At 39.4% G+C, this 72,089-nt stretch overlaps 1 protein-coding gene across 1 annotated transcript; it reads right to left on the bottom strand.

Moving 5' to 3' along the window:
* Positions 1-22,457: 22,457 nt before the first annotated feature.
* tfb2m (transcription factor B2, mitochondrial) lies at positions 22,458-63,720 on the bottom strand. The gene is made up of 9 exons (XM_069930862.1): positions 63,332-63,720; positions 56,005-56,419; positions 55,822-55,913; positions 55,074-55,227; positions 37,122-37,270; positions 36,942-37,031; positions 36,399-36,461; positions 28,130-28,278; positions 22,458-24,761 (listed from the first exon to the last, which is right to left on the bottom strand). Exons 2-9 carry the CDS (start codon positions 56,405-56,407, stop codon positions 24,587-24,589), a joined length of 1,275 nt encoding a protein of 424 aa, XP_069786963.1. The 5' UTR covers positions 56,408-56,419; positions 63,332-63,720; the 3' UTR covers positions 22,458-24,586.
* Between the last annotated feature and the right edge of the window lie 8,369 nt (positions 63,721-72,089).

The following is a 72,089-nucleotide window of genomic DNA, read 5'->3' as shown; positions in this document are numbered from 1 at the left end:
TCACATACAAATGTCACATATGCAGGACAAGTATTCATATATCAGAATGTATTGTCATGAACATGTCACAAAATTCATTGTCTTGCAGCGCCATCACAGTGCAAACAGTGATATAAATTACCTTAGAAAATAAATAAAAAAGTGCAGGACAAAGAAAAAAACAAGTTAGGCTGTGTCTGGTTCATTGTTCATTCAGGAATCTGATGGCAGTGGGGAAGAAGCTGTCCTTGTGCTACTAAATGTTCGTCTTCAGGCTCCTGTACTTTTCTCCTCCAATGGTAGCAGAGAGAAAAGGCCTGGCCTGGGTGGTAGGGGTCCTTGAGGATAGATGCTGCTTGTAGATGTCTTCAAGGGAGTGAAGACTGGTACCCGTGATGTCGCAGGGTGAGGTCACAATCCTCTGGAGTTTTTCTTGTCCTGAGTGTTGGCATCAATGCACCAGACAGTGATGCAACCTGAACAGAATGCTCTCCACAGTACAGTTGTAGAAGTTTCTGAGAGTCTTCAATGACATACTGGATCTCCTCAAACTCCTTACCAAGTATAGCCGTTGTTATTTATTTATATACAAATAAACATATAAATATTGTTTCATGAATATGAGAGACTCAGATGGTTAGTATGAGCAGTTCATTTGGTCGTTCAGCATTCTCACTGCCCGTGGGAAGAAGTTGTTCCTCAGCCTGGTGGTGCTGGCTCTGATCCTCCTGCATCTCTTCCCTGATAGGAGTAGATGAAAAATGCTGTGTGCGGGGTGAGAGGGGTCCTCATTGATATTGTGCGCCCTCTTCAGACAATGATCCCGGTAAATCACATCAATTGGGGGGCGGTGCAGAAAGAGAGGGAGACTCTCCACTGCTCTTATGGTCCCCACTTGCTTCACACCAGTATTGAAGTAAAGCACAATTACAGGCCAAAAGGTCTACCGACCAAAGGCTTTGACAATCACCATCACTTTCAGAGGCTTGTCACGGCTCACATACTGTCCAATCTCCCAGCCAGCCTTGACAAACTTCAATTTGCCTACTGGCTAGACAGGTCCTCAGCAGATGCCATCTCCCTAGCTTCCCATTTAGCCCAAGTACATCTGGATGTCAAGCACTTCTATGTTAATCTACTGTTTATTGCTTCTTCAATAGGATAGTCCATCAAAAAATACATTCATGAACTTCAGGATAAAGACCTCTGTGTCCCCTTTCTTTTCACCACCCCATCCAACAACTTTATCCTTCATTTCCAGTCTAACAGACCACAATCAAAACATCTCCCCACAAGCACACTCACTACCAGTGCTTCTCAAGGATGTATACTCAGTCTCCTACTATACTTCCTCTACACCGATGACTCTACAGCTAAATACCATTCTAATAAAATCTTCAAATTTGCCAATGACACCACAGTAATGGAGTGGGCATCAAATAACAAGAGATGGAATACAGGAAGGAAATTGAAAGTCTAGGAGGGGCATGATGCCAAAAATAACGACTGCTTAATGTCAATAAGACAAAGGAGATGATCATTGAATTCAGGAGAGGGGGACAGAGCCAACATCCCTGCCCACATTAATGGTGCTGAAGTCAAAAGAGTAGATACTTCAAATTCTTGGGAATCAACATCTCCAATGACCTGCCTGAGACAAGCATGCTGACATGCCAGTAAAAAGAAAGTGCACCAACACCTCTACTTTTAATTTTAAGAAGACCAAGGAAATCTGGCATGTCCACTCCTGCCCTTCAACAGCCTCTACAGGCACACCATCAAAAGCATCCTTGCTAGAAACACCACAGCAATGATGCTCTGTTCAAGATTGGAAGTAGTTACAGAAGGTGGTGAAAGCAGTTCAGAACACAAAATCTTCCTCCCCCCCCACTATGGACTCCATCTACACCTCCCACATCCTAGGAAAGGAAGCCAACATACTGAAAAGACCCATCATACTATGGAAACACTCTCCCCCTTCCCTCCTCCCATTGGGGAGAAGGCTAAAAGTTTGAAAGCATGTACCAACAGATTTAAAGACAGTTTTTTTCCCTGCAGCCATCAGGCTCCTGAATGAACCCCATAACAATGCTCTTGTGCTGCCCTTATTTGGTGCCCTTTCTTTTCATTAATCTTATACTCTGTAAGTTCTTCACATGGCTGAATGAATGTAAGAGATAACCTGTGATAATCCTGAACTCTGTAAATTGAGCTCTTTATAAAGCTGTATAAATGGTAGAGATAACCTGTTTGCAGAAGAGCCCACATCCATGTTCGAAGTATTTTGTGATAAATAAACTTAAACCAGTATCAAAGCAAGGAGCTGATGAATGGAATAATCTTCTGGAGGAAATAGTTGAGGCAGAGTTAATTCTTTCATTTAAGAGGAGGCTGGATATAGACATGGATAAGAGGGGGTTAGAGGGTTATGGGCGGATGTAGAGCACGTCGAAAGAACCAAAGACTTGTTGATCCAGACCAAGGGTTTTATTAACTAAAAGACTGGAGCATATCACATGTAGGTCGACCAGTCCAGAATGACCTGGTCTGGCTAGGAGCAATCCTTTAAGACCTGCCAGTAGGCATGGCTACGGTCTCAGCCAATTACAGTCATACTACACTACAATCTGTACATCTACACATTGGTGATAGAATCTGTACTATCACAGCGGAGAATAGGCAGGGGGTGGGGGGGGGAGCTAGCGGAGTTGTTTGAGTAAACTGCCGTGGACTTGTAGGGCCGAGATGGCCTGTTTCCATGCCATAAACTGTTATATGTTATATGGTAATGTTGTTGAAAAATGAGATGCTATTGTAAGCTGAACCTGAGCCTTGTTATAAGTGCAGGAGGCCACAGAAAAGCGAGAATGGGTGTAAGATGGACAATTAAAGTGGAAGGCAACAAGAATCTTACAGATAGTCCTGTGGATTGAGCAAATGCACTCCTATAAACAGCCATCCAAATGTTTTCACAGTAGAACACAAAATACAGATTGAAAAAAGTGCAAGTAAATCACTGCTTTGCCTGAGAGAACTGTTTGTGTCTCTAAATGGGGAGAAGAGGTAAAAGGAGTGGGATCACATTTTCTGCAATGGTTATGGTGTCATGAGAAGGGATGCACTTGGTGCAGTGGAAGGAACAGTCAAAGAAGCCATGAAGTGACTGGTTCCTGAGAAATGTTGAAAGGGGAGAGAGGAAGAGGTGTCTGGTATTATTTTGGTAAGAGAAATCCAAATTGTACATAGTTTGCAGATGAGAAAAGGACAGAGGGCTCTAAGTGCTCTAAGTGTTCTTCCAAGTGGAAGAAAAAGATAGAAGGCAAGTGGACTGCAGTTAGGAAGGCAAATAGCATATTTCCCTTATTGGAAGATGAGTGAGGTGTAGAAATGGAGAATATTGTGACAATTGGGCAGGTTTTGAAGGGCCCACACCTGGAATACCGTGCAGAGGTTTGGTCCCTTTTATCACTAGCTTGGAGACAGTTCAAAAGTGATTCATTAAGCCAATTCCAAGGATGCGAGGGTTGTCCTATCACAACCAGCGAAATAAATCAGATCTCCATTCTTCGCAGTTCAGAAGGAGAGGTAATCTCAATGGAATATACAGGTTCCCGAAGAGGACATGATATGGGAGGCGGTGAGATGTTTCTACCACCGGGAAAAACTCAAAGATGGGGACGTATAAGGAAAGGTGACAGTCATTTGATACTGCGGTGAACGAGAACTTCTCACAGAGTGGAATGAATATCTGGAACACTCTACCTTGTTGGGACATGCAGATTGGATTGTTGGGGATTTTTTTTGAACAGTTGGGGAATTGTGGATCTGTGGAGAACCGGCTCAGAAAGGGAGATGCATCCTGGGGCAGCTAAGCCATTGAAGGGCAGGTGGACTCAAGGTGCTGAGTGAACAACATGCTATATACAAGAGACAGCAAAGCTTCACTTCCAGATGAACACAATGCCTTCTACACCAGTTTGACCACCAGAACAAGGAAGAACCACTGCACAACATAGGTCCCCTGATGATAATCTACTGTCTGTATCTGAGGATTATGTGCAGGCTGCCTTCAGGACAGTGAATCAGAGAAAAGCATCTGATCCAGATGAAGTACCCAATCGAGTAAGTATTAAAAACCTATGTGACCAACTTGTCAATGTATTCATGCATATCTTCAACATCTCACTCTGGCAGAGTGTGGTACCCAACAGTTTCAAACAGGCCTCAAAGTACTGGTGCCCAAGAAGTGTATGGGAGCCTGTCTAATTGTCTATTGGCCAGTGGTACTTACATCCACAGCGATAAAGTATTTTTAGAGGCATATCAGTTCCTGTCTAAGTGGCTACAATTAAAAAAATATGGAAAAGGCAGAAGACAGAATGGAGAGAATGGAGCTGGCCATAGCAGAGATAGGAAAAAGAGTAGATGAAGTGGAAGAAAGATGGGCAGCTGTGGAAATGGAGATGAATAAACTAAGGGAAAAGCTGAAAGATAGAGACAAGGAAATTAAGGAGACACAAGATTTGTTAACTCAAAAAATTGATGTGTTGGAGAATTATATCAGACACAACAATATAAAAAGTAGTGGGCGTGCAAGAAGGCAAAGAAGGGACAGACATAAAGGGATTTATAAAAAGATGGATCCCACAAGTCTTGGGAGTGGAAGAACTACAAGAGAAAGTAGAAATCGAAAGAGCCTACAAACCATTGGCACCAAAGCCGCAACCAAACCAAAAATTGCGCTCCATATTAATAAAGTTACTAAGATACACAACAAGAGAGAAAATATTTGAGTGGGCAAAGAATAAAGTGAAGGAAAATAAACAACCATTGGAATACAAGGACCCTTACTTTCCACATTATTTATTTTCCGTATTGCACCATTTGCTTGCTCTTCCTTGTTTACATTTCTCTCTTTTGTATTTGTATCTTTTCTTGAATACAGTTCTTTTCTTTGCACTATGGATAAGTAGAAATTCTGCCCATCCTTCAGGAAAAAGAAGCTCAGGGTTGTATGTGATGTCATGTTTGCACTCTCCGACAACAAATTGGAACTTTGATGTTCTACAGCGGTGGAAATTGAAAAGAATTCAGATTTCAGATTTGCAGCATCAGTAGTTTTTTTTTAATTTTCCTGCTCATGTCGAGAGTTTGGCTGAAATGTAACTGCACTTGGCAGGAAATTTACTATAAAAAAGGAAAACATGAGAACAGACATTTGCTGGATAGTATTCCAGGTCAATGACTCATTTGAACCTGGCAAAGTGAGGAAAGATTTTAAACTGCAAAGAGCAGAGTGGCATCAAAGGGAATTTTTCTGATAGGGTGGAGCTACTGTTCACTGATAACGCAGCACTCTCCTCCCACACAGAAGGGCAGCTACAGAGGTTAATCGGCAACTTCACCAAGGCCTGCCAGAAGTTCGGGCTGGCGATCAAAAAGACCAATGTGATGGGGCAGGATGTCGTGACCCCACCAACAATCCACATTGGAGATGAAGAACTTTGCATCACTGACAGCTTCACACACCTGACCTCCACCATCACCAGGAACCTCTCACTTCATGCTGAAATCAACAAGCACATTTGCTAAGGCTGCCACTGTAATGTCCAAACTAAGTAAAAGAGGGTGGAGCAACACCTCACAGTGAACACTAAGCTCAAGGTGCATCAGGCAGGTGTCCTCAGCACCCTGCTTTATGGCAGTGAATCATGGACAACGTATGCCAGGCAGGAGAACTGGTTTGTGAGCTTCCATCACCAATGCCTTTGATGCATCCTGGACATATTCTGGCAGAACAGACTCACCAACGCCGAGGTTCTGGATAAAGACGGTTCTCTCAGCATGCACATCCTGCTGTGTCAGAGACAACTTTGACAGCTTGGTCATGTACACCATGTGGAGGATGGTCGCATCCCAAAAGACTTGCTGTATGGTTGTCTGGCTGAAGGATCTCAACCCAATGGCCGGCCACAGCTGCGGTTCAAACCTGTCTGCAAGCATGATCTGAAACCCGTTCACGTCGATGTGCTCAACTGAGAGCCACTTGCTGGCGACCATGGCCACTGGAGAAGCACTATCAGAAAGGGCGTGAAGAGCGGTGTGGAAAAGCAGACACACCAGCTGGAGGACAAGTGGAAGCAGAGACAACAGAGCCAGTCGACCACAACCCATCGTTCCGACTTTATCTGCAGCAAGAGTGGGCTTATGAGCCATTCCAGATGCTGCTCTAAAACCAAATGACTATCCATGGCGCTACCATTGTCTTCCAAGACAGAAGGATGCCTAAGATTCTAGGTTAATGACTCATTTCAACCTGGCAAATTGAACATTTTAAACTGCAGGGAGCAGGGTGGGAATTTCTCTGATTGGGTGGAGACCAAACAAATCCCTGATATAGATGGTTTTGGTGCTGTGTAAAGAAAATGATGAAGGCTTGTTAATCAGAGTTGATCTTTCCGATGTGCAGCAGAATGTAGGAAAACTGAAATAAGACATAGGAAAACATGTATTTTAATTACATGAGGTGAATGAGAGCACCTTTTAACCTGTACTTGTACAGCATTTTAAAGCAACACTGTGTGTCAGTGGGGGAGGGGGTTAGTTGGATTATTGAATGGCAACTCGCAGTAGAGTTGATGAGCTGGTTTAGTTTTGATCATTGGACTAATCAGCTATCAGTTTTCAAAACAGGTTTTCCAGCAACAAGGTCTCCGTCCGGTCTGTCTCATCTCTGTATTTTGTCTGTCTCATCTCTGTATTTTGCAGAGGAATTTTGTTAGTTTCTTGAATTCTTCTCAAGTTTCAAACATTCCATCATGATTGGCCAAAGCCTTTTGCCTCAAGGTTCATAGAGATCGACATTTTCCTGGGACAATAGCAAATACCGGAGGATATTTGTTTAAGCGAGCGGTGGAAAGCTTAGGAGAGATGTCAGAAGTAACTTTTTTGAGTGGTGGGTGCCGGGAATGCATTTCAGGAGGTGATGCTGGAGGCTGCTCAAATGGGGACATTCAGAACACTCCTTGATGTACATGGACAAAAGAAAAGCAGAGGGTTATGGGTACAAAGTCGGGAAAAATTAGACTCTCACGGAGCAAGTTTACATTGGTCAGCACAACATGGTGGGCTGAATGGCCTGTGCTGTAATATTCTATGGGAGCCTGGATGGAACAAAAGGGGGCAGCAGTTTGCCAATCCAGATCGAGGTACCAACCCAGGACAAGCCAGGTTACAGAAAAACACACATGCTGGGATCTGAAGTGTGACAGATTATGTTATAATTTATATTGTATATAGTTATGTTTTAAAGGAGATAAATTGTGGTAGGTTTTTTTTTAGTGTAGGTCACATGCAAACACTTCCAAACACATCTCATTTAAGATGCCAGTGCTCTGCTCAAGCCAGACAGTCCAGGCTCCGGGTGCCTTTGCAAAAACTTTGAAGAATGCCTATAGAGACTTAACTTAATTGGACATGCTGTGGAGTAATGGATTATTGTTTTGGAAAGCAACAGATGAATGGACCTGAAGATTAGGTCCAGAGCCGCAGTCTGAGTGCAGTTTGCTGTTCTAAGAGAGAGAGAGAGAGAGAGAATTCAGTTTGACAGTTCAGCAGCAGCAGCGGGGACTGGAACAGGACAAGCTGGCAAACTTGTGGAAAAAAAAAACCCATTTTGAAGATGGGTTGTGAGTTCTTATTTCAGCCTGTTCAAAGCCTTTGTGGTCCATAGAAGAGGAGATGGTTGGTTGTATAATGTTTCACCTGAGTTAGGGAAACAGAAAGGAATTCTGTGATGACCTGAAAGAAAGAGGTTATCATCTGGAAAACCCATGATGGGGTAAGTTTCTTCAGCAAGACACTGAAGTGGCTGATCAGAAGGAATCAGTTTGTGTCCAAAAAGCAACAAATCTCTCTCTGAAAACCGACAAGAACCTTCCTGAGTGGTAACCATTTACCTTTCAAGCACCAAAGCATGGTGAACTTTATAGATGTTAAATTCAGCACACAGTATAAGAATTGCCTGCAACCAGTGAACTTGGAGGAGTGAGAAGTGAAATTGGACTGTGAATCTAAGAACTTTTCTGAATGTACACACACATTACGTACACATGCACTTAGAATTAGAAGGGGGTTAAATAAGGTTAGTTAAGTCAATAGTGATAAGTTAAAGTGTGATTCTGTTTTCGTGTTTAAAGATAATTAAAAGCTACTTTTGTTTTAGGTACCATTTGTCTTGGTTAATTTCTATTGCTGCTGGGTTTTGGGCTCCTCTGGGCTCACATTTGTATTGCTTTTATAACACATAAAATTTAGAATGACCAAAAATGCCTCTGAAGACATCTAGAATGTTTTCTAAAGGTACTATATAACATACCAGAAGTTGACAAATGTACATCAGGCAGGCACTGACAAGGCAGAATTCATCAGGTGAGGGTTGCACAATCTGGAAGGATTATCAGGTACAAAGTGATTGATGAGACCACCAGGACTCACTGCCATGGCTCCATGAGTGAGGTGTTTGAGTGCTGTGGATTGGAGGCAGAAAAGAATATTTCACCTAATTTTTAAAAAATTATACAGAAAGAAAACCACAAAATGGCAAAAAATAATTCAATTGCTTCATTAAGTCTGAAACTGGCACTTAGTATAGAACATTACAGCACGCATAACATTGTAAAGCTCCTCCACAACAATCTAATCCTTTCAGAGACCTTTCAGCAGATCTAATTTTCTGATTTAAATTAAAATTTGGTTATTCAGCACGAACCTGTGCCTCCCAATTGCACCACAACTCCTGGTATGTTTTGAATAGTGGGAGGAAACTGCAGTACCCAGAGAAAACCCATGCAGACACAGTGAGAATATACAAATTTCTTACAAACAGCACAGGTTTCGAACTCCAGCCCACATCCAGTGTTTTACAAGGTACAAGATGGACTCTAGACAGGAAAGGATTCAAAACAAAAGCAATGTCCAAAATTTTGTTCGATTTTGATTGCAGGAAGGAGACAAATTTGTAAAACAAGACTCAACTCTACTTCATAGAAAGAAGTTTCTAAGGGAAACTTTGTTTAGAATTGGGTCTCATCTCTTCATTAAGTCACCTTACTTATTGATTCTCTAATGTATTAACTTTTTTTAAACCACATACATTTGACATCTTTAAATTTAGCATTCATTAACCTTGCATACACCTTGCGCTAATTCAATCCTTCATTTTACTTTTCCCTTGAAATGTAATCTATCAATGTTTTGCTGGACCCCTATTAGCTTCACAAATTAACTTTCTCAAGGCTGAATTGCAGGTTAGTTCTATTACCTCTTCCAATTCAACAGCAGTGTTTGACTGGTCAGGATGGACATGAGGCTTTGAAAATTTGTTTGGGACAATTATTCCTACAAAAAACAATGGGAAGTTGGATGGCCTCAGTGGGTCAGGCAGTGTCCAGGAAGAGAAATAGACTATCAAGTTATCATCAGGACCCTTTATTGACTCAAGGCGGGAGGAGGGAATAGCAGGCATAAATAGGTGTGAGAGGCTGAGGATACTTGATAGATGAAGAGGGCTGTTACCTCTTGGTCACTCCTCCTCTTTCATTCACTATCTCCCCTTCCCACGGTCTCCGTAAAGGGTCCTAACCTGATATGTTCACTGTTTCTCTCCATGAATGGTGCCTGACCCACTGAGCCCCTCCAGCCTCTTCGTGTTTGCTCTGGATTAAAGCACCTGTACAGCGTCTCTCTCGTTTACTACACTTAGATCTTGTGTGCGCTAAAGTTGATTTGATCTCAGGGGTTGATACATTAACTTGGCTGATAGTTGGATTACTCAAAATGTAATTTAACACTATCCAATTTGCAGGTAAACAGAATGCAATAAAATTTTGAAATACATTGGACACCATTCATTTTGGCCTGGTTTCTAATTTAATGCAAGTCCCAACACCAACAACTTTAGTGTTAAAAGATTATCAAGAGAATAATGCCATCCGTGAAAGATTATAATTGAATAAACCAGGAAAATTTACGTTAATACTAGATCATTCAAAAAGCATAATCTTTGATTATTTGCCTCTACTAAAATTAGCTTTTTTTTTAAAAAAAATGCCCACCCCTCAGTCTCAAGTAGAACTTTGATTGGTTTTAGAGCCACATTTTTTCTTACCAACCAAGACAGCAGCAATGCACATTTTTCCCCAATATGTTTTGCTAAAGGTTCCCACAGTCTAGAACTTTTCGAATAAAAGAAATTTTAGGTCAACATTTCATAACTAGTCTAATAATCCAGCACCCCTTTGATGGTGCCAAATGAGCAGATTCTCTCGACTATCTGACGTTTTTCCTATTATTGAGTGTCGTCATGACTGGATAGCTAAGTTTGATTCCAATGCAATCCAGTTATTTGCTGATGGCACCACCATTGTTGGCTGAATAATGGGAAATAATGAGTCCAAATACGTAATGGAGATTGAGAATCTGCCTCTCAATGTCACCAAGACTGAGAATAAGAGAGGGTGCAGAGGTTAGGAGTACAATTCAGAGATGAGGTTAACATACAAGGAGTGTTTGATAGCTCTAGTCCTGTACTTGCTGGAGCTCAGATTGATGACGGGATCTCATGGAAATGCAAATATTGAAGATAACAGATAGGAGTGGATATGGAGAAGACGTTTCCAGTATTGGGAGAGTTTCAGACCAAGCTCAGAATACAAGGACATTCCTTTAGAACAGAAAGTAGAAATTTCTTCCAGCAGAGGGTGGTGAATCTGTGGAATTTGTTGCCACAGATGGTTGCGCTGATCAAGTCATTGAGTATATTTAAAGCAAAGGATAATAAGTTCTTGATCAGGAAGAGCGTCTCAGACTATGGGAAGAAGGCAGAAAAATGGGATTGAAAGGAAAAAAATGCATCAGCCAGGATTCTCCCTTTAACTTTCTTACACAAGATTACTTTTGCCATTCTCCAAATCATCCAGTACTGCTCCTGTGTCCAGAGAGGTGCAAAGATCATTGCCGATGCCCCAGCAATCTCTTCCCTTGCTTCCTGTGGTAACTAGGGTATAGTGTATCTGGCCACAAGAACTTGTCTATCCCAATGTTTTTAAAATGATCCAGCATTTGTCTTTTCTGAACTTAACATTCTCCAGCGCACGAGCCTGTTCTGCACTGGTCTCGCATTCACTGGTGAGCACTGAAGCAAATTATTCATTTAGGACCTCCCTTACCTCCAGGTGCATTCCCCTTTATCCACAAGAGGCCCTGCCCTCACTTACGTCACCCTTGAGTTCTTAATTATGTGTAGAATGCCTTAGGGTTTTTCCTTTATCCTATTTGACAAGGTCTTTTCATGCCCACTTTAGTTCTCCCAAGCAGTGGTGTAGCTGAGCAAAGTTTTCAAAAGTGGCATCTTCCCCAACACACTGGTCTACTGACGTCAAAAAGAAATCAGCGCGGTGGCTTTCAACGTGATGGAGTAGTGGACGGACGGTGAACTCCAGCCCTCTCCAGAAAAGTCGGGAAAAACAAGGGAAAACACAAAGGCACAGAAATAAAAGTTAAAGAAAAGTGAGTATAAAGGTGGAAAGAAGATGGCGACAAAAAAAGAAAAATCAAAATCAACGGTAAGAAGAGAGGAAGAGAGGACAACGGAGGAAGAAGGAGAAGGCCTTACCTGTCCGAAGAGGCCTGCTGTGGAGAGAGAAGCCCGCTTCCTCAGGTCGGTAGAAATAGGACTACAAAAATGGCTCGCTGAGCCGAGTAAAAATGCGCAACCGCGCATGCGCGAGGAGTCGCACATGCGCGATGCGCATGAAAAAAAACACACCGACGGGAGGGGGGACCAGCTGGGGAGTCGATCTCCACAGCCGGCAACGACAGCTGCAGAACACCTGCAGCAAGAAGAGAACACAGAAGACAATGGAAACAAGAAAGAAGAGAAGAAAAGGGCAACAAAGAAACAACAGATGGCCAACCCAGAGGAAGAAGAAGAGGAAGAGTACAGTGAAATAGAAGAAGAAGGGAAAGGCAAGATAAAGGATATACTTTCTCTTGTTAGAGGATACATGGAGTCATTTAAAGAATGGCAGACACAGGAATTTAATGATTTAAGAAGAAGAATAAACTACACAGAAGAGAAAATGAACAAAATAGATATGACCTTAACAGAAATGGGAAAGAAAATGGACAAGATGGAAGAGCGGGCAGTAGCAGCAGAAATGGAGGTAGAAGACTTAAAAAAGAAATTGGAGGAATCTAATAAAAAAGCTATAGAGACACAAGAACTGTTAGCTCAAAAAATAGATATAATGGAAAATTATAACAGAAGAAATAACATAAAGATAGTGGGCCTTAAGGAAGATGAAGAAGGCAAGAATATGAGGGAGTTTATAAAAGATTGGATCCCTAAGACCCTAGGATGTCCAGAACTACAGCAAGAAATGGAAATAGAAAGGGCACATAAAGCATTGGCCTCTAAACCACAACCACAACAAAAACCAAGATCTATTTTAGTAAAATTCCTAAGATATACTACAAGAGAAAAGGTACTGGAGAAGACAATGGAAAAAGTAAGAGAGGGCAACAAACCACTGGAGTATAAAGGGCAAAAAATCTTCATTTATCCAGATATAAGTTTTGAACTCCTAAAGAAGAGAAAAGAGTTCAATACAGCAAAGGCGATTTTATGGAAGAAAGGGTATAAATTTATACTAAAGCATCCAGCGGTATTGAAAATATTTATTCCAGGACAACAAAACAGACTATTCTCGGATCCAGAAGAAGCACGAAAATTTGCAGAACAATTACAAAAATAGACTGAGGGATGAAGACGGGTAATGAGAGTAAAAATGATCACGATTGATATGTATGTGGGTAAAGAGGTATAAGAGTGAATAGATACAATGTGCATACGTGAATGTATCTGTACTTAGAGGAAAATATAGATAGTATAGACAAGAATTAATAAGGGAAGGTAATGGAATAGAGAGAATAAGGAGGGAATTAAAAGAGTGACCTTTGTTACATATGAAAAGCGAAATCTTTTCTGGGGGGGCTGGGTGGGGGGAAATAGCGGTCACTGCAAAATCAGTTGACGCTTGCGAGTGAATTCGCAAACCCAAATGGAGAGGGGAGATGTGGTTGTCCGACAAGGGATAAAGGACAACTCAGGAGGGGAAGGGGAGATTGGGGATAAAGAAGATATAAATAGGAGAATAAGGAAAATGCTTGATGTTGTAGGATTGTTGTCTTATAAAGAGTTTAAAATAAGAAAACAGAAATGGAAAAGGAGGAAAGGTAATGATGGAAAAACGGAAAGAGAAGATAAACAAAGTATAAAATGGCTACACTAAACTATATGACTTTAAATATTAATGGAATACATAACCAAATTAAAAGGAAGAAACTACTAAATTTACTGAAAAAGGAAAAAATTGATATAGCATTTATCCAAGAAACACACTTAACTGAATTGGAGCACAAGAAATTAAAGAGAGATTGGGTAGGACATGTAACAGCAGCATCGTATAATTCAAAAGCAAGAGGAGTGGCTATATTAATTAGTAAAAATGTGCCATTTAAAATAGAAGAGGAAATATTAGATCCAGCAGGGAGATATGTTATGATAAAATGTCAGATATATTTGGAGTTTTGGAATATACTTAATGTATATTCACCCAACGAAGAAGATCAAAAGTTTATGCAAGATATCTTTTTGAAGGTAGCTAATACGCAAAGGAACATACTAATAGGAGGGGATTTCAACCTGAATTTGGATTCAAATATGGATAAAACGGGGAAAAAAATTAACAGAAAGAACAAAGTAACCAAATTTATAATTAAATCAATGCAAGAAATGAAACTTTTGGATATATGGAGGAAACAAAACCCAAAAGAAAAGGAATACTCATACTACTCGGCTAGACATAAAACATACTCAAGAATAGACCTATTTTTGTTATCAGCTAGTATGCAGGATAGAGTAAGAAAAACAGAATATAAAGCTAGAATACTATCGGACCATTCACCCTTAATATTGACAGTAAAGCTAGAGGACATCCCTCCAAGAATGTATAGATGGAGATTAAACCCAATGCTACTTAAAAGACAGGATTTTAGAGAATTTATTGAAAACCAATTAAAAATGTATTTTGAAGTAAATACGGAATCAGTGGAAGATAAGTTTATACTATGGGACGCAATGAAAGCATTCATTAGAGGGCAAAAAATAAGTTATGTAACCAAGATGAAGAAGGACTATAATCAGGAAAAAGAGCAGTTGGAAAGGGAAATAGTAAATATAGAAAAAAAATTAGCAATGAAGGAAGATACAACCAAAAGAAGAGAATTGGCGGATAAAAAAATAAAATATGAAACATTACAAACATATAAGGTAGAGAAGAATATAATGAAAACAAAACAGAAATATTATGAACTAGGTGAAAAAATGCACAAAATCCTAGCATGGCAGCTTAAGACAGAACAAGCTAAGAAAATGGTATTGGCATCAAGGAAAAAAGACAAACAAATTACATATAATCCAAAAGAAATTAAGGAAAACTTTAGAGAATTCTATGAACAATTCTACCGAACTGAAAACGAAGGGAAAGAAGGGAAAATAGATGAATTTTTGACTAAAATTGAACTACCAAAACTACAAATAGAGGAACAAAATAAATTAACAGAATCATTTGGAACAGTGGAAATACAAGAGATAATAAAAAAATTACCAAATAATAAGACACCAGGGGAGGATGGATTTCCAATAGAATTCTACAAAACATTTAAAGACTTATTAATTCTGCCCCTCCTGGATGTAATCAACCAGATTGATGAAACACAAAGCTTACCAGATTCATGTAAAACAGCAATAATTACAGTAATACTAAAACAAGGGAAAGATCCACTCTCACCAGCGTCATATAGACCAATATCTTTGCTAAACACAGATTATAAGATAATAGCTAAACTATTAGCAAACAGATTAGCAGAACAGGTACCGAAAATGGTAAATTTAGACCAACCTGGATTTATCAAAAAAAGACGCACAACAGACAATATTTGTAAATTTATTAACTTAATTCATGCAGTACAAGGAAATAAAGCACCTGCAGTAGCAGTTGCTTTAGACGCAGAGAAGGCCTTCGACAGAGTAGAATGGAATTATTTGTTCAAAGTATTGCAAAAATTCAGTTTACCAGAGAAGTATATTAATTGGATTAAAGCATTATATAAGGGACCGTTAGCGTAAGTGACAGTAAATGGACATGTATCAAAGCAATTTAACTTAAGCAGGTCAATGCGGCAGGGATGCCCACTATCACCTTTATTGTTTGCGCTAGCTATAGAACCACTAGCAGAATTGATAAGAATAGATAATAATATAAAAGGAATAAAAATAAAAGACAAGGAATATAAAATCAGTCTATTTGCGGATGATGTTATAGTGTACTTAACAGAACCAGAACTATCAATAAAAGAATTATATAAGAAATTGAAGGAATATGGAGAAGTGTCGGGTTACAAGATAAACGTAAATAAAAGTGAAGCAATGCCTATGAATAATGCGGATTTCTCAAAATTTAAGAAGGAATCTCCATTCAGATGGCAAATGCAGGCAATAAGATACCTAGGTGTACAAATAAAGAAAAATCTAGGCCAATTACATAAACTCAATTATAATCCACTAATGAAAAAATTACAGGACGATTTAGAGCATTGGAATGATCTACCACTAACACTAATAGGAAGGATAAACTGTATTAAAATGAACATTTTTCCAAGGATATTGTACTTATTTCAGGCACTGCCAATACAACTGACAGAAAAATTCTTCAAAGAGTTAAAGAAAATAATAAGGAAATTTTTATGGAGAGGGGGGAAACCGAGGATAGCACTAGATAAATTAACAGAATGGTATAAACAAGGAGGCTTACAATTGCCAAACTTTAAAAATTATTATAGAGCCGCACAATTAAGATACCTATCAGATTTTTATCAAACAAGGGATAAACCAGACTGGACGAGATTAGAATTAGATAAAATAGGGGAAAAGATACCTGAACACATATATAAATGGGATGAAAAATTGGTACAACATAGAACTTCTCCAGTATTACATCATCTCCTCAATATTTGGAAGAAGATTCATGTAGAAAGAAATAAAACAAATTACCAATTACCAAAACTAATATTGACGCAAAATAAGCTACTCCCTTTTACAATAGATAACCTTTCCTTTAGAGAATGGGAAAAAAAGGGATTAAAAGAATAGAAAATTGTTTTTCAGGAAGTAGATTCTTATCCTTTGAACAAATGAGAGATAAGTACAATATAACTGGAGATACAGCGCTGGCATATTACCAACTGAGATCCTACTTGAAGGATAAATTAGGAAGCAATTTGAGTTTGCCAGAGGGAAGTAACCTTGAATATGTGATTACAGATACAATGTTAATCAAAAGATTTATAACAAATATGTATATTAAACTGCAAGGAAAGGAGAATGAGGAAACAAATGGTAAAACTAAACAAAAATGGGAACAAGATTTAAATATAAAGATAAAAAAGGAAACATGGGAGAAATTATGTTCTGGAACGATGAGAAATACAATAAATACGAGACTACGTATGATACAATATAATTGGTTACACAGACTATACATTACACCGCAAAAGTTAAATAAATGGGACCCAACAGTATCTGATAGATGTTTTCGATGTAAAAAAGAAATGGGAACAACAATATTCATGCAATCTGGACATGTGAGAGAGTAGAAAAATTTTGGGAAGATCTCAATCAGATATTAAATAAAATAACAGAAAACAATATACCAAAGAATCCAGAGATCTTTCTCCTAAGTAACAAAAAAAAACAAAGAATTTGGAATTGATTTGGAGGATGCACAAAAAAGATTTGTTAAGATAGCCCTAGCCGTAGCAAAAAAATGTATTATGTCAACCTGGAAATTGGAAGATAATTTGAAAATACAACAATGGTATATAGAAATGAATAAATGCATTCCATTAGAAAAAATAACATATAGTTTAAGAAATAATATTGAAATATTCAAACAAATATGGGAGCCTTACATTAAATACAATAGCGAAAACCTACCGGGGACAAACATTACCTAAGTTGATGGAAGGAGAAGGAAAGAAAAGAATGGACAGTAGAATTTCTGGTGTATTTTTGTTGAATGACAACATTGTCTGACGGGTTTAATGCAACCTAGATTATATACCTAAAATGGATGAGAGGGGGGGGTGGGGGGGTGGCTTGGGAGGAGGGAGGGGGGGGGAGAAAAAGTCACTGTATATGTGTGAAAAAGAAAAAGTGTATATCATGGCTAATGTGATTTATGGTGTGAAAAATAAAAAATTTAAAAAAAAAAGAAATCAGCGCGGCCCACCATTCAGCCCGACTGACTGGTATTTGTCGTGGTGCCTTTTTTATGTGCTCGCACCTCTAACTTTAGAATCTGGAGACTCTGCTCCCAAGTCCTTCCTGACTAGCACATAATTCCATGAACTCTTCTCAACTTTTGTTTCCTGAAACTTATGCACGCTTCCTTTTTCCTCTTAGCCAGTTTTCCCTGTCTCAGTGGGACAGACCCATCCAGAATCCCACACAAATGGTCCCAACACATCTTCCACATTTCTACTGTGCATGTCCCCCGGTGAACAACTGTTCCCAATTTACATTTCCAAGTTCCTGCCTGATCCCATCATAATTAGCCCTATCCCAATTAAACACTTATTTTTTTCTACACCTATTCTTGTCACAGCTACGCTGAAGGTCAGGAATTGTGGTCATTCTCTCCGAAATGCTACCCCACAGAGAATTCTGTCACCTGACCAGTTTCATGACCCAATTTTTTTAGGAATATTTTATTTTTCATTTTCCATTATGTTACCCAACAGTAACAGCTCTGGGTCCTGTGGAAATTCCTTACCTATGAATTTTCCCAGGATTTGACCTAGGTCCACCCAGAAGGGCCTCACCTTGGTACATGTCCAGGTCATGTGCACAAATGTTCCTGTCTCAATGCTGCATCTAAAACATTGATCTGATAGTTCTGGCTTAGATCTATTAATCTTTTGTGGCGTCAGGTACTGGTGGTGCAAAAAATTGTTTTGCGTCAGCCTGTAGTTTGCATTGCTGACTGCAGTCATGCTGGTCCGATATAAGTCGGACCAGCACTGTCCATCAATCGTTATTTCTAAGTCTGACTCCCACCTCTGTCTTGACTTATGGAGACCTCGCTTGGGTCCTTCTGCTTCGAGCAGAAAATACATTTCTGAAATAAATTTCCATGTGACCCCCCTTCAAATCATGGTCTCTGTCACTGCACTTTGGTAGGACCACGGTTGGACCTTATTTGTCCTATAGAAAAGATCTTATCTGAAGGTAGCAGTGGAACATCTTATTTGATAAATCATATTTCTGCCTTAAGTTGTTCAAATGACATTAATTGCCCCTGCTTGTAACAGCCCTCTAAGTACTTGACGCCACTTCGACGCCAGGTGTCCAGGATCTTGTTACCTATTGTCAAAGGTATTAGTCAATTTGGAGTCAGGGGAATTTTTGGGGAAAGCCCCAGTTTTATTCCTAAATATTGATAAATGTTCCAAATGCAAATAATTTGCTTTAATATGGGGCTGTCTGTTTTTCCAGATAACAATTTGACATACCATTGATAAATAAAATCCTCTGCCACCCTCTCACCCACCAAGTGCAGACCAATTTGTGCCCAGGATGGTACCGCTCTCCCTCCCCCCCAAAGAGTGAGGAGATACATCTTGATTGGGCTGCCCAATAATATTTTTTGAAGTCTGGCATTTGCAATCTGCTCAGACTGTAATCCCAGGTCAATTTCTCCATAGAGACCCTGGCTACCTTCCCATTCCATAGTTCTTAGTCATGAGAGCTGGGTTTTGGAAAATCCACGGGCAATGTCAGAAAGAGATATTGAAGTCTTGGCAACACATTCATTTTCACACAGCTGACCCTGCCCATCATTGTTATGGACAGGGACATCCATCTGTTTAGATCCTTCTTGATTTTTCCCTACAAGGGGGTATAATTTAATTTGTACAAATTGCTAAATTATCTATTTTGACTCCGAGGTACTTAATCCCATTTTGTGACCACTTTAGATAACAATTCTTTTGACATTGGCTATAATTCCCTCCCCCCACCATAAGTGGCTTAATTTCACTCTTGTCCTAATTGATCTTGTACCTGGAGACCTCCCCATAGTCTTCCAAATTAGAGCACAGTTTGGACCAGTTTACTGGGTCTGTCAAATATATCAGCACATCGTCAGCAAATAAGCTGATCTTGTTTTCTTTCTGGCCTACTTGGCGAATGGCCTCAGCCAATGGTTGTATAGCCAGTACAAACAGCTGGAGATAGCAGGCATCCCTGTCTACTTGATCTTGTTAGTGGGAAGGCTGAAGAAATTTGCCCATTAATCACAACTTTTGCCTTGGGCACATGATAATAGCACCCTTATCCAATTAATAAAAGTTGGCCATTACCCTATTTTTTTCCATCACTTTGAATAGAAAGTCCTACTCTATCAAATGCCTTTACTGCATCAAGAGCCACGGCAAGACCCCTCTTGTTTCTGGTTTGCACCAAATGTAAACCTTAGTAGTCTGCTCACATTGCCCACCGCCTGTCTTTTTTGTAAAAAGCCCACTTGATCTTTATTAATTAGTTCTGACAAATGTTTCATCAATCTGTTTGCCAGGACTCATAGTCTGTATTTAATAGTGAAATTGGTCTATAAGATGACGGCTTTAATGGGTACTTAACTTTTTCAAGATTGTCGTAATGATGGCTGTCGAAAAAGATTTCGGGAGTGTATGAGTCTCCATTTCCTGATCTATCACCTCCATATAGAGGTAGCAACAGTTCCAAGTAGAACTCAGGTAGAAGTCCATCCTCCCCTGGAGACTTGTTAGTTTGCATCAAATTCAATCAGCTCACTATTTCTTCTTCCATGAAGGGACAGTCTAAACCTTCCTTCCCTCCTGCATCTAAATTTGGCATCTCATTGTTAGACAGGAACTCGCCAATTTTATCCAACCTTCTTACCAATTCTGATTTATATAAACTTTTGTAGAATTTCTGGAAGGTGTCATTAATTTCTTTTGGTTTGTAAGAGTTCCTGCCATCCCCAGTTTGTATCGCATTGATCATTCTTGAGGCCTGCTCTGTTTTCAGCTGCCATGCAAGGACCTTGTGGGCTCTTTCCCCCAATTTGTAGTATTTTTGCATGGTGTATGATTGAAGTGTATATTTCAGCTTCTTGTTAAAACCCTATATTGATCTTCTGAGCCTGATTTTTGGAAGTCCTTTTCTAAACAAGCAATCTCTTGTTCTAATTTGCCCACCTCACTTTCGTATTTTTTAAATTGTTTTAGCATATCCGATTACCTGACTCCTTAAATATGATTTGAGGGTGTCCCATAAAAGGAATTTTTCTGAAGAGGCACAGTTGGCCTTACAAAACATTTCTATCTTTGTTCTTATGAAACTACAAAACTCCAGCTTCTTTAACAGCAATACATTAAGATGACATCTGTATGCCATCTCCTGCTTATCCGGCACCTCAACCTTACCCACCAGGGGCAAATGATCTGAAAGAAGTCTCCTTATGTATTCATCCTCCATGATCCTCCCCTCTATATGGGCTGAAGCCAAGAAAAAAAATCTATTCTGGAGCAAAAGTCACGCTGCCTTGAGTAGAAGGAATAGTCCCTCTCCCTCGGATGCTTCTGCCTCCATATGTCTATCAAATTCAGCACTTTCACACCCCAATTAGAATATTCTCTTTTCCTTCCGCCAATCTCAGGAAAATGTCCTGAATAAATTTTTCATCATTTATATTAGGAGCGTATAAATTCATTAAGGTCCAGGATTTCAAGTATATTTGACAGTGCAACATTATAAATCTAACTGCTTTGTCTGTAGTCACATCCTGCACTCTCACTGGAACACTTTTCCTGATCAGAATTGCCACCCCCCCCCCCCCCCCACCTTGTATTCGAACCAAACAAGGAGGCTAATACCTGGCCCACCCATCCTCTTTTTTAAAACTTTTGGTGCTCTTGCTCTGATAAATGGGTTTCTTGGAGGAAGGCCAGGTACACTCCCATTTTCTTAATTTGTGCCAAGACTCTTTCTTTTGATCATTCCATTCAGGCCATTGATATTGAAACTTGCAAAATTTATGCTTTTAGCCACTGGCCCAAGAATTATTTTTTTTGTACCACTAGCACCCAGTAATTCTTTTCATCGGGGTGTGGCGACAAATGTATGGCTGCCATATTTTAACAAAGATGCTGTGTTGGTTTCTAAGTTTATACACAATTTTTTTTTCTTGCGAATAGTTATGCACTTCAGTAATCCACTTACTGATAAGAAGAGGAGAGTCAGACTTCCAAGTCATCGCTATGCATTTTTTTTGTTGCTATGAACAAAGAAATAAGTATGAATTGAATTTGGTTAATTTGTAGCTTATGTCCATAAGGTTCCCCAGCAGATACCACGTTGGATCCAGTGGGAAGGTTACCTTCGTTATTCTGATTAGTATATAGGCCAAATCCTGCAAAATGTGGCTACCTTTGCACAGGACCAGGTTGCATTGAAGAATGCTCCCTGCTGCATCCCACACCTTAAGCATGTCTCCAGCACCTCTGGTTTTTTCTTTGTTAATCTTTTGTGATGTGAGGTAGAGCTGGTGCAGAAATTGGTATTGAACCAGTCTGTATCTAGAATTAATAACTGTGGTCTTACTGTCTCTACACCAATCCGACCAGCATCTCGTTAATTGTGATGCCCAGGTCTGACTCCAATCTCTCTCTTGATCTGTGTGGCCCCTTTTTGGGGCTTTCACCTTGGAGTACTGAGTACATTCTGGATATAAATTTGCATGCGTCAAAGCAACCCTTCAAAGTCACTAGGTGTAGGTGGAGTCATTGTAGGGCCCCTCCTATCCCTTAGAAATGATGTTAATTGGAGGAAACAGTGCAAGGTCACCCTTTAACTGCTCAAAGGACATAAGCTGTCTCCCCTCACATCCTTCCTGTAATGAGACCAAAACTGAACACAATATTCCTAGGGTCATCTTTCCAGAGTTCTAGAGCTGCAACATTTCAAAAGCAATGCACAAACTGTCATGGAAAATCCAAATAGAAATCTATTAATACATTCATCAGTCGTGTTTACAGCATTAAGAGTTCACCAAAATGTACTACAAGAATCGTGTGCTTTTTTTTGTTAAGATAAAATGAAGAACTTGTTTCTATAAGAGGACTTGGAAATCCCTGTTTATTTGCTCCCCAGGCAATCCAGTATTAAATTAAATAATCTCTTGTAATATTTTTAACAATTGCAGGAAAGGGACCTCAGCTACACATCACTGGATAATGAGATGTGGAAGCACATCAACTACTACAAACACACGTTTTTAAAAAAAATTACTGATTTATTCATGTTGCTCAAAGCATGCAATAATTCTCATAACACTCCCGAGTTTTTTTAAAAAGTGGCAATGGACTAGAACTAAACTGTCATTGTTATATGCTAAACAAGGTGATGAGAAAAAACACTGATGTTTAACAGAAGCAGTGTTTATCAATAACCATGAACCCATCACATTAACCTCAGTCAAAATTTGAAAACTTCACCTTTAGCCCAAGATTTCAGCAGAAAATTATGGGCATCCACTATTAAAAAAACGAACCACAGTTCATACATGTTTAAGAGCATCTGTGTTTTTGTGGACATGCACTGTTCACTCAAGATATTAAAAAACACCGAACACTTGGAGGATCTCAGCAGGTGGAGAAAGCAATTGGTGATATTTCAAGTCGAGGTCCCCCAGTTCTGTTGCAGGGTCTCTATCTGATATCTTGACAATTCCTTTCCCTCCACATGACCGGATCCACTGAGATGCTCTATTTATTTTGCTCCAGTTTCTAGCATTTGCAGTCTTGTGTCTCCATGTACTCTCTCTTGTTTTGCTCATTCTTATATCAATTGAAGCACACATATGAAATTACTCCTTTAAAAAAAAACAAATTTTAAGGTTGACAGTCTCATTCCAATACAAAGAGCCACATTGATTACCCTGGCTCACAACATCAGATGTTCAAAGGGACTTGGGTGCCCTTGAACATGTCACTGAAAACTAGTTAGACATTTAGGAAGGCTGATGTATGCTTGATCTTTATTGCAAGAGGAGACAGGTATAATTTATACAGTACCTTGAGTGAGACACCACCCAATAATGCAGTTCTGGTCTCCACATATAAAACTGTACAAGGAGTCCAATTCATCAGACTGGTTCCTGGGGTGACAGGAATACATTGAAAGATCAAGTAGGCTTGATTCTTTTCAGTGGAGAATGAGGGATGTCTTCATTGAAACTTCAAATTCTGAGGAGGCTCAATCAACAGTCAATTCAGGGACAATCTTCTCTCAGCTGAGGAGTCAAGAACTAACTGTCACAGTCTCAAGCAGTAAGCCACTTGGGACTGAAATGAGGAGAAATTTCTTTACTCAAGAGCAGGGTGAATCACCAGCATCTCTACCTTGAACGTCTGTGGAAACTCAGCCCTTGATTACATTTGAAACTGATGGATTAATTCCTGGATACTTAAAGAATTGAGGGATGCAGGGAAAGGGCATGGACAATTTGACATGGGTCAGCCATGATCAGGTTGAATGGCAGAGTCGACTCAAGAGATAGTATGACCTGCTCCTATTTCCCATGTTCTTGTGTTATAACCAACATTTGACAAAAATCAAACGTTCTGGAAGAACAAAAGCCAAAATGAGAATGAAAACCATAACTTAAACAGAGACAACTTGAAATTTTCACATTTTTTAAACTCGGTATTACACCAACTAGTTGTTGCCATTACAGAAAACTATCTAGAAATGAAATGGTACTTGCAAACCAACTCTTTCAGTAACCAATGTGACACCACCTAATTGATGGTTCTTGTGCCTTTTGAAGATCATTCCTAATGCCTAAATAATCTAGAAACTGTTAAGTTTTTTTTGCTCCTGAGACATTTGACCTTTCAGCTCATCAACAACATGCCGCACAGACCAAATTTTTGTTTTTATCAGATATAATTTAAATTCAGTGGTGATCCTAATAATTCAGATAAAAGTTATATTAAGCATGATAAACATTATAGCAATTAAAAAAATAATTTGAATAAAATAATTTTTGCACATTTGAACATATCACTGAAATTTTACTTCTTGTACCCAAATTCTGCTGTAAGGTTCAACTGCATCTCAACCAAATTCTCACCATAAATCTTCCTGAGGTGAACAGTTTACTTCCAACACAAATTTGGAAACATTGATTAATATGGTTTACCAGCTTTTGACATGGAGTGAAACCATCACAAAGATTTCACTAACAGGTACAATGAAGTAGAGTTACACTGTACTTTCACCAATACGTAAAAGCTCTTGAAGATGTCCAGTGTCTTGGATGTGATTACCAATGAGCAGTTGCATGAGGCAGGGCATTTTTCTCTCCTTGAAATTGTACATTCAGACATGTCACATTGTTCAATTCAGGTTCTCCAAGACCTCTTCAAATAACCAACTTTGTCTGAAATCCTGAGACCGCTCCATTGCTTCAAAAAGTTTTTTATATTCCTCTGGAAATACATGTCCTGTCAATATATTCTCTGGTAAATCTAATTGCATCATTAATTTCCCTCCAGATCCAGGGCACCAAGACCTGTCAACGATTAAAAAAAATATTCAAGGAAGCTGACAAAGGACAATTAACACATTAAATAAATTGAATAAATGTCATTATATTGTCTACGATGAGACAATGGTAGAAAAGTGGCAACATCCTTTCTGACCTTGCACAAGATGCACCCAACTTGGTCATGTTCTGCATTAAGAATATATAGGGACAGTTTTTTTTCTGTTATTAGAGGACTAAATAGACACAAGATTATTATATTAATTTTTTTTGCTTCCATGTTTGTTTCCATTTTATGGATAAGTTTATGTTTTGTTTGGTTATGACATCACTTTCACACTGATTTAAGGAAACTTTTTAAAGAACTCATTATTTTATTATGTTGGGACAAGTAAAGACATGCATTTTAATTGTAGGAAGAAAGGGTTGATAGTCACACTGGGTAAAAAGGCTCAGAATTCAATTAAATGAAATGCCTACACAAGGACACCTGAAATTAAATGAAACACCTACACAACAAGGATGCCTGCAATGAGAGTGAAGGCAATCTGAGAAATCATGGCAACCTGCACACTGGAAAGTTTCATAAATAGAATGTTAATGGCAGTATTGAAGCAAATGAACTTGAGAATGATCAGGATCACCCAAGCAGAAGATTCATATTTTTCACATTCGATTTTTCTTCTTGGTATTTGAAATCTAAGATGACATTTCAAGAGAGATCAATTAGGATGGGGGTTTGAATCCTTTTTAGTCTGATGTAAAATGGGGAAGTGAGACCTAGTCATGCTCCATGTACAAACCCTAATACACATTGCTTACTCTTTCCATCAGTTGCTTTGGTGGTATGTCCCAGATCTACTGTGTGGATAACTGGTTCTTTATCAACTTTGTGGTAGAAGTAAAATTTATAACTCAATCAAATCAGTGTCAGGTTGAATTACTGACCCCATTTTTCACCTCCACCAGTTAACCTATCTTTTACAAAAGATAAATTTCAAATAGAATTAAACAGGAAAGTTTGCAGAGGCATGAATTGTATGCAATATGTAAAACTGTTGGAGAAACTCAGCCGGTGTGCAGCATCTATAGAAAGTAAATGGTGACCAAAGTTTCAGGCCCAAGCCCTTCATCAAGGTATGAGCAGAAAGCTGACAGGCTTCTGATTAACACATCTACCCTGGTCCCCTCCACCCTGTGATGCAACAAGGACAGGATTCCCCTTGTTCTCACCGACAACCCCACCAGCCTCTGCAATTTCTGCACCTATGCGATTCCCACCACCAGACATAACTTCCCCTCTCCTTCCCTGCCTTCCCCACTCCCTCTGGTGGTCCCTCTTACACTCATCCCTTTGCATTAATCACCCCCCTCGGTACCAACCGTTGTGTCTGCAAGAAATCTTACACTTGCCCCAACACTCCTCCCTCACCACCATTCAGAAACAGTCTATCCAGGTAAAGCAATACTTCTGGAGGAGTCATCCACTGCATCTGCTGCTCCCATTGTGGGCCCCTCTACATAAGAGATCGGATGCAGACAAGAATGTCACTTTGTTGAGCACTTTCGCTCTGTCCGCTGCAATGACAGGGACCCTACCTGTGGCCAACCATTTTAATCCCACACACCATTCCCACGCCAACTTGTCTGTCCGTTGCCTCATACCCTGCCAAATTGAGGTTACCACCAAATTGGAGGAACGCCTAATATTCTGTCTGGGCAATGTCCACCAGATTGCATTAACACCGACTTCTCCAGTTTCTTTTAAACTCTTCCCCAAAGTTTCTCTCTTTCCCTATCCCTCATTCTCTTTTCCTCCAGCTTCCCACCCTTTTCCCTTCCCTCTCCATTCAGAGAGATACCCCTCCCCAATCATTTCTCAGCTTTAAAAAAAAATCTTCTATCCTCTCACAATATCTATCTACAATTTTACCCATTTGCTTGTGGTTCTCCCCACTTCCTCCCTCCTGCCCTCATCCTGCCTGCTTTTTGTTCATACCTGGAAGGGCCCAGGCCTGAAATGCTGGTTATCTTTCACTTCCTTTTGATGTTGTGTAACCTGCTGAATTCCTCACCAGATATAGGAGCAGAAGTAGGCCCATGGGCCAATAGAGTCTGCCTGTCATTCTAATCATGACCAGATCCATCCACCCACTCAGCCCCACTCCCCAGTTTTCTCCCCATAACTTTTGATGCCCTGACTAATCAAACACCTGTCCATCACTGCCTTAAATACACCCATCAATTGCACTTTCGCAGCTGCTTGTGGCAACAAGTTCCACACAGACTCACAACCAAATATACAGCATCCACTGCATTTCACCACTAATCTGCCTCCCCCCACCCCCCAATCCCGTCTATTCTACTTGTGATCTCTTTAAAAAAAATTTGCAAGTGCAATAGGTTTCTCAGGCATGATTTTCCTTGGGCTATCTTTCCACGTATTCCGTAACCTCATTCTTGACAATATACTCTGACAGCTTCCCAACCACCAACGTCAGGCTCTATAATTTCATTTCTGCTCCCACCCTACTTCCTGAAGAGCGGACCGACATTTACAATCCTCCTGTGCACCAGAACCATGTCAGACTCCGTTGATTCCTGGAAGATCATTACCAATGCCTCCACAATATTTACAGCTACGTCCTCCAGAAAGCTTCATCCAGTCTGGCAGTCAAAGTTACCCTGAGACCATTTAGCTTCCCAAGTACCCTCTCTCGTGATCTTGAATGCACTCACTTCTCTAACGAGAGAGCCATGAGAGTCCAGTGTGCGACTTGTGTCTTCCACAGTGAAGACTGATCCAAAATAATCATCGTGTTCTCCTGGTCTCCCATTAATTATATAAGCATTGTTTGTTTTTCAGTCCTACGTCTACTTTGGTCACTCTTTTACTCTTTAGATATTTAAAAACGTTTTCAAGCATCCTCTTTGATATTACTTGCTCGCCTCCTTTCATAATTCCTTTTTCTTCTTAATCACCTTCTTAGTTGTCTTCTCTAAGTTTTAAAGGTTTCCCAGTCCTCGATCTTCCCACTCATTTTTGATTCCTTGTCTGCCTTCTCTTTTGCCTTTACTTTGGTTTTAACTTCCCTTGTCAGCCACGATCATCTCATTTTTTTCCCCCCTTTCACAACTTTCTTTCTTTCTGGTATGTACCTCTCCTGCACTTTCCTCATTTCCTGCAGAAACTCCAGCCATTTCTGATCTGCTGTCTTCCTCATTAGTGTACTTTTCAATGGACTTTGGCCAGCTCCTCTCTCATGTGACTGTAATTTTCCTTACTCCACTGAAATAGCGACACATCGGACTGGAGCCTCCTTTTTAAAATTTCAGAGTGAACTCAATCTAGCACTTTTTGTGCATAGCATATCAAATTCAAATTATATGCTTACTCCAGTTTGTCAACCAGCTTTGCTCTTCTTTTTGCAAGGCACTGCTTCAACATCAATACCAGTGTAGCTGAATTGGCAGGTGTGAAAGTCTGATTGAACAAATCTCTGCGTGGTGTCAATCGCACGAGACACAAATGGTCATTTGTCATCTGCAAAGAGATATAGGTAATTTTGCAAGCATTTTTATATATAAAATTTGAATTATAAAATGAGAAAGAATTGCAATCTGCTCAACGTCCCATTTTTAATGTACAAATACAAAGATAAAGTCATATAAAATTAAAATAAAATAACAGAGGTACTGCATAATCCTTTGAACAGTCAGCTGAGGATTTAATCTGAAACGAGGTAAATCGAGACATACAAATGTAAATGAAAACGGTGGTACAGTGATGCAGCAATTAGTGCTGTTGCATCACTCCAGGGACCAAGGTGTGATCCAGATTTTAGCAATGACTGTGGAACCCTCACATTCTTCCAATGATCACATGGACTTCTCTAGGTGCTACGAAATTGGCCACTGTAGATTAGACGACGGTAAGAGAATCAGTAAGTAACAAAGGAGAACTGCCTACATGGATGGATTTAAAAAAAAAAATACAGCACGGCAACAGGCCCAACCAGCCCGTGATGTCCAAATATCCCCATGTGACCAATCTACCTAGCAACCTTGTACATCTTTGGACCACGTGAGGAACTCAGAACACCCAGAGGAAACCAATACTGTCATGCCAGAGAATGTACAAACCCTGACAGAAAGCACTGAATTCGAACCTGGGTCACTGCAGCTGTAAAAACGTTGGCTAATTGCTACAATAACCATTCTGCCCTCCAAAAGATGGCTAAGTCCCATTATGGCCTCCTTTTTCATAAGGAAAGGGAAGTGACATAAATAGTTGGGGGGGGGGGGAATTCTAAATCCTAAATATTTTTAACCACTCTGCTACCATTGAGAAACAAGTACAAGCCTGAAGACGAGCACTCAGTGGCACAAGGACAACTTCTTTCCCTCTGCCATCAGATTCCTGAATGATCAATGAACACTGCCTTACTTTGACCTTGTACTATTATCAGTTTATTTTTGTAAGGTAGTTCGTATAAATGTTTGCACTGTGTGACACTGCTGTTAAACAATGAATTTCATGACATGTTCATGACAATAAATTCTGATTCTCTAAGTAATTTTCTTCCCTGAGCACACAATCAAAAGTCAGTATATGGGATATGGGAAGGGGATGCAATACAGGTGCCTAATCTTTTATCCCGGATTCTGAACACCGGCAACCTCCAAACTGGCACTATTTTCAGTAATGAAAATGCCCGACTGTCTCATTCCTAGCCCCCATCTTCCGTCCCCCGCCTTTCAGTTGGTTGCCTCCCCGGCCATCCGTCACCTCCCCCCCCCCCAATCTAACTCCTGACATAGCAGCAAGGGTGCAGTGCTGCCGCGCCCTGGGTTCACTCGTGGCGGTGGCTCAATGTGGGAGCAATTGCTGTTTTCCTTACCCATAATCCCCCATGCAGCTAGAACTGCTACGGTGCCAGCTGCCAGCCACCATACCGCCGCGAGTGAACTCTGGGCTCGAGGCAGAGAGTCACTTTCCACCAAAGATGAGAGAGAGCGCCCATGGGTGTGGGATCAGGGGTCTGAGCCAATTTTATTTTGAAGTTTTGCTTCAAAAAAAAAAAACACATGCTTGTGATATTATGGTCTTTTATGGCCTTAATTTATCTAAATTCATTTAATACCTTGCACTCCCATTTTGTGCGATTATGAAACATTGTATTTGCTAAATGGGACAGCATTTAGAAATTATTCTGAAATCTGGAAGATCTGAACAATGGCAGGGGTCTGGTCCCGACAATCCTGGATAAAAGGATTAGGCACCTGGACCACACAACAGGGTGAGAAATGGCAATTAAAACACTGTTGGCCATTTATTTTTATATATATATATAAAATGAAAAAATATGCAGGGCCATTTCTTCTAACTGATTTTAAAAATGATAAGAGTTAACAAGTTAAGAAATAGAAATAAACAACAAGGTTTCTTCCTGCCTGTTCTTCCAAGGCTGAACTAACTCCATACCAACAGCTCTTTAGAATCCAAAAACCTTCCATATAATCAATGGGTGCCAGTCTCTGAGAAGAGTAGATTATGATCAGGCTCTGTTTCGGTTGACATACACTTTTGACCCTTCCAACACTTTTGAGCAATGAAAATATAGAAGCAATTCAAATAATTCACATCATAACAAGATACTGGAGGAGTCACGTGATGGAGTAGTGGCTGGACGGTGAACTCCAGCCCTCTCCAGAAAAGTCGGGAAAAACAAGAGAAAATACAAAGGCACAGAAATAAAAGTTAAAGAAAAGTGAGTATAAAGGTGGAAAGAAGATGGCGACAAAAAAAGAAAAATCAAAATCAACGGTAAGAAGAGAGGAAGAGAAGACAACGGAGGAAGAAAGAGAAGGCCTTACCTGTCCGAAGAGGCCCGATGTGGAGAGAGAAGCCCGCTTCCTCAGGTCGGTAGAAATAGGACTACAAAAATGGCTCGCAGAGCCGAGTAAAAGTGCGCAACCGCGCATGAAAAAAAACACACCGACGGGAGGGGGGACCAGCTGGGGAGTCGATCTCCACAGCCGGCAACGACAGCTGCAGAACACCTGCAGCAAGAAGAGACCACAGAAGACAATGGAAACAAGAAAGAAGAGAAGAAAAGGGCAACAAAGAAACAACAGATGGCCAACCCAGAGGAAGAAGAAGAGGAAGAGTACAGTGAATTAGAAGAAGAAGGGAAAGGCATGGTAAAGGATATACTTTCTCTTGTTTGAGGATACATGGAGTCATTTAAAGAATGGCAAACACAGGAATTTAATGATTTAAGAAGAAGAATAAACAACACAGAAGAGAAAGTGAATAAAATAGATATGACCTTAACAGAAATGGGAAAGAAAATGGACAAGATGGAAGAGCGGGCAGTAGCAGCAGAAATGGAGGTAGAAGACTTAAAAAAGAAATTGGAGGAATCTAATAAAAAAACTAAAGAGACACAAGAACTACTAGCTCAAAAAATAGATATAATGGAAAATTATAACAGAAGAAATAACATAAAGATAGTGGGCCTTAAGGAAGATGAAGAAGGCAAGAATATGAGGGAGTTTATAAAAGAGTGGATCCCTAAGACCCTAGGATGTCCAGAACTACAGCAAGAAATGGAAATAGAAAGGGCACATAGAGCATTGGCCTCTAAACCACAACCACAACAAAAACCAAGATCTATTGTAGTAAAATTCCTAAGATATACTACAAGAGAAAAGGTACTGGAGAAGACAATGGAAAAAGTAAGAGAGGGCAACAAACCACTGGAGTATAAAGGGCAAAAAATCTTCATTTATCCAGATATAAGTTTTGAACTCCTAAAGAAGAGAAAAGAGTTCAATACAGCAAAGGCGATTTTATGGAAGAAAGGGTATAAATTTATACTAAAGCATCCAGCGGTATTGAAAATATTTATTCCAGGACAACAAAACAGACTATTCTCGGATCCAGGAGAAGCACGAAAATTTGCAGAACAATTACAAAAATAGACTGAGGGATGAAGACGGGTAATGAGAGTAAAAATGATCACGATTGATATGTATGTGGGTAAAGACAAAAATAGACTGAGGGATGAAGACGGGTAATGAGAGTAAAAATGATCACGATTGATATGTATGCGGGTAAAGAGGTATAAGAGTGAATAGAGACAATGTGCATACGTGAATGTATCTGTACTTAGAGGAAAATATAGATAGTATAGACAAGAATTAATAAGGGAAGGTAATGGAATAGAGAGAATAAGGAGGGAATTAAAAGAGTGACCTTTGTGACATATGAAAAGTGAAATCTTTTCTGGGGGGGGGCTGGGTGGGGGGAAATAGCGGTCACTGCAAAATCAGTTGACGCTTGCGAGTGGATTCGCAAATCCAAATGGAGAGGGGAGATGTGGTTGTCCGACAAGGGATAAAGGACAACTTAGGAGGGGAAGGGGAGATTGGGGATAAAGAAGATAGAAATAGGAGAATAAGGAAAATGTTGGATGTTGTAGGAATGTTGTCTTATAAAGAGTTGAAAATAAGAAAACAGAAATTGATAAGGAGGAAAGGTAATGATGGAAAAACGGAAGGAGAAGATAAACAAAGTATAAAATGGCTACGCTGAACTATATGACTTTAAATATTAATGGAATACATAACCAAATTAAAAGGAAGAAACTACTAAATTACTGAAAAAGGAAAAAATTGATATAGCATTTGTCCAAGAAACACACTTAACTAAATTGGAGCACAAGAAATTAAAGAGAGATTGGGTAGGACATGTAACAGCAGCATCGTATAATTCAAAAGCAAGAGGAGTGGCTATATTAATTAGTAAAAAGGTGCCATTTAAAATAGAAGAGGAAATAATAGATCCAGCAGGGAGATATGTTATGATAAAATGTCAGATATATTCGGAGTTTTGGAATCTACTTAATATATATTCACCTAACGAAGAAGATCAAAAGATTATGCAAGATATCTTTTTGAAGTTAGCTAATACGCAAGGGAACATACTAATAGGAGGGGATTTCAACCTGAATTTGGATCCAAATATGGATAAAACGGGGAAAAAAATTAACAGGAAGAACAAAGTAACCAAATTTATAATTAAATCAATGCAAGAAATGAAACTTTTGGATATAAGGAGGAAACAAAAACCAAAAGAAAAGGAATACTCATACTACTCGGCTAGACATAAAACATACTCAAGAATAGACCTATTTTTGTTATCAGCTAGTATGCAGAATAGAGTAAGAAAAACAGAATATAAAGCGAGAATGCTATCGGACCATTCACCCTTAATATTGACAGTAATGCTAGAGGACATCCCTCCAAGAATGTATAGATGGAGATTAAACTCCATGCTACTTAAAAGACAGGATTTTAGAGAATTTATTGAAAAACAATTAAAAATGTATTTTGAAGTAAATACGGAATCAGTGGAAGATAAGTTTATACTATGGGGTGCAATGAAAGCATTCATTAGAGGGCAAATAATAAGTTATGTAACCAAGATGAAGAAGGACTATAATCAGGAAACAGAGCAGTTGGAAAGGGAAATAGTAAACATAGAAAAAAAATTAGCAATGAAGGAAGATACAACTAAAAGAGAATTGGCGGATAAAAAAATAAAATATGAAACATTACAAACATATAAGGTAGAGAAGAATATAATGAAGACAAAACAGAAATATTATGAACTAGGTGAAAAAACGCACAAAATCCTAGCATGGCAGCTTAAGACAGAGCAAGCTAAGAAAATGGTATTGGCATCAAGGAAAAAAGACAAACAAATTACATATAATCCAAAAGAAATTAAGGAAAACTTTAGAGAATTCTATGAACAATTCTACCGAACTGAAAATGAAGGGAAAGAAGGGAAAATAGATGAATTTTTGACTAAAATTGAACTACCAAAACTAGAAATAGAGGAACAAAATAAATTAACAGAACCATTTGGAACAGTAGAAATACAAGAGATAATAAAAAAATTACCAAATAATAAGACACCAGGAGAGGATGGATTTCCAATAGAATTCTACAAAACATTTAAAGACTTATTAATACCGCCCCTCCTGGATGTAATCAACCAGATTGATGAGACACAAAACTTAACAGATTCATGTAAAACAGCAATAATTACAGTAATACTAAAACAAGGGAAAGATCCACTCTCACCAGCGTCATATAGACCAATATCTTTGCTAAACACAGATTATAAGATAATAGCTAAACTATTAGCAAACAGATTAGCAGAACAGGTACCGAAAATGGTAAATTTAGACCAAACTGGATTTATCAAAAAAAGATGCACAACAGACAATATTTGTAAATTTATTAACTTAATTCATGCAGTAGAAGGGAATAAAGCACCTACAGTAGCAGTTGCTTTAGACGCAGAGAAGGCCTTCGACAGAGTAGAATGGAATTATTTGTTCAAAGTATTGCAAAAATTCAGTTTACCGGAGAAGTATATTAATTGGATTAAAGCATTATATAAGGGACCGTTAGCGAAAGTGACAGTAAATGGACATGTATCAAAGCAATTTAACTTAAGCAGGTCAACGCGGCAGGGATGCCCACTATCACCTTTATTGTTTGCGCTAGCTAGAGAACCACTAGCAGAATTGATAAGAATAGATAATAATATAAAAGGAATAAAAATAAAAGACAGGGAATATAAAATCAGTCTATTTGCGGATGATGTTATAGTGTACTTAACAGAACCAGAACTATCAATAAAAGAATTATATAAGAAATTGAAGGAATATGGAGAAGTGGCGGGTTACAAGATAAACGTAAATAAAAGTGAAGCAATGCCGATGAATAATGCGGATTTCTCAAAATTTCAGAAGGTATCTCCATTCAGATGGCAAATGCAGGCAATAAGATACCTAGGTGTACAAATAAACAAAAATCTAGGCCAATTATATAAACTCAATTACAATCCACTAATGAAAAAATTACAGGACGATTTAGAGCATTGGAAAGATCTACCACTAACACTGATAGGAAGGATAAACTGTATTAAAATGAACATTTTTCCAAGGATACTATACTTATTTCAGGCATTGCCAATACAACTGACAGAAAAATTCTTCAAAGAGTTAAAGAAAATAATAAGGAAATTTTTATGGAGAGGGGGGAAACCGAGGATAGCACTAGATAAATTAACAGAATGGTATAAACAAGTAGGCTTACAATTGCCAAACTTCAAAAATTATTATAGAGCCGCACAATTAAGATACCTATCAGATTTTTATCAAACAAGGGAAAAACCAGACTGGACGAGATTAGAATTAGATAAAATAGGGGAAAAGATACCTGAACACATATTATATAAATGGGACGAAAAATTGGTACAACATAGAACTTCTCCAGTATTACATCATCTCCTCAATATTTGGAAGAAGATTCATGTAGAAAGAAATAAAATAAATTATCAATTACCAAAACTAATATTGACGCAAAATAAGCTACTCCCTTTTACAATAGACAACCTTTCCTTTAGAAAATGGGAAAAAAAGGGATTAAAAGAATAGAAAATTGTTTTTCAGGAAGTAGATTCTTATCCTTTGAACAAATGAGAGATAAGTACAATATAACTGGAGATACAGCGCTGGCATATTACCAACTGAGATCCTACTTGAAAGATAAATTAGGAAGCAATTTGAATTTACCAGAGGGAAGTAACCTTGAATATGTGATTACAGATACAATGTTAATCAAAAGATTTATAACAAATATGTATATTAAACTGCAAGAAAAGGAGAATGAGGAAACAAATGGTAAAACTAAACAAAAATGGGAACAAGATTTAAATATAAAGATAAAAAAGGAAACATGGGAGAAATTATGTTCTGGAACGATGAGAAATACAATAAATACGAGACTACGTATGATACAATATAATTGGTTACACAGACTATACATTACACCGCAAAAGTTAAATAAATGGGACCCAACAGTATCTGATAGATGTTTTCGATGTAAAAAAGAAATGGGAACAACAATTCATGCAATCTGGACATGTGAGAGAGTAGAAAAATTTTGGGATGATCTCAGTCAGATATTAAATAAAATAACAGAAAACAATATACCAAAGAATCCAGAGATCTTTCTCCTAAGTAACATAAAAAACAAAGAATTTGGAATTGATTTGGAGGATGCACAAAAAAGATTTGTTAAGATAGCCCTAGCCGTAGCAAAAAAATGTATTATGTCAACCTGGAAATTGGAAGATAATTTGAAAATACAACTATGGTATATAGAAATGAATAAATGTATTCCATTAGAAAAAATAACATATAGTTTAAGAAATAATATTGAAATATTCGAACAAGTATGGGAGCCTTACATTAAATACAATAGCGAAAACCTACCGGGGACAAACATTACCGAAGTTGATGGAAGGAGAAGGAAAGAAAAGAATGGACTCAGTAGAATTTCTGGTGTATTTTTGTTGAATGACAACATTGTCTGACTGGCTTAATGCAACCTAGATTGTATACCTAAAATGGATGAGGGGGGGGGTGGGGGGATGGCTTGGGAGGAGGGAGGGGGGGGGAGAAAAAGTCACTGTATATGTGTGAAAAAGAAAAAGTGTATATCATGGCTAATGTGATTTATGGTGTGAAAAATAAAAAATTTAAAAAAAAAACAAGATACTGTATACTAAAAGCTTACCATGCCTTGTGGTTTTGCACGTCCACCATTTTTAGAATATGTTGCAAAAGATGACCATGGTTCCTAAAGGTAGAAATATTCATTTAGAAGTTGTATCAAAGTAGCAAACATCACAGCTGTATTCGTAAACACACTCCTCAATAATCAACCACTGGAAACAAGGCAAAAACACATTCACACAAGGCAATTTCAGAACTAAATACATTTAAATGAAAGTCAGCATATTAATTTTAAAATTTTTTTTAAAGATAAGCACAGTTACAGGACCTTCCAGCCCATTAGCCTGCGCCATCCAAATATACCCATGTGGCCAATTAACCTTCTAACTCTATACATGTTTGGAATTTGGGAGGAAACCGGAGCACCTGGAGGAACCACAGCCAGACACAGAGAACTTACAAACTCCTTACAAACAGCTCTGGATTTAAACCTGGGTCGCTGGTGTAGTAATAGCATTGTGTTAACTACTCGACTAACAATGTAGCCCCCTTTCTGTTTTCTGGCCTAATATACTTACGATCATGAAAAAATAAAAATTCTGACCTTGTGTAACAACTCTATTTCACAAGCCATTTGCCATAGTGCCGAAAATGCCTGATAGTGTTTCATGTTACCAGGTTCTGCCATCAGTTTCTATAGGTGAAGTAACAAAATATACAATTTTAAACGACAGAATATGAAGTACAAGACGTAGATTAACATCCAAAAGATCTCTCAGCATACCAGGTATTCTTTCTCACTTATGAACAAGTTGATTTCTATTCTCCCATACTGAAAGATTGAAATCCTTTCGAACAAAGCATAAATTAGCTTCCAAAGCATGTTCCGCTCGTTTCTTTGAGGGATGATTCCAACTACTTTAACTGGAATATCTAGGAAAGAAAATAATTTCTTAGATCAGCAATCATTTAAAAAGGACATTTAACTATATTTATAGAAGATAACTGGTGAACATGACCAAAGATCCATGAAGATAGCAGCACATGTCGACAAAGTGATTTAGATAGCATTGAATTTATGAACAAGTGTTAATTGGGGTTAATTGGTAAGGGCCAATAAAAGGAGTAGAAAGGGAGGGAGTGGCCAGCGAGTGAGTGGCCCAGTGAAGAAGTGGGGTCTTAGGACTTTGGCTTGAGGGACTTCAGCGAGAAGGAGCTACTTGTGTGGGAAGGGTATTTATATTAAGAAAGGAGGAAATGGAGTCAGTTGGGGTAGTTAAGTGCTCCAGTTGTGGGATGTGGGAAGTCGGAGACACCACAGCTGTTCCTCACGACTACACCTGCAAAAGGTGCATCCAATTGCATATAATGAGTGACCGTGTTAAGGAGCTTGAGCTGCAGTTGGATGAACTGAGGATCATAAGGGAAGCAGAGGCAGCGATAGAGAGGAGTTACAAAGAGACAGTCATCCCTAGAAGACAGGAGTCAGGGAATTGGGTGACTGTGAGGAAAGGAGGGAGTGTGCCAGTGCAGACTACCCATGTGGAAGTGCCACTCAGCAATATGTATTCTGCATTGGATACTGCTGGGGGGAACAGCCTATCAGGGACGAGTCGTGGGGGTCAGGTATCTGGCACGGGGGCTGCCCCTGAGGTTCAGAAGGGAAGGAGGGATAAGAACAGGATACTTGTAGTTGGGGACTCGTTAGTCAGAGGGACAAAGAGAAGGTTTGTGGGACGAGATCGGGGATCCAGGTTGGTATGTTGCCTCCCTGGTGCCAGGGTCAGGGATATCTCTGATCGAGTACATAGCATTCTGCAAGGGGAAGGAGAACAGCCAGAAGTCGTGGTCCATGTGGGGACCAATGACTTAGCTAGATGTGGGGATGAGATCCTGAAACAGGATTATATGGAATTAGGTAGGAAGTTAAAAAACAGGTCCTCCAAGGTAGTAATCTCTGATTTGCTGCCGGTGCCACGCGCTAGTGAGGGTAGAAATAGGAGGATGTGGAGGATGAATGCGTGGCTAAAGAGATGGTGCAGGGGGCAAGGGATAAGATTTCTGGATCATTGGGATCTCTTCTGGGGAAGGTCGTCGGACCTGTACAAAAGGGACGGACTCCACTTGAACTGGAGGGGGACCAATGTGCTGACAAGCAGATTTGCTAGAGCTGTGGGGGAAGGTTTAAACTAGTTTGGCAGGGGGGTGGGGAACAGAGGGTGAGAGCAGAGTCAAGGGAGCTTGGCCACCTAGATAAGAATAAAAACGATGACAAAGGTAGGATGGAGATTAGGGTAGAAGGTAGAAAAGAGAATATAGGCGAGGTCATTCTCTGAAATGCATATATTTTAATGCAAGAAGCATGGTGAACAAGGTAGACGAGCTTAGAGCATGGACAGATACTTGGGGTCACGATATTGTGGCAATTAGTGAGACCTGGCTAAAGGAGGGGCAAGACTGGCAACTTAACCTTCCAGGATACATTTATTTTAGATGTGAAAGATCAGGGGGTAAAAAAAAGGGGGAGGAGTTGCTCTGCTTGTTAAGGAGGACATTACTGCCGTGAGGTGGCAAGATGGTCTGGAGGGATCGTCCAGTGAGGCTGTTTGGGTAGAATTGAGGGGTGAAGGAGACATGAGGGTGCTAATAGGGTGTATTACAGACCACCAAATGGGTCAAGGAAACTAAAGGAACAAATGTGTAAAGAGATAACGTATATGTGTGAGAATCATAAGGTAGTGATCATGGGAGATTTTATCTTCCCTCACATTGATTGGGATACCCATACAGTTAGAGGGCTGGATGGGCTAGAGTTCATTAAATGTGTTCAAGATTGTTTTCTGAATCAATTAGTAGAAGAACAGACTCGGGACAGTGTAATACTGGATCTCCTGTTATGGAACGAGCTAGGTCAGGTATCAGACATTAATGTTGGAGATCCAATTGGGTCTAGTGATCATAATTCTGTTAGTTTTAAGGTAGTTTTAGGGAAGAGCAAGGAGGGGCCTAAAGTTGAGGTCCTGGATTGGAGAAGAGCAAATTTCGAAGGAATAAGAAGGGATTTGGGGAGTATTGAGTGGGACAGGATATTTTCAGGTAAGGATGTTAATGAAAAATGGAGGATATTCAAAAAAGAAATTTTGAGGGTACAGAGTAGTTATGTCCCAGTGAGGATCAAAGAAAAGGCTGGAAGTCATAGGGAGGCTTGGTTTTTGAGGAACATTGGAAATTTGGTTAGGAGAAAAAGGAAGGTGTACAAGAGGTATAAAGAATAGAGAGCTGACAATTTGAAGGAGGACTACAAGGAGTGTAGAAGGAATCTTAAGAAAGAAATTAGAAAGGCCAAAAAAAGGCACAAAGAGGCTTTGGCAGACAGAGTAAAAATAAATCTAAAGGGTTTCTATAAGTACATTAAAAGTAAAAGATTAGTGAGGGATAAAATTGGACCCCTTGTAGATAGTGAGGGTAGGCTGAGTGAGAAGTCTGAGGAAATGGGGGAAATTTTGAATGATTTCTTTGCCTCGGTATTCACTAGGGAAAAAAATGTTGAACCAGTTGAAGTAAAGAAAAATAGTGGGGAGGTCATGAAGCATATAAGGATAACCGAGGAGGTAGTGATGGCTGTGTTGAAAAAGATAAAGGTGGATAAATCTCCAGGACCGGACAAAATATTCCCAAGGACACTCAGGGAGGCTAGTGGACAGATAGTGGGGCCATTAACAGAGATATTTAGAATGTCACTGGTCACGGGGGTAGTGCCAAAGGATTGGAGGGTGGCGCATGTGGATCAGCTGTTTAAGAAAGGGTCTAAATGTAAACCTGGGAATTGTAGGCCCGTGAGTCTGACGCCTGTGGTGGGCAAGTTGATGGAAAGTGTTCTGAGGGATGGTATTTACAAATATTTGGAGGTACAGGGATTGCTAGGGAGTAATCAGCATGGTTTTGTCAGGGGTAGATCATGCTTGACAAACCTGATTGAGTTTTTCAGGGGGTTACAAAAAAGGTTGATGAAGGGAAAGCTGTGGATGTTGTCTATTTAGACTTTAGTAAAGCTTTTGACAAAGTTCCCCACAGGAGGTTAGGAAAAAAGGTGGAGGCATTAGGTATAAATGAGGAGGTAGTGAAATGGATTCAGCAATGGTTGGATGGGAGGTGTCAGAGAGTAGTGGTAGAAAATTGTTTGTCCAATTGGAGGCCGGTGACTAGTGGAGTTCCTCAGGGATCGATCCTGGGTCCACTATTGTTTGTTATATATATTAACAATCTGGAAGTAGGGGTGGAAAATTGGATAAGCAAGTTTGCGGATGATACAAAGATTGGTGGTGTTGTGGACAGTGAAGAAGATTATCGTAGATTAAAAGGTGACTTAGGAAGGCTGGAGGTGTGGGCTGAGAAATGGCTGATGGAATTTAATACAGATAAGTGTGAGGTGTTACATTTTGGAAAGGCAAATATGAATAGGTCGTATGCATTAAATGGTAGGCTATTGAGATGTGCAGAGCAACAAAGGGATTTAGGAGTTGTGGTAAATAGTACCCTCAAGGCTGATACTCAGGTAGATGGTGTGGTGAAGAAGACATTTGGAATGTTGGCCTTCATAAATCGGAGTATTGAATTCATGAGTAGGGAGGTTATGATGAAATTGTACAAGGCATTGGTGAGGCCAAATTTGGAGAACTGTGTACAGTTTTGGTCACCAAATTATAGGAAAGATATAAACAAAATAGAGAGAGTGCAGAGAAGGTTCACGAGAATGTTGACAGGATTTCAAGGTTTGAGTTACAGGGAAAGGTTGTGCAGACTGGGGCTTTTTTCTCTGGAGCGTAGAAGATTGAGAGGGGACTTGATAGAGGTGCTTAAGATTTTAAAAGGGACAGACAGAGTAAATGTGGATAGGCTTTTTCAATTAAGAGTGGGGGGGATTCAAACTAGAGGGCATGGTTTAAGATTGAAGGGGGAAAATTATAAGGGGAACATGAGGGGAAATTTCTTTATTACGCAAAGGGTGGTGGGGATGTGGAATGAGCTTCCGACAGACGTGGTCGAGGTGGGATCATTGGTTACATTTAAGGAAAGACTAGATAGTTACATGGATAGGAGAGGACTGGAGGGGTATGGACTGGGTGCTGGTCAGTGGGACTAGGAGGGTGGGGATTTGTTACGGCATGGACTAGTAGGGCCGAACTGGCCTGTTCTGTGCTGTAAGTGGTTATATGGTTAAGTGGTTTTTGGCACAATTATAAAAAACACTGTTTAGGCCAGTGGTTCTTAACCTTTTTCTTTCCATTCACATACCACTTTAAGTATTCCCTATGCCATAGGTGCTCTGTGATTAGTAAAAGATTGCTTAAGGTGGCATGTGGGTGGAAAGAAAAAGTTTGAAAGCCATTGTTTTAATCATACCTAATTGACTCGTTATGTGCATGGCTTCATGCACATGGGCCAAAAAAATTTTCTCAAGCAAAATATTTCAGTAACATTGGGTCTCGAGCCGTGATTCCCAACCTTCCCTTCCCATTTCCACCCCATTAAGTTCGAAACTTACAAGGGATGCAAGTTAATTGGGAATAAATTGGGCTGCACGGACTTGTGGGCCAAAATGGCCTGTTCCCGTGCTCTACGTCTAAATTAAAAATAAAAAAAGATACTTTTGACATCATGTTCCTGTGTTCTACTGTTCTAATCCGTGTATTTTTCACCCAGAAAGTGGTTGAAATCTGATATGTGCTGCCCGAGGGGATGGTGACAGTAGGCATCTTTTGATTACTAAAACCAACAGTTTGGAACATCATTAAGAATAAACAGTATACTGATGAGCGCAGTAATCACAAAGGGATTGGTCTTCCAAGGAAGATCTCCACTGCTGATGACGGAAGAATTCTCATCCTAATGAAGAAAAATCCCCAAATGCATGTCTGAAAGATCAGAAACACTTTCAGGAGGCAGATATGGATGTGTGAATGACTACTGTCCGCAGAAGACTTTATGAAAAGAAATATAGAGGCTACACGGCAAGATGCAAACAATGGCAAAGGCAGTAGGCTTTGGATCTTGACCAGTTCCTTTACGCCTCTACACTTTCCTCTTGCCATCACTCTGATATAGGTTAATCTTGGTCACAAGGGGAGGGCGTTGCCAGATGGCGCAAGGAACAGACGTGCCTTCCAGTCCTCTCCTGACTCTAACTTATTGTTTTGTCTTTAAGTGCCCGTTAAAACTTTTTAAAAAAAGTTTATAAATAGTATGAGATGTTGAATTACGCGAATTTAATTCTGTGAAAGAACGGTTGTGGAAAAAAAGACATAGGGCAACATTCAGGTATTCTGCGGTACTGAAGATTTTTTAGGATGGAAATTAGCCAAAATTCTTTGACAATCCTAAAGAGGTTATGGACTTTGCTCAGTCTCTACCAATCATGCAGTTTCAGGAACAATGTAGTCCTTCAAGGTCTCCAAAGAGAGTAGAGATGTAAGGTGGTATCCAGATTTTTAAAAGAAATGGAAGCAATGGTGATCGAAGTGGTAACGTTGATTTAAAAATAAATCTTTTATCTTTTTTTTTGAAAAGAGTTTAAATAATGATGATAGTTTAATGAAATGGGAGTTGGGAGAGGGAACTGGTTGGGCACTAGTTTCCAGAAGTCATCAGCTACCTGTGAGTTATCTCACACCCAATATTTTGGGGGAGTTACCGCTTTGGGCGGTTTAAACAGGAGGAGGTAGTTGTGATCTCTGACCTGTTTTTTTTTCTTTTTAATTTTTGGGTTAAGAAGTGAAGGTTTTTTTTTTAATTATTTTTTTAAAATAAATAATTTTTTTAAAAACTCTGTTTTTATTGTAATTGCGAGGGAATTGGGAGGTGTTTTTTTTCTTTTTTTTTTCTTTTTTAAGAGGATGATGTCACAGAAGATAAGTCAAAAATTGAGGATGTTGAATTAGATGAAGAGGAAGATGAGGGGAAAGGTGATAAGAAGAAGAAAATTAAGTACAAATACATTGAGGGAGAAGAGTTTAATAAAATTAAGTTAATTTTGAGAGAATTTTGAAGATGTTATAAATGAAGAATATGGAGAATTTTATAAGAGTTTGAATTTTTTTTTCTTTTTTTATATAAGAGGGGAAGGGAATAAAAAGTTTATCTGATTGTTTTTCTAAGGGATGTTTTTGTTCTCTCGATTAATTATAAAGGAAGCTTGGTATTAATGTAAATTCTGTATTTATGTATTATTAATTATGATTTTTTGTATAACAGATATGTGGTTGATATATGATTTTAATATTTGAATTTAGTTTTAAAGTGGATTTCATTTGTTAAATACATGAATTATGTTTGATTTAAATATATGTTTAAGGGTATTATTTTAGTATTGATATTTTTTTTATTGTTAGTAATTTTTGTTGTTGTTAAGTTTTATCCTTTTTTTGTAAGTGGGGTTTTTTCTATTTTATTTACAACATTGTTAATTAATTCTTCACTCTTTATTTTGGGGGGAGGGTTGGATTAATTTTAAATTAGATTATTAATGTTGTGTTATAATTATTGGGGGGGTTAATTTGTGTAGTTTAATGATGTAGTATTTAATGGCGAGCTCTCCACTGGCCACCGTGACAGAGGTGCACCAAAGAAAAGGTACAAGGACTGCCTAAAGAAATCTCTTGGTGCCTGCCACATTGACCACCGCCAGTGGGCTGATAACGCCTCAAACCGTGCATCTTGGCGCCTCACAGTTTGGCGGGCAGCAACCTCCTTTGAAGAAGACCGCAGAGCCCACCTCACTGACAAAAGGCAAAGGAGGAAAAACCCAACACCCAACCCCAACCAACCAATTTTCCGCTGCAACCGTGTCTGCTTGTCCCGCATCGGACTTGTCAGCCACAAACGAGCCTGCAGCTGATGTGGACTTTTTACCCCCTCCATAAATCTTCGTCCGCGAAGCCAAGCCAAAGATTCTAATTTTTATTATCTTATTTTTTATTATTTCTTTAAAAGTAATTTTTATTTTATTCATGTCATAAAATTTTAAATAAAGTTTAAAAAAAAATCTTGGTCACAAGGCCTTTTTTTCCAGAATTTTGTAGGTTCTTTTAACTTGGCAAATTATAATATGGCCATCATGTTTCTGTGGCTTGCATCTTGCCATGTTGCCTTGGTATTTCTTTTCATAAAGTCTTCTTTCAGGAGGAGTCACGTGATGGAGTAGTGGCCGGACGGTGAACTCCAGCCCTCTCCAGAAAAGTCGGGAAAAACAAGAGAAAATACAAAGGCACAGAAATACAAGTTAAAGAAAAGTGAATATAAAGGTGGAAAGAAGATGGAGACAAAAGGAGAAAAATCAAAATCAACGGAAAGAAGAGAGGAAGAGAAGACAACGGAGGAAAAAGGTGAAGGCCTTACATGTCCGAAGAGGCCCGCTGTGGAGAGAAGACCCCACTACCTCAGGTCGGTAGAAAGAGAACTACAACAATGGCTCACAGAGCCGAGTAAAAGTGCGCAACCGCGCATGCGCGAGGAGTCGCGCATGCGCGGATGCGCATGAAAAAAAACACACCGACGGGAGGGGGGACCAGCTGGGGAGTCGATCTCCACAGCCGGCAACGACAGCTGCAGAACACCTGCAGCAAGAAGAGACCACAGAAGACAATGGAAACAAGAAAGAAGAGGAGGAAAGGGCAGCAAAGAAACAACAGATGGTCAACCTGGAGGAAGAAGAAGAGGAAGAGGAAGAGTACAGGGAAATAGAAGAAGAAAAGAAAGGCAAGGTAAAGGAGGTACTTGCTCTTGTTAGAGGATACATGGAGTCATTTAAAGAATGGCAAACACAGGAATTCAATGATTTAAGAAGAAGAATAAACAACACAGAAAAGAAAATAAATAAAATGGATATGACCTTAACAGAAATGGGGAAAAAAATGGACAAGATGGAAGAACGGGCAATAGCAGCAGAAATGGAGGTAGAAGACTTAAAAAAGAAATTGGAGGAATCTAATAAAAAAACTAAAGAGACACAAGAATTACTAGCCCAAAAAATAGATATAATGGAAAATTATAACAGAAGAAATAACATAAAGATAGTGGGCCTTAAGGAAGATGTAGAAGGCAAGAATATGAGGGAGTTTATAAAAGAATGGATCCCTAAGGCCCTAGGATGTCCAGAACTACAGCAAGAAATGGAAATAGAAAGGGCACATAGAGCATTGGCCCCTAAACCACAACCACAACAAAAACCAAGATCTATTGTAGTAAAATTCCTAAGATATACTACAAGAGAAAAGGTACTGGAGAAGACAATGGAAAAAGTAAGAGAGGGCAACAAACCACTGGAGTATAAAGGGCAAAAAATCTTCATTTATCCAGATATAAGCTTTGAACTCCTAAAGAAGAGAAAAGAGTTCAATGCAGCAAAAGCGATTTTATGGAAGAAAGGATATAAATTTACACTGAAGCATCCTGCGGTATTGAAAATATTTATTCCAGGACAACAAAACAGACTATTCTCGGATCCAGAAGAAGCACGAAAATTTGCAGAACAATTACAAAAATAGACTGAGGGATGAAGACGGGTAATGAGAGCAAAAATTATCACGATTGATATGTATGTGGGTAAAGACAAAAATAGACTGAGGGATGAAGACGGGTAAGGAGGGTAAAAATGACCACGATTGATATGTATGCGGGTAAAGAGGTATAAGAGTGAATAGAGACAATGGGCATATGTGAAAGTATCTGTAATTAGAGGAAAACATAGAGAGTATAGACAAGAATTAATAAGGGAAGGTAATGGAATAGAGAGAATAAGGAGGGAACTAAAAGAGTGACCTTTGTGACATATAAAAAACAAAATCTTTTCTGGGGGGGGCTGGGTGGGGGGAAAAGAGCGGTCACTGCAAAATCAGTTGACGCTTGCGAGTGGATTCGCAAATCCAAATGGAGAGGGGAGATGTGGTTGTCCGACAAGGGATAAAGGGCAACTCAGGAGGGGAAGGGGAGATTGGGGATAAAGAAGATAGAAATAGGAGAATAAGGAAAATGTTGGATGTTGTAGGAATGTTGTCTGGTAAAGAGTTGAAAATAAGAAAACAAATGGAAAAGGAGGAAAGGTAATGATGGAAAAACGGAAAGAGAAGATAAACAAAATATAAAATGGCTACGCTGAACTATATGACTCTAAATATTAATGGAATACATAACCAAATTAAAAGGAAGAAACTACTAAATTTACTGAAAAAGGAAAAAATAGATATAGCATTTGTCCAAGAAACACATTTAACTGAATTGGAGCACAAGAAATTAAAGAGAGATTGGGTAGGACATGTAACAGCAGCATCGTATAATTCAAAAGCAAGAGGAGTGGCTATATTAATTAGCAAAAATGTGCCATTTAAAATAGAAGAGGAAATAATAGATCCAGCAGGGAGATATGTTATGATAAAATGTCAGATATATTCAGAGCTTTGGAATCTACTTAATATATATTCACCTAACGAAGAAGATCAAAAGTTTATACAAGATATCTTTTTGAAGGTAGCTAATACGCAAGGGAACATACTAATAGGAGGGGATTTCAATCTGAATTTGGATCCAAATATGGATAAAACGGGGAAAAAAATTAACAGGAAGAACAAAGTAACCAAATTTATAATTAAATCAATGCAAGAAATGAAACTTGTGGACATATGGAGGAAACAAAACCCAAAAGAAAAGGAATACTCATACTACTCGACTAGACATAAAACATACTCAAGGATAGACCTATTCCTGTTATCAGCCCACATACAAGGGAGAGTTAGGAAAACGGAATATAAAGCTAGACTATTATCGGACCACTCACCCCTGTTATTGGCAATAGAGCTAGAAGACATCCCTCCAAGAATGTATAGATGGAGATTAAACCCCATGCTACTTAAAAGACAGGATTTTAGAGAATTTATTGAAAAACAATTAAAAATGTACTTTGAAGTAAATACGGAATCAGTGGAAGATAAGTTTATACTATGGGACGCAATGAAAGCATTCATTAGAGGGCAAATAATAAGTTATGCAACCAAGATGAAGAAGGACTATAATCAGGAAACAGAGCAGTTGGAAAGGGAAATAATAAACATAGAAAAAAAATTAGCAATAAAGGAAGATACAACCAAAAGAAGAGAATTGGCGGATAAAAAAATAAAATATGAAACATTACAAACATATAAGGTGGAGAAGAATATAATGAAGACAAAACAGAAATATTATGAACTAGGGGAAAAAACACACAAAATCCTAGCATGGCAGCTTAAGACAGAGCAAACTAAGAAAATGGTATTGGCAACAAGGAAAAAAGACAAACAAATTACATATAATCCAAAAGAAATTAAGGAAAACTTCAGAGAATTCTATGAACAATTATACCGAACCGAAAACGAAGGGAAAGAAGGGAAAATAGATGAATTTCTGACTAAAATTGAACTACCAAAACTACAAATAGAGGAACAAAATAAATTAACAGAACCATTTGGAACAGTAGAAATACAAGAGATAATAAAAAATTTACCAAATAATAAGACACCAGGAGAGGATGGACTCCCAATAGAATTCTACAAAACATTTAAAGACCTAATAATACCGCCCCTCCTGGATGTAATCAACCAAATTGATGAGACACAAAACTTACCAGATTCATGTAAAACAGCAATAATTACAGTGATACTAAAACAAGGGAAAGATCCACTCTCACCAGCGTCATATAGACCAATATCTCTGCTAAACACAGATTATAAGATAATAGCTAAACTATTAGCGAACAGATTAGCAGAACAGGTACCGAAAATGGTAAATTTAGACCAAACTGGATTTATCAAAAAAAGACGCACAACAGACAATATTTGTAAATTTATTAACTTAATTCATGCAGTAGAAGGAAAGAAAGCACCGGCAGTAGCAGTTGCTTTAGACGCAGAGAAGGCCTTCGACAGAGTAGAATGGAATTACTTGTTCAAAGTATTGCAAAAATTCAGTTTACCGGAGAAGTATATTAATTGGATTAAAGCATTATATAAGGGACCGTTAGCGAAAGTGACAGTAAATGGACATGTATCAAAGCAATTTAACTTAAGCAGGTCAATGCGGCAGGGATGCCCACTATCACCATTATTGTTTGCGCTAGCTATAGAACCACTAGCAGAATCGATAAGAAGAGATAATAATATAAAAGGAATAAAAATAAAAGACAGGGAATATAAAATCAGTCTGTTTGCGGATGATGTGATAGTGTACTTAACAGAACCAGAACTATCAATAAAAGAACTATATAAGAAATTGAAGGAATATGGAGAAGTGTCGGGATACAAGATAAACGTAAATAAAAGTGAAGCAGTGCCATTGAATAATGCGGATTTCTCAAAATTTAAGGAGGAATCCCCATTCAGATGGCAAACGCAGGCAATAAGATACCTAGGTGTGCAAATAAACAAAAATCTAGGCCAATTATATAAACTCAATTACAATCCACTAATGAAAAAATTACAGGACGATTTAGAGCATTGGAAAGAGCTACCACTAACACTGATAGGAAGGATAAACTGTATTAAAATGAACATTTTTCCAAGGATACTATACTTATTTCAGGCATTGCCAATACAACTGACAGAAAAATTCTTCAAAGAGTTAAAGAAAATAATAAGGAGATTTTTATGGAGAGGGGGGAAACCGAGGATAGCACTAGACAAATTAACAGAATGGTATAAACAAGGAGGCTTACAATTGCCAAACTTCAAAAATTATTATAGAGCCGCACAATTAAGGTACCTATCAGAATTTTATCAAACAAGGGAAAAACCAGACTGGACGAGACTAGAATTAGATAAAATAGGGGAAAAGATACCTGAACACATATTATATAAATGGGACGAAAAATTGGTACAACATAGAACTTCTCCAGTATTACACCATCTCCTCAATATATGGAAGAAGATTCATGTAGAAAGAAATAAAATAAATTACCAAATACCAAAACTAATATTGACGCAAAATAAGCTACTCCCTTTTACAATAGACAACCTTGCCTTTAGAAAATGGGAAAAAAAAGGGATTAAAAGAATAGAAAATTGTTTTTCAGGAAGTAGATTCTTATCCTTTGAACAAATGAGAGATAAGTACAATATAACGGGAGATACAGCGCTGGCATATTACCAACTGAGATCCTACTTGAAAGATAAATTAGGAAGCAACTTGAGTTTACCAGAGGGAAGTAACCTTGAATATGTGATTACAGATACAATGTTAATCAAAAGATTTATAAAAAATATGTATATTAAACTGCAAGAAAAGGAAAATGAGGAAACAAATGGTAAAACTAAACAAAAATGGGAACAAGATTTAAATATAAAGATAAAAAAGGAAACATGGGAGAAGTTATGCTCTGGAACGATGAGAAATACAATAAATACGAGGCTGCGTATGATACAATATAATTGGTTACACAGACTATACATTACACCGCAAAAGTTAAATAAATGGGACCCAACAGTATCTGATAGATGTTTTCGATGTAAAAAAGAAAGGGGAACAACAATTCATGCAATCTGGACATGTGAGAGAGTAGAAAAATTTTGGGATGATCTCAATCAGATATTAAATAAAATAACAGAAAACAATATACCAAAGAATCCAGAGATCTTTCTCCTAAGTAACATAAAAAATAAAGAATTTGGAATTGACTTGGAGGATGCACAAAAAAGATTTGTTAAGATAGCCCTAGCTGTAGCAAAAAAATGTATTATGTCAACCTGGAAATTGGAAGATAATTTGAAAATACAACAATGGTATATAGAAATGAATAAATGTATTCCATTAGAAAAAATAACATATAGTTTAAGAAATAATATTGAAATATTCGAACAAGTATGGGATCCTTACATTAAATACAATAGCGAAAACCTACCGGGAACAAACATTACCTAAGTTGATGGAAGGAGAAGAAAAGAAAAGAATGGACTCAGTAGAATTTCTGGTGTATTTTTGTTGAATGACAACATTGTCTAACTGAATTAATGCAACCTAGATTGTATAACTAAAATGGATGAGGGGGGGGGGATGGGGGGGTGGCTTGGGAGGAGGGAGGGAGAAAAAGTCACTGTAAATGTGTGGAAAAGAAAAAGTGTATATCATGGCTATTGTGATTTATGGTGTGAAAAATAAAAAATTTAAAAAAAAAAAGTCTTCTTTCGACAGTAATCTTTGACATATCCATGCCTGCCTCCTGTAAACCTTTTGGTGATTTATCTTCATTAGGATGAGAATTCTTCGACATCAGCAGTGGAGGTTTTCCTTGGAATACTGAGCTCACCAGTATACCCTTTCTCCTTAATAATGTTCCCAACTGGAATCCTAAAGTTTGGGTAATAGCTCTTACTGTTTAATTCTTGTTTTTTTTAGCTTCGTAATGGCTTCTTTGACTTTCCCTGGCACAGTTGAAAAATGGCAAAGTTGAACAAAAGCTTAAGCCAAGCTCTTTTAAAACTGCACCAATAAAGCAATTAAACATACCTAAATTCTCACCATCACCTGTGAAACCAAATCCCCCAAACATTATGGTGCCCTGAAATGAGGGAACCAGGTAGAAAAAGTGCTATAATTTCTACATGGTCGAACCAAAAGGTCATCAAATAACCTTGATTAAAATCGGGAAGGTGCACTTTAATTACATGTGAATTGTTTGAGTACAAATTTGAAACTGACGAGCACAGAGGGATAAGGGAAAAAAAGTGACTTTGTCCCAAATCTTATAGAGGGCACTGTATGCATTTGATAGCTAACTTACAGTCAACCAAACACCAAATTCCATTCTGCTAAACTTAAATCTATGTCCCGGTTTTTAATACGGAGAACAGATCTTTCCTACGGACTCCAATTAGGCCCTTCAATTTTACACAGCTCAATTAGGTGTCCCTTCATCCTCTTCTGTTCCAAAGAAGAGCCCCAGCTCATCCAACCAAGTTAACTCATGCTGGCAATATTGAATATTCAACCTTGATCTCAAAAATGCTCCGAAACAATATTGTGTACAAGTTACAACAGAACAAACCTGCACTTGTAGAACAAGAATTCAAATTGCCCTTTCAGCCACCAAACTGAACTGCTCTGCTCCCTTTTAAAGATCGGTGTATATAACACTGCAATGTTCCTGTTCCTCCACATAACTGCATCACGCTCCTATCACCCGCCCCAAATGCATTACTGGCAACCCCCACATTATGGGGATTTGCGTTTGTCGAAAATGGCCCACACTGCAATTTCCACGATGCAAAGCTACATCTGCAATGCAACAAAATAAAAACCAGAGTTGAAAAAATATTTATCTGTTCCCACCCCCACCTCAACATTCTTCAGTATGGATTTGCATATTTTGCAAGGATGAATTTCTGTTACTGGAAAAGCCGAAACGCATGGCTGCCTACATCTCACACGTAAAGTTGCAGATTTATCGAGTTGCGCAGCACAGAAATGGCTCTTTGCCCACAAAGTCCATGCCCATCTACAGAACAGTACGCTTCCAATTATTCAAAAACCACTTGACCAAAAATCTGTTTTCCAAAATATTTTTTGGTGACATGTCATGAGTTGAAAAAAATTCACCCAATGTGTCCATGTGGGGCTCTGGCGTGCTGTTAGCGCCAGTTTCCTAACAACAGAGCTCAGACCAGCCGGGAAGACAGACACTGAATGGCTGGATGCTGACTCAGAGAAGCAGACTGGAATCTTGAGCCATCAGTGAGCAACTGGAGGAAGTCAGTGCATCAGGCAGCACGGGGGAGATTGTCCTCATTTCAGGTAACTCCCTCCCTTCTCTCTTTTTATTTCTTCTTTACTCTCCACTGAACTTGGTACTCCGCTGACCTGGCATCATCAAGGAGAGTGGCCTCCCGGGCACCTTGGGCTCCCGGGCAGGTTTGACTACGGCAGTGGGGAGGTGTCAGGGATCGACAACAGAAGCGGGGACCTCATGCTCTCGGTCAGGATCAGCAACAGCGTGGGGACGTGTTGCAGATTGAAAACGGTGGTGGGGAGGTGTCGGGGACTGGCGACAGAATTGGGGAGCTCAGACTTTCGGGCAAGATCGGCAACAGCGGTGGGGAGGTGTCGGGGACCGGCAACAGGATTGGGGAGCTCAGACTTCCGGGCAAGATCGGAAAGAGCGGTGGGGAGGTGTCGGGGATCGGCGACAGCTAATACAAATATTCTGCTGATGCTACTGGGCTGTTGAACCCATTTCTCAGTTATCCAAAGAAAAGTATTAACCATAATACATATGGTCCCAAGCATTTTGGATAATCAGAAAAATACTGTAATTAAATGTTCCTGCATGAGGAGGTGTACCGCCACATTCTGCCCAATGCCTGCCCATTTAGTATGTTACCCAAATATTTTAAACACCCCATTTCCTCAATCAAGGTGTTCCATTGATCCTCATCTGGTTTGAAGTCATTTTTCTGTCGAATTGACCAGACCTTCCAACAGCCTCACTATCAGTCACATGGGCAATTTTTGCATTATTGGCAAAATTCTTGAGAAATGACTCAGATCCACATTAACGTAACACATTACACAAACACATAATAAAATGCATGTCGGATTAGGAAAAAGGTAGAGAACGATGTGAGCTGCTGTAAGGTAAAACATCATGAGATGGGAATGTGTAGGGAGTTACCCTGTACAGGGCAGTAACAAGAAGGGGAGGTGTCCTTGTACTCCTGTTAGGTAAAACATCATGAGATGAGAATGTACAGGGCTGTAACAAGATGTGAATGCATCCTTGTACTTACAAGATAAGAGAGACATTGATGGATTGAGAGGCAGGAAGCTAGCAGGGAAAGGATAGCAACAGTTTTAGTCATTGGACAAGTAATGATATGATGATGTTCTAAGCATGTATCCAAGGGTATAAAAAATCACCATTTTGCTGATAACGGCAGAATGCATTCTCCGACTAACCTGGTTGGTCGCAAGTGTTACAATCCGGTAATAAAGAACAAAGAACCCTGATTTCGACTCAGCCTGGTGTTTGTCTCACTCATTCATGAACAAAGCAGACCTAACACTGCTCATTCAGCCAGTGTTGGACGACTCAACTCAAATGGCACCTTCCATGTTTTATCAATTCCGCAGGCATTCCATGTTTTTGTGAAGACAATTGTAAAACATTGACGAAGAGCAGGATTTGCATCCTCTACCCCACTTTCTCAGTCCCTAGCGGGCTCTACTCTGCCCCAAGTTACCCTTTGCTTTTTATGTACATGCAAAACAAACGCAGACTTGAATTTTACTTGCTCAGGGGCACACGTCAAGCACAGTTATTGAAGAATCACTTATATTTCAAGGCCTCGTTAACTAAAGTACAAGGCTTACCTGATGAAGTCAGAGCTCCGGAGGATGCATAAATTGTATGCAGATTATAAAATACTATTCACAAATTTTCAAAATCACTGATGTCTGTCATATGCAATTTTTTTTTTTTTTTTTTTTTTTTTTTTTTTTTTTTTTTACAGGGACAGGCAGTTGAGCCTATTATCAACAGTGGGAACATTACTGTAAGGGATTCTGAGGGACAGGACATAGCTGCATTTAGAAAGGCACGGATTAATTTGGGATCCTCAGTATAGCTTTGTATGTGAAAAAATGTGTCCCACAAAATTTGAATCAGATTTTTTGAACAAGAATATTGAAATGGACATAACTGCAGACACTGTTATGGTCAGTTCTCGTGGGAACTGGAGTGAACTGGCCAACTGGATATAAAATTCGATGGGAGAAGTTAGAGGTTACAGTGGAAGGTTACTTTTCACACTGGAGGTCCAGGACCAGTGGTGTCGCAGAAATCAGTGTTTCATTTTATGTAATAAATGTTTGGGATTTGGATTAGCAAGTTTACAGATGATACTAATATTGGATAGGAAATGTTAGGGTTAGGCAATGGGACTAGCTAAGGTTAGCATGAAAAACCTGTCTCTGTGATATATAACTCTATGATTCTAATAGCTGGATATTCCATTCGATGGTATTGTAACCCTAAAACATCAATACCTTCCACTCGTTGTTCCAGTCTAGGAAAAGCAGCTAATTTGGAAACAGCAATAAAGATCGTGAACTCTTGGCAATAAACAGAAAACAACTCTCAAACTCATTTTTAAATAATATCTTGGAATTTGTTACTCACTTTTAAAGGGGAAACTGAGAGTTCGCTACACCTCCTCATCAGAAAACTAACATCTCAAATAATTCAACACTGAAGCCCAAATATTTAAGTTCCAGAGTGAGATTTAAAGTGTCACGACTTGATGCTAGAGTTCTTTTCCTGCTGAGACAGGGCACCAAAGGTGATGGGGAGAAGGCCGAACAGTGGGCTAAGTGGAAAATGGATCAGCTCATCAGCACAGGGCAGTCTCAATGGGCTGAATATCCTATTTCTGCTCTTATGTCTTATGAAGCCACTCTGATACCTACTGTCAGGATATCACCCCCATTTACCATTTCTGTGGACCAAACTTTTTACCCCCTCCATAAATCTTCGTCCGCGAAGCCAAGCAAAGAGGACCAAATGTCTTCATCTATATTTAAACAATTATTGCTACTCCACACCATCTAGTGACATTTTAATTACATTACAACTAGTTTTCATGCAAAATTTAAGAAACAAATTCAGGAATTCAAAATAATTGTTGAACTGACTTAATCAAAACAAATTGATAAAATAAATTGTCACCTGCTGTCCAAGCAACATCTGATATTCCCAGATCATTGAAGAGTTTCTCAGAAAACATAGCGGGAGGTTTCATCATACCATGGCCTATTGGATCCAGCTTGAAGAAGTCACAGTGCACCACTTCCAACTGTCCATTCAAATGTCTTTCTAGGGACTAAATTTTTATTCAGATAGTTTAATCAAGTTTATGATAGCTTATTTTAAACCAGAACCATTTATTGTGTCCAGTGTTGAAGGCAGAGCATGCTCGATGGGCTGAATGGCCTACTCCCATCTTCTAACTATAAAATTGTACTTGCAAAATGTTTACATTTTAAGCAGTACCGGTGACAGGTACAGAAAAATACCGAGCAGTTGCAGTGAATTGGAACTTATGTTCCACTCAAGATAATTCAGTATATAACATCAAGTAATAAGCCTAACTTGATCATTCCAACTACTGTATCACAAGTGAAACTGTTCACTTGGGTACCAGAACATGTTAACATTTTGATTTAAGTCTGATAATATAATCCAAATTTTTTTTTAAGCCCAACAACTAATATCCAAGTAGATATTAGTTAAATAAGGATGTGTGAACAATCACACAGCTATAAATTCTAAATACTACATTTAGATACAATGATTCTCAATTGTTGGTGGATCATTTAAACCCATTTATGTCACATATCTCACTCACACTGAAATGTGCTCAAATTCTTCACGTTAAAATGAACTTCGATGAATAAAAAGTGAACTGCAGAAGTACCTGTAAAGCTGGTATAAACTGCTTGTCACTCTCCAGAGCCACAATCCTCTGGGCTCCACCATTCAGTAATGCACGTGTTAGAACACCAGGCCCTACAGACGAAGCAAACAACAAAATCATCATGAAGGTAAAGAATTACTAAATAAATGCACAGAGACGCCTCGCTCATTACAGTGTACACACCTGGATTGCACTCAAAAATCACCACGTTAGTTTCAGGGAGATCGCTGTCAATGCATTCCACAATTAGATTTGCCAAATCAGGATTGGTAATAAATCTCCTTATCCATTGTCTCTTTTCTGCATTGTTTATTATTTCTTCAACCTCCTCCATGTCTAGAAAGTCAATCCTTGACAACGGCCTCTGCTCTTTCTTGAGTAATGAACGAGCGAGTGCTGACAGATATCTCTGTGTTCTGTCACAGTAGGTCGAATATTCCTTCACCTGGTGTAAAAATGGAGGTTGCAGTGGGACATTGCCTGGAAACCTGATGTGACGTGAAATTGACCGGTGGAGTTGCCAACAAACGCAGGCTCTGCAGGTCACAGTCTTTAGTGTGCAAAGTAGCATATTGCAGCTTAACATAATGGTATTTATCTGAAATAAAAAGATATTACACTTCAAACAGGTGACATGAAAATCCTCTACTGCAATTACACTGCTAATATAAAGAATTTCATTCACTATCACCATTGCTGTTGATGGTTAAAAGAACAGTACTTGCACGTACAGCAATAGCTTCTGATTCTCAAACCAAATGACCATGTATAGATTTTGTAACAATATTAATATTTGGGGAGAATTTATAAGATTTAGAGTAGGTCACATACATACACACATTTTGGAACAGATCTTATTTGAAAGACTGAAGAATTTACATTGCAAGATCTCTGGAGAATGTGTAAGCACCTTTCACAAGTAGGAGTTAAATGAACTGACATCATAAAAAGCTTGACCATCGGCTTGCTGGAGTCATGCTGTCTATCAGTACCCTTTCTGCAAAGTGCTCACAGAAAGGTCAATTCTGGATTGTTTACCCAAGATAACTTGAGAAGAAAAAAAGAACTCCTGTTGTTTGATGGAGAAGGTGGGGGTTTTGCAAGACACGAGTCACAAGCTCTCTTTGGAGTTTCAGTTGGAAGAGAGTTGAGTTAACAGCTCAGTCAGTGTGTGGGACACTCGCAAGTAACTGAAAAGTGCAATCCAGGGAAATCTGTCTGAAACTGATGAAAGCAAGTTCCAGAGCAGTAGATGGCTGGAAGTGCTACCTGTCTGATGTTTCTCTTGAAATAGAGGAAGGAATGGAATTCTGTGGTAGCTTGAAGAAAGAGGTTACCATCTAGGGGCAAGTTTAATCAGTGAGACCCCGAGGTGACTAGTGGTGGTACCTCAGTTGTGGAAATCCTGAAGCAATATCTCTCTCTGTAAACCCTACAAGAACCTTCCTGAGCGGTAAACATTTAGCCTTCGAGCACCAAGCCTGGTGAACTTTATACATGTTAAATACTGTGCACAGTATGGTGATTGCCTGCAACCAGAGAACTTGGAAGAAGGAAAAGTGAGATTGAACTGTGAACCAAAGAACTTTTATTGAATTTACACACACATTGAATCCATGTGTGCTTAGAATTAGAAGCGAGTTCATTTGGGTTAGTATAGAGTAGAGAGTTAAATTAATGTTTGATTCTATTTTCATATTTGAAGTTGATTAAAAATAACTTTTGTTTTGAAAGCCACTTCTCTTTGTGAATGTCTATTGCTGCTGGGTTTTGGGGTCCTTAGGGCTCATAACAATTTGCATTAGTCTACAACCATCCTGGATTAAGAATACAATCTTATTTTTGAGGGGCTGGTGTCAAGGTGATAAAGTCAGATTAATAGTCAATAATGTTGAAAATAGTCTGTTATGTAAGGGAATGAAAAATTGTGCACCTTTATTTGAAAAAAATGATGAACCACCATTAAATATTGGAAGGATCTTTGTTGGCTTACAAAATGGAGGGCTGTTATTAAAAAAGAACAAACTGCTGTAGAAACTCAGTGGGTCATGCAGCATCTGATGCAGGGTCTTGACCCGAAAAATGACCCTTCCTTCTACCTCCAGAGACGTTGCCTGACCTTATGGGTTCCACCAACAATTTATTTTTGCTGCAGATTCCATGATCAACAGTCTCTTGTGCCTCAAGGACCTGGGCACGTTTCACATCCACTCATGACATCCTCTGTTTCACTGCTATGCTTTCCTGCAAGATAGAGTGGTCTGCAAGAAATGGCCCTCACCTACTCTGCTCTAATGAGGTGAAGAGCTTAAAAAAATACTATGTTGTAAGTATAATGAACAACATCAGATTGGATATTGAAAAAAAGACCAAATTGTTAAAATACAACAAATACATTCAACAATGATCAGCTTGATAGTTTGATTTTAAAGTATACAAAATTAATAAAATTAATTAATAATTAAGATGTCGGTTTTGGAACCAGAGCAGCTTGGTTGGCCATCTCCTTCTAAAAGGGCATCATGAGCAGAAAGTCTAAAGTTTTCTTTAAAAAAGGTAAACAACCAAAACAGCAACCTTCTGCATTGCAGAAAATGCTGGAAATATTTTTCACCAGAATGAGTTACCAACTTGCACAGATGCTGCTTTTGACCTGCTGAGTAGTCCAGTAAAAATCCTGGTATCTGGAATTCAAGCAACCAGCAAAACAAATTGAGGAAAATACTTTTAAAAATTAAGAAAAAAAGAATAAAATAATTGGTAAAAAAAATATACAAGATTAAAATTGTAAATATTCTCTGAAGTATCATATAAATCTTTGGTGAAGATGGGAGCAAATATTCAGCCAGCAGAGTGTTTTGCTCTTAGCAGCTGTTTGAATAAAGTTGAGTGAAATAGCAATGGCGTTGCCCAGGATGAAAAGTTGGTTGATGCCGCTAGCCATTGGGTGACTCTCTTAGTGTCTCCTTATCTCTGCTTAGAAACATAGAAGGTAGGAGCAGGAGTAGGTCATTCGGCCCTTCGAGCCTGCTCCGCCATTCAATGAGATCATGGCTGATCTTAAAGTTCAGTACCCCGTCCCCGCCTTCTCTCCGTAACCCCTAGGAGTCATCCTGGTCAGAGCCTTTGTCTGTAAACTTGGGGGGGTGGGGCGGGGGAAAAAAGAGATTAATTATCTACAATGCTATTGTTCATCTTTTGGATGCCTCTGTGAAGGGGGAGGAACCTGCATATACCACGATGGTTAAATATTTTCAAAGAATGAGAATGAAAATAAAGTAAAATGTTTGAAGGTTTATACATTCATGCGTGTGAAGTTTGTTCAGTCTAAATATAGGAAATTATTTTTGTCTTTTCAACTGTTTATTCTTAACACAGGTGCATTAGTTAGGCATTGTAAGAGCAAGTCTCAAGCAACCGGAAAATACACTTACCCAGCATTAACCAATCTCTATAGGTGCTGGATACCAGAGGTTTTACTGTACCAGTATTTTTCATAACGATTTCCAGCACATACCTGCCCTATAATCTTCTATGTTCCATTCAGCACAAACATTGGATATGACTACATTTTTAAGAAAATAAATGCTACTAAACATAGAATTGTTCAGCTCAGGAACAACCCCTTCAGCCCACGTCTATGGTGAACACAATACCCAAATGAAACCAAAACTTCCGCTTGCATTTGATACACATCCCTCTACTCCCTCCACATTCATGCGTTCATCTCGAAGGATCTTAAACAGTACCATCATATGCTTCCACCACTACTCCTGGAAGCCTGTTACAGTCATCTACCACTTTAGAAAAAAAATTCCCTCATATCCTTTAAACACCCATCTTAAAAAATTTTAAATCGCAGCATTGCCACTGGTGCAGACCCAGATGGTCCTCCACCCAATGGTCCCATACATACAAGTTTTAAACAGCCTGCTAAAGGCCCCAATGGCTTATTTAAAAAAAACATCTTCAAACCACTGAGATCATGCTTGGCAGTAATTCATAAAGTGTGAACTCCAGGGGATCAGCAGACCAGTGCAGGGCACCAAAGGGGGAAGAAATTCCCCCGCTCCAAAAGTTGGGAGACGACTCAACAGGGAAGGAGACCACAGAAGCAGACAGTTGAAGGACCTACACAGCCTGTTGCCGATTGGTGGTCAAACGATTAAAACTGGAGTACAAGCTGCTGGAGACTGGCTTGTGAGAACCAGGTATTTATTGGGACTGGAATCCAAGGGGGCTTCAGGTGCTCAAAGCTTCCCGATTGTTTCGGAGTTTCAGAAATGGGGGCTAGGACCCAACAATTTCATCAAACTGATCTCTATATCAACTGTGACATGGCTTATGCCCTTGAGAGACCATTTCTACCTTCGCTTATATCTATGGCTGATGAGACCGACAGAGGCCACACAATAAAACAAGCTTCTATTACATTGCTTTAATCATATCATTCCACAATTAAGATTTCAGTTCTCAATTGACTCCTTGATTTTTATACATGTTAAAAATTAATTCCACAAGTGCTTAAACCATTGTGCATGAATGTCAAACAGTAGATGCTGGAAGTCTGAAATAAAAACAGAAAAAATTGAAAATACTTTGATCAGGAAGCATTATTGGCAAGAGAGTAAGTTCTGATGAAGGCTGAACTTCATTCATTTTACTTCAGACACTAGATAACCTGTCGTGTATTTCCAGTATTTTCAATTTTTATTTGCAAAATATAGCTAGAATGAAGAAATTGCCATAATCAATTTGTATATGTGCCTGGCACTTACAAAGGTAAAAATATGTAAAAACTGAATTTCTTGGTGATTCCTTAATAATTAAAAATTTCAGATCTTTGATCAAAAAAATGTCAACTGTTGTAGCATTCGCGCTACGCAAGAATGGAGAACTACACAAACACAACAAAACCTTAGAAAAACAAGACTGCTTTATTGCTCTGGCCAATGCACTTTTACAGGCTCTTGGCGCTGATGTCAGGGCCTTGTGTCATCAGAGCGCCAGCCTAGAATTGGCTAGTGTTCCCACCAGAGTTCCCCATCTTCCCACCATGTGGGTCACCTGGGACGACTGCTGGTGTAACCCCCCAGGTCTGCGTGGTTGTCACGTTTGTCAGCCATTTTGTGGGTTTGTCCGTGTCTCCATGCGCGGGCTGTTACACAACCCCCCAGAACTGGAAAACGGGTCATTGTCCGTAGCCTTAGGCGGCCTGCCCCTGCATCATGAGAGAGGAGTGGAGTCCGGCTTATTAGACCAAATATGCCAGTTTCAGACTGTCGATGATAAAAGTCTCCTCCTTACCACTGAATTCAAGGATAAAGGTGGAACCATTGTCCCTGACAACCTTGTAGGGCCCCTCATAGGGTCATTGCAAGGGTAGCCTATGTGCGCCCCTTCTCATGGATACGCACTGATAAGTCTTTAGATCCTTTGGGACGCTAGGCTTGGGCTGGCTTTATGGTGGGTGATGCAGTGGGACCAAGTTCTCGCCACAAGTTCTAAAGTGTCACCACAGGGCCTTCCAAGCATTTACTGGGGGCCAGGAACTCCCCAAGGATGATCAAAGGCATGCTGTATACCTGCTGCTGAAGCATTGAAGTTTCCCTCTGGCACGGTACAAATTCCCAACAGGACCCAAGGCAGTTCATTCACCCAGTTGGGACATTTGAGCCGGGCCATCAAGGCTGCCTTAAGATGCCTGTGGAAGAGCTCCACCAACCCATTGGCCTGAGGGTAATGCACCATGGTGTGGTGGAGCAGTGTCCCTAGAAAGTTAGTCAGCACTGCCCAGAGAGGTGAATTGTGCCCCCTTGTCTGAGGTTAGGTGCTCTGCGACCCTGAATCGGGGTATCAGCCAGCGGGACTGCCTCAGGCCATCTTGTGGAGCAGTCAATCATTGCCAAGAGATATCTCACCCCATGGGAAACCGAAAATGGCCGCAACACATCGATGTGTTCATGGCTGAATATGTGCCGTGCCAGCTCAAAAGTCTGTGTAGTTTCTCTTGTGTGAACCTGCACTTTGAAGGATTGACAATTCGTGCAGGTCTTGGCCCACTGGTTGACCTGTTTGAACATGGGGCAGATTGCAAAGTGCACCAGGTTGTGGATGTCCTTCTTCGCTCTTCAGAGCGTGTCCTCCCAGGCTGCGACCCTCCAAGAGTTGCTCAAGTCCTCGTTGGTGAGCAAGACTCAGATATCCTCGGGCAGCTGCCCCAGAAAGATCTGCTTGTGGCTCTCAGTTAGAGTGAGCATCTCACTCATTAGGAACTTAAGACACTGTCCCCCAATCCATCCATATGCAGCAATTGGGAAGCGTGCTCAAATCAAGAAAGCCCGAAAGTGCGGGTTAGTAACTCTTTGAGGGCCATGTATTTGCCTTGCTGCGGAGGCTACCATAGGAAATCCAAGACCCTTGGTGCTGTGTCCTGATTGAAGGCCCTCACGACGTAGAAGTGGCGGGTGTCGTCGTCAGTGATGTGGCGACGCTGGAACTGAGCCACGGCTTCACACCCGAAACATTGGAAGCCAAGGAGAAACCTTGGCTCTGCTTGATCCAACTGCCGGTTGGACCTGTCGGGGTAACCAATGTAGCGCTCACTCTAATGCGAGCAAGGAGAAGACCGACACGCACACAAAGCCTTGGAAAACGAGACTGCATTATTCTTCTGGCCAACACGCTCACACGAGCCCCGGTCAGTGACGTCAGGGCCCCGTGTCACTGGACGATTAGCTGGCGTTCCCACCAAAGTTCGCCAATTCCCAACGTGTGGAGGTCCCCTGGGAAGACAGCCGGCGTCACCCTCAGATCCACGCAGTTGCCACCTTCGTCAGCTATTTTGTGGCCCGGTCCATGACTCTGCATGCTCGGCACCTCACATTTCACATTTGGTCCATTTTCTGCTGTGGTGGGTGTGGGGCGCTGAGGGAGCAGCAAACTCAGAAGACTGCAGCAAACTCAGAAGACTGCAGCAAACTCAGAAGACTGCAGCAAACTCAGAAGACTGCAGCAAACTCAGAAGACTGCAGCAAACTCAGAAGACTGCAGCAAACTCAGAAGACTGCAGCAAGAGGCTTGATTCCAGTAAAAGTCTGAACACCAGCCAGTTCATGCCTCGGTGGCTCCCCTTGAGACTGGCTCAGGTTTATATTCAGGTCGGCTGATCGACAGCCAGCCAGGTAGAGTGAGCCCCTTTAGGTGGTCTTCCTGCAGGTTCAGAGTTTGCCACCCCTGCAGTCGGCTGGTGGTCGAATGAAACAGTGAGACGGTTAACTATTCATAGAAAATAAAGTTGACTTGGATGCAAGAATCCATAATTTAAAAGCCAGAATATCTTACTTCTTAATGGTCTGAGAGGAACGGAACTTCACTGCCGAAGACCGACACACAACGTGCGTGCAATATCTCTGGTAACATTACGAAATGCCACGTGAAAACCCACATCTTAGAATAGATGAATAACATCCACATGACGAAGGAAGGTAAAAGCAAACGCGTTCGTTACCAAATCTCCCGACTTGGTGACTCCTCCAGAAACTTACAAGCCCCACTCCATCCTGCAGACCGTCGCCATTGCGACCCTGGACCGAACACACGTGGTCGACTACGTTATGGCGTCACATCCAATAAGGTGGCGACGTCAGATACGCGATGGCGTCACGTCCCGTAAGGCGCAAGGCGGCCGCTGACCTGGCGCCCACTCGGGGAATGATCGACGAGAATAAATGTTCGCATTGCACTGGGCGGGGGAGGGGAAATACTTTGATTCCTTCCTCTTGTTGTAAAAGGACGGCGTGCGTGACTGCCCAAAATTATTTTTTTAAATCGAAAAGCGGACCGATCCGCTCGCTCGTCATTACCGCCCAGCGAGCATGCAGGCCCTCAGCTCAACGGCCGAGTGCGCATGCGCAGAAACGAAGCCCGCGGCCCGGACGCTGTCATGTGGTCAGGGATCCAAATTCCTTTATTGTCATCGGCACAATAATAAGCTGATGGCCCTGCGCAGGCGCAGAAAGAGGTGTGACGAGGAGGCCAGTGCCCCTTCAGGTTGGAAACGAGGGGAAGAAACGATCCACTGGAAGGCGCCCCCTCCTCCTGCACTCCTGAAACCTCGGGAGTGGCTGGAGCTCCAGGCATCTTCGGGCCCTGGTGGCGAATCCTGAAAGCAATCAGCAGGCTGTCAATGCCCGAGGCCCTTTGGGAGCCCTGCTTGCCCATCAGCACTTCTACCTGGTTTCAGTCATAAAATATATTTCTCAGGAAATATGGGTTTGGACACACAATTCTTTGAGAGGGCATTTGGGAAGATGAAAAGTCTGAAGCCATTGTTCCACAGGAAGCTTGTTCACTTCAAAGACCGGGGGGACTGCTAACTAAAAAGCTGCAAGCGGTCGTAAAAGTCTCACGACTGTTCTCCATTAAGAACTTGATCGGTTTTTCTGGAGAAACAGCTGCGTACGCAAGCAAACCATTTGCTGGTTGAGCTCATGATTCATACTTTTGAAGAAGGGATTATGAACTTCAAAGATAAAAATGATGTCATGTGCTGGGACATTTAGGAGAAACCTATTACTGAACAAGAGGCCTTTTGAAACCAGAAGAAGATGGCTGGCCATTCTGTGTGTAACACAGGATTGAAGCGGTTAGCCATTCTGTGTGTAACACAGGATTGAAGCGGTTGGCCATTCTGTGCGTAACACAGGATTGAAGCGGTTGGCCATTCTGTGCGTAACACAGGATTGAAGCGGTTGGCCATTCTGTGCGTAACACAGGATTGAAGCAGTTGGCCATTCTGTGCGTAACACAGGATTGAAGCAGTTGGCCATTCTGTGCGTAACACAGGATTGAAGCAGTTGGCCATTCTGTGCGTAACACAGGATTGAAGCAGTTGCTTGACAGCCCTTTGTAAGAAAAACAGGATTGAACTACAATAACAAAAGGCTGCTTATGTTCTCCATATGAAAAGGAGGAAGACTAGAAAAGTCTTTTTTTGAAGAATTTAGCCATTTCACTGTCTCTGGAAAAGAGGCTAGATTTATCGTGTGGAACACAGATTCCAAAATCTCCGTGCAAGAGAGAGAAAAAATTGTTTGTATGAAGAAACATTGTTCTGAAGACAACTCCACAAAAGATATTTGTGAGTTTTAAAGAGGTCTAATGACTTGATAGTTCAAAATACTTCATTATTGCTTTTGAGCAACAATTTAAAGAAATCTGATCCCTCACACTCCATAATTGCTTTTGAAAATGCAGTAAAGACTTTGAGTTTCAACACAAAAGGTTTCTGAGACTCAACTTTCAAATGATCTCTTCAGAATCAAGCTTAAATTGTAATCGTTTGGATTTTAATATACACATACACACATATTTGCACAGAGTGGGGTTAAGTTTAGAGTTAAGTAAGAAGAGTTATGGTATGAATAATAAAGTACAACTCCGATTGTCTGAAATTGGATTCTTGTTTTGAACAAGCAAGGATATCAGAAATCCTCATTTATCCAAACTTTTTTCGAGGCCAAACAGACCTGGGACGTCAGGCTCTCGGAGCTGGCAGCAGTGGACCTCGGGCCCCCAGCAGTGGCAGCACCCTCCCCCCCACTTTGCTGGCCTGTGCTCCCCCATTCTTCTCAATTGGAGGAGGTGTCTCTGCTGCTCCAAGGAGGTATTCAGCCTGGTCCACCACTCCCCCAGAGCCCACAAACCTTGTGGTCTGAGCTGCTCTATATGGTTACCGCCATCTTGGTCATGGACCTCTGTGGTCTTTGATGTAGAAAACCATCGCTGGCCCAATTCTACAGGCATTTTAAACTTGAATGGGTCGTGACGTGGGATGAAAAACCAGTGGGACCCCGTGAAGAAGAGCTAAAAGATATCTCACTGCTCCCCACTCCTGAGTCTATACCAGCAGTAGTGCTGCCGTCTTCAATCTCCACTGCAAATATTGTTTCTGATGGAAGTCTGAGCTTATAAGGAAAATGTTCAATAGGTTAGGCAACATCAGTGAAAGGAGAAAGGGAATTCATATCAATTGCATAATGTTTGGATATTTCATGATTTTATTGCTAGGAAATATACTCCACTGGAGGAACTCATTAGGTCAAACACCATCAGTGGGAGAAAATGAATTGTCAACCTTTCAGACCGAAACCCTTCGTCGAGTTGGTAAATCTGTTGTTGACTTAAGGATAATATGAGGCAGAAGGAAGATGATTCAGTCCAATGCGGAAAGTTTAAAAAAAACAATGAGTCAGGAAGCATCTGTGGAGGAAAATGGACAGTCAATATTTTATTTTCTAACCATTTTCCTTCATGGATACTGTGTGATCCACTGAGTTCCCTCCAGAAAGTGTAAAAAACTGACTGTCCATTTCTCTCCATAGACGTTGCCAACCAGCTGTGTTCCTCTAGCTTCTCATTGCTCAAAATTCTAACATCTGCCGTTTTTGATTTTCTCTTTTTCTATCAGTAACAGGCTCTTCTGGGCCCATGAGTCTGCTCCGCCCAAATACGCCATGTGATCAATCAACTTACCAAACCCGTATGACTTTGGAACATGGGAGGAAATCAGAGCCTCCAGAGGAAATCCATGCTGTCATCGGGCGTACATACAAATTCCTTATGGACAGCAGCATATTCGAACCTGGGTTGCTGGCGCTAATTGCGTTGCACCAGCAGTGCCGCTTTCATAGAATCATATAGAATCATAGATCTTTACAGCACAGAAACAGGCCCCTTTGGCCCTTCTAGTCTGTGCCAAATCATTTTTTTCTGCCTAGTCCCACTGACGCACCCAGTCCTTATCCCTCCATGCCCCTCCCATCCATGTACCTTTCCAAATTCTTCTTAAATGTTAAAATTGAGCCTACTTCAGCTTTCTCCAGTTGTTTTTGTTTTCTCTGGATTCCAGCATCTACAGTCTCTCATATGGCCCATTTCCTTCCCCCATCACTATTTATTTCCCTGTACCCCTTGTAATTTATTCCCTCTCATCTAAAGTCAAGTTTATTGCCAGAAATAAAATATGGAAGTCTCCAGACACCATGGTCGAAGTAAAAAGACAATTCTGGAGAAATTCAGCCGGCCAAACTTTACATAGCAAAGATAAATAAATAGCAAAGATAAAGATACATAACTAACGTTTTATGCTTGAGCCCTTCATTATGGAATGAAAAAATGTGGGCAGGCACATGAACAACCACATGTAATACAGACAAACAATACATATGCAGGACCAGATTTCATATAGACAAATAAATAAATATTGTTTCCTGAATATGAGAGTCTCAGATGGTTAGTGTGAGCAATTCCTTTGGTTGTTCAGCATTTTCACAGCCCATGGGAAGAAGTTCTAATAAGGTGACCAGAAATGAACACAATATTTCAAGTGTGGTCCGACCAGAGTTTTTATAGAGCTGCGCATTACCTCATGACACAATCTGTGGATTTGGACCTCAGTTTTTTCATGCTGTTAATTATCCTACCATTAACCATATACTCGGGGAGGAGTCACGTGATGGAGTAGTGGCCGGACGGTGAACTCCAGCCCTCTCCAGAAAAGTCGAAAAAATAAAGGAAAGCACAAAGGCACAAAAATAAAAATTAAAGTAAAGTGAATATGAAAGTGGAAAGAAGATGGCGACGAAAAAAGAAAAATCGAAACCAATGGTAAGAAGAGAGGAAGAGAAGACAACGGAAGAAGAAGGAGAAGGCCTTACCTGTTCGAAGAGGCCCGCGGTGGAGAGAGAAACCCGCTCCTTCAGGTCGGTAGAAAATGGACTACAAAAATGGCTCGCTGAGCCGAGTAAATGTGCGCAACCGCGCATGCGCGAGGAGTCGCGCATGCGCGATGTGCATGCAAAAAAACACACCGACGGGAGGGGCAACCAGCTGGGGAGTCGATCTCCACAGCCGGCAATGACAGCTGCAGAACAGCAACAGCAAGAGGAGAACATAGAAGACAACGAAAACAAGAAAGAAGAGAAGAAAAAGACAACAAAGAAACAACAGATGGCCAACCCAGAGGAAGAGGAAGAGTACAGTGAAATGGAAGAAGAAGGGAAAGGCAAGACAATGGAAATACTTTCTCTTATTAAAGAATACATGGATTCATTTAAAGAATGGCAAGCACAAGAATTTAGTGATTTAAGAAGAAGAATAAACAGTACAGAAGAGAAAGTGAATAAAATAGATATGACCATATAAGAAATAGGGAAAAGAATGGACAAGGTGGAAGAACGAGAAGCAGCAGTAGAAATGGAGGTAGAGGACTTAAAAAAGAAATTAGAGGAATCTAATAAAAAAGTTAAAGAGACACAAGAGCTGTTAGCTCAGAAAATAGATATAATGGAAAATTATAACAGAAGAAATAACATAAAGATAGTGGGCCTTAAGGAAGATGAAGAAGGCAAGAATATGAGAGAGTTTATAAAAGATTGGATCCCCAGGATCTTAGGATGTCCAGAACTACAGCAAGAAATGGAAATAGAAAGGGCACATAGAGCATTAGCCTTTAAACCACAACCACAACAAAAGCCAAGATCTATTTTAGTAAAATTCCTAAGATATACTACAAGAGAAAAGGTACTGGAGAAAACAATGGAGAAAGTAAGAGAGGACAACAAACCACTGGAGTACAAAGGGCGAAAAATCTTTATTTATCCAGATATAAGTTTTGAACTCCTGAAGAAGAGAAAGGAGTTCAATACAGCAAAGGCGATTTTATGGAAGAAAGGGTATAAATTTATACTAAAGCATCCAGCGGTATTGAAAATATTTATTCCAGAACAGCAAAACAGACTATTCTCAGATCCAGAGGAAGCACGAAAATTTGCAGAACAATTACAAAATAGACTGAGAGATGAAGACGTGTAACGAGAGTACAAAAGACACATAAGTTTTGAACTCCTGAAGAAGAGGAAGGAGTTCAATACAGCGAAAACGATCTTATGGAAAAAGACTATTCTCGGATCCAGAGGAAGCAAGGAAATTTGCAGAACAACTACAGAACAAGCAGAGAGATGAAGACATGTAATAAGAGTAAAAATGACCACGATCTATATGTATGTGTGTAAAGGGGTATATGTGTGTATATATATAGTATGCATACATGAATGTATCCGTATTTAGAGGAAAATATATAGAGTAATAGACAAGAATTAATAAGGGAGGGAAATAGAATAGAGGGAATAAGGAGGGAATTAAAAGAGTGACCTTTGTAACATATGAAAATTGAAATCTTTTCTGGGGAGGGCTGGGTGGGGAGGAGTTACGGTCACTGCAAAATCAGCTGCGTTTGCGAGTGAATTCGCAAATCCAAATGGAGAGGGGAGATGTGGTTGTCCGACAAGGGATAAAGGACAACTCAGGAGGGGAAGGGGAGATTGGGGTTAAAGAAGTTTTAAATAGGAGAATAGGGAAAATGTTTGATGTTTTAGAAATGTTGTCTTATAAAGTGTTCAAAACAAGAAAGCAAAAATGGATAAGGAAAGGTAATGATGGAGAAACGGAAAGGGAAGATAAACAAAGTATAAAATGGCTACGCTGAACTATATGACTTTAAATATTAACGGAGTACATAACCAAATTAAAAGGAAGAAACTGCTAAATTTACTGAAAAAAGAAAAAAATGATATAGCATTTGTGCAAGAAACACATTTAACTGAATTGGAGCACAAGAAATTAAAGAGATTGGGTAGGACACGTAACAGCAGCATCGTATAATTCAAAAGCAAGAGGAGTAGCTATATTAATTAGTAAAATTGTGCCATTTAAAATAGAAGAGGAAATAATAGATCCAGCAGGGAGATATGTAATGATAAAATGTCAGATATATTTGGAGTTTTGGAATCTACTCAATGTATATTCACCTAACGAAGAAGATTAAAAGTTTATGCAAGATATTTTTTTGAAGATAGCAGATACGCAAGGGAACATATTAATAGGAGGGGATTTCAACCTGAATTTGGACTCAAATATGGACAAAACTGGGAAAAAAATTAACAGAAAGAACAAAGTAACCAAATTTATAATTAAATCGATGGAAGAAATGCAACTTTTGGATATATGGAGGAAACAACACCCAAAGGAAAAGGAATATTCATATTACTCGGCTAGACATAAAACATACTCAAGAATAGACCTATTTTTGTTATCAGCTCGTATGCAAGATAGAGTAAGAAAAACAGAATATAAAGCTAGAATATTATCGGACCATTCACCCTTAATATTGACAATAAAGTTAGAGGACATCCCTCCAAGAATGTATAGATGGAGATTAAACCCCATGTTACTCAAAAGGCAGGATTTTAGAGAATTTATTGAAAGACAAATTAAAATGTATTTTGAAATAAATACGAAATCAGTGAAAGATAAGTTTATACTATGGGACGCAATGAAAGCATTCATTAGAGGGCAAATAATAAGTTATGTAACCAAGATGAAAAAGGACTATAATCAGGAAACAGAGCAGTTGGAAAGGGAAATAGTAAATATAGAAAAAGAATTAGCAATGAAGGAAGATACAACTAAAAGAAGAGAATTGGCAGATAAAAAAATAAAATATGAAACACTACAAACATATAAGGTGGAGAAGAATATAATGAAGACAAAACAGAAATATTATGAACTAGGTGAAAAAACGCACAAAATTCTAGCATGGCAGCTTAAGACAGAACAAGCTAAGAAAATGGTATTGGCATCAAGGAAAAAAGACAAACAAATCACATATAATCCAAAGGAGATCAAGGAAAACTTTAGAGAATTCTATGAACAATTATACCAAACTGAAAACGAAGGGAAAGAAGGGAAAATAGATGAATTTCTAACTAAAATTGAACTACCAAAACTACAAATAGAGGAACAAAATAAATTAACAGAGCCATTTGGAATAGTAGAAATACAAGAGATAATAAAAAAATTACCAAATAATAAGACACCAGGAGAGGATGGATTCCCAATAGAATTCTATAAAACATTTAAAGATTTATTAATTCTGCCCCTCCTGGAAGTAATCAACCAGATTGATAAAACACAAAGCTTACCAGATTCATGTAAAACAGCAATAATTACAGTAATACTAAAGCAAGGGAAAGATCCACGCGCACCAGCGTCATATAGACCAATATCTTTACTTAACACAGATTATAAGATAATAGCTAAACTATTAGCAAACAGATTAGCAGAGTATGTACCGAAAATGGTAAATCTAGACCAAACTGGATTTATTAAAAAAAGACGCACAACAGACAATATTTGTAAATTTATTAACTTAATTCATGCAGTAGAAGGGAGTAAAGCGCCAACAGTAGCAGTTGCTTTAGACGCAGAGAAGGCCTTTGACAGAGTAGAATGGAATTATTTGTTCAAAGTATTGCAAAAATTCAGTTTACCAGAGAAGTATATTAATTGGATTAAAGCATTATATAAGGGACCATTGGCGAAAGTGACAGTAAATGGATATGTATCAAAGCAATTTAACTTATGCAGGTCAACACGGCAGGGATGCCCACTATTACCTTTATTGTTCGCGTTAGCTATAGAACCACTAGCAGAATTGATAAGAACAGAAAATAATATAAAAGGGATAAAAATAAAAGACAAGGAATATAAAATCAGTTTATTTGCGGATGATGTTATAGTATACTTAACAGAACCAGAACTATCAATAAAAGAATTATATAAGAAATTGAAGGAATATGGAGAAGTGTCGGGTTACAAGATCAACGTAAATAAAAGTGAAGCAATCCCTATGAATAATGCGGATTTCTCAAAATTTAAGAAGGAATCACCATTCAGATGGCAAATGCAAGCAATAAGATACCTAGGTGTACAAATAAATAAAAATCTCGGCCAACTATATAAACTCAATTATTATCCACTAATGAAAAAATTACAGGATGATTTAGAGCATTGGAAAGATTTACCACTAACACTAATAGGAAGGATAAACTGTATTAAAATGAACATTTTTCCAAGGATATTATACCTATTTCAGGCATTGCCAATACACCTGACAGAGAAATTCTTCAAGGAGTTAAAGAAAATAATAAGGAAATTTTTATGGAAAGGGGGGAAACCGAGGATAGCACTAGAGAAATTAACAGAATGGTATAAACAAGGAGGCTTACAACTGCCAAACTTTAAAAATTATTATAGAGCCGCACAATTAAGATACCTATCAGATTTTTATCAAACAAGGGAAAAGCCAGATTGGACCAGATTAGAATTAGATAAAACGGGAAAAGATACCTGAATACATATTATAT

The sequence above is a fragment of the Narcine bancroftii genome, chromosome 4 (genome assembly GCF_036971445.1).
Source record: "Narcine bancroftii isolate sNarBan1 chromosome 4, sNarBan1.hap1, whole genome shotgun sequence".
NCBI classification, from domain to species: Eukaryota; Metazoa; Chordata; class Chondrichthyes; order Torpediniformes; family Narcinidae; genus Narcine; species Narcine bancroftii.
The sequence above is the reverse complement of the archived record's forward strand: the minus strand, read 5'-3'. Positions and strand labels throughout refer to the sequence as shown.

What these genes read in the sequence shown, in the direction of transcription:
- tfb2m (XM_069930862.1), bottom strand. Translation starts at nt 56,407, where the DNA reads ATGTTAAGCTGCAATATGCTACTTTGCACACTAAAGACTGTGACCTGC. An exon ending in GATTTTTGAGTGCAATCCAG is followed by an intron (nt 55,914 to 56,004) that starts GTGTGTACACTG and finishes CTTCGTCTGTAG; the next exon opens with GGCCTGGTGTTCTAACACGT. An exon ending in GTGCAAAACCACAAGGCATG is followed by an intron (nt 28,279 to 36,398) that starts GTAAGCTTTTAG and finishes ATCTCTTTGCAG; the next exon opens with ATGACAAATGACCATTTGTG.